Here is a 60,948-nt window from a genome sequence, read left to right as displayed (position 1 = left end):
TCTAGGCTTTCCCAAAGCCAAAGTATATGTTGAGGAGTGGAGAAAAGTGGAGTCAGAAGGAGCTGGGAGGCCATCTACAAGCCTGTGTGGCCAGGTAGGACAGCACAGACATTACAGATCCCAAGCGGACATTGCCAAGGCCCTCCAACCAGCCTCCAGTCCCACTGCCTCAGTGAGGCGGCCATGGGTCTCCTCCTCTCCCTTTTCCCATTCTTCCCATCTTCATGCCCAGCATATGGCACATTGACAGGTACCCCTCACTCCGTCCCTAAGGGCAATCAGGGTATGTACTTGGTGAGATGGTACCTTGAGAAGTGCAGCAAGCGATACACTTGAATAAATGCAAGATTTTCATGTGTGAAACTGCAGAGACTGGCAGGGGTTGGAAAGGTTAATTGGAGCTCCCGTAGTCCAACCCCAAAAAGAGGTGATGTTTCTGCCTGGTTTCGAACCAGGGACCTTTCGCGTGTTAGGCGAACGTGATAACCACTACACTACAGAAACCCTTGTTGTTGTTATTCCTTGTTATTATTTGGTTTTCTTGAGTGACCAGGTAGTGACTTTGGGTGCAGGTATGGTTAAAGCAGCAGCCCCAGAGCTGCTCTGTTTGAGGAACGTGGGGTGTAAATTCTGGGACCACTGAGGAAAGACAGCACAGAATAGAAGCCTGCTCACTTTACCTCACTCTATATTAAAATAGTCTGATTTTTGGATGGTGCTATGTGGAGCTGGGAGTTGGACTCATGGCTTTGTGAGATCTTTCCAACTAGGGATGTTCTATGATCCTCCAAAAGCCATAAGTACAATCATTATTCACACAAATTATTATAAACATTGAAATACTTGTGATGAAACTGAACCCTTGATGCGTGTTTTGTCGATGTATTGCTGTGTAGATGCTGGTACCAGTAGCATCTGGTCCAGTGCTCCCAGCTGGGTGTGCCTGCTTCTCATTTATGGAAGAGAAGACAATCCTAAAACCAGTTCCTTCTCTTTTTCTGATATCATGTCCCCCAGAGGCTTCCTGTCTGCTTTGTTAATGATTAAGAACTAACTACAGAAGGGCACGTATCAAGTATGGACATATTATATTGTGTCAGAATTGAGGAGGAAGCCTCAGGCTTGTGTCCCCTGTGCCTCTCTCCAGTATTAATCTTCTCAGTACATGAAACATTTTTCACCAATACATAACCTCACTTATTACTTCCTGCCATTAAGTGCAGCAAATACTCAGACACTCTTCTGGAACATTTCCAAATGAAATCTCAGAGTCATTGCATTAACCTTTTCCATTACAGAGCAGAAGGAAATTAGCTACTGGCACACAGAGAAATACATGGAAAGTGGTACAATATTTCACATAATTGTATTTTTGTGCTTTTCATCAATGCAAAGAGTTAAACATAAGTGTTAAAAGTCCTGCATGCTTCATTAAAAACTCTCAATTTCTCAATTTTCAGCAAAATAAGCCATCAGCGTTAGATTCTATAATTGACACCATTGCTTAGGGAACAAACCTATGAATCTTATTAGAGACAAATTCATTACTTTAAGTCCACCCTTAGGATGCAGAGCTCATAAAAGAAACCTCTGGAGGGTTCAGCTTAGGGGATGAGATGATTTCAGGCTGCAAATCTACAGATTTGCTGTAATTAACCTGAACTAATTATTGCCAGGCGATGGGTCAGACATCCTCGATAAAAGCCCCTGACTGGTTTTATTGTCTGCTGGGTTTACAGCAAGAGAGCTTCTTGTTAAACAAAGAAAAAGTACTGAAAGAACAGTCCTATATATTCTTAAAGTAAAATAAATCTTTCCACTGGGAGAGCACAGCAGAGTCTATTTAAAATGCAGAGTCAATAGGCACAGCTGAACTACATGAATGTTTAATACTTTTTCTAGCTAGCTCACTCCAGGTAACGATCAGTAGCAATGTTCAAAAACAACTCCTGGGTGGGCTAAACATGTCTCCATAGGAAGCAAACGAACTGCTTGCCTGCTTTTGCAAGTATCATAAGAAGGGATCCATTTAAACACATCCATGCACTGCAGATATGCTATTACAGTCAAAGCACGATGAGCATGCAATGGATGTTCTATTACCATTCTTCTATTGCTTACAAGGAACAGAAGAGGTGCATGGGTGCACCTACAGAAGCTTCAACTGCTCACACCAGAAGAAGGAATAGTCTAGCCTGCAAGAGATAAGCTCGTACCCCTGTAATAAAGATAATCTAAGTTTAATTTTCATGGACTTGAGAAGCATTGACTTCAGTGAAGGTTTTTGTATGTGTTTAAACTGCCAAATTCCCCTCCTCTTTATCTAGTGGGGATGTATCAAGCTGTAGCCCAATATGTAGTATGAATTGAAATCACTGGCAATGACAAACATGAAAACATTTAAAGATACCCTTCGAGTCTTGAACAAAGCTGATCCTTTAGTGTAGGCAATAGTCCCACTTTGAGTGGCAGATGCCCTCCAGATGAAGCTTCTGGCCAGCAATTTGACCATCCCTTGTTGTTAAGAAGTGGTTGTATTGTGGAGGGACCATGTGTTCTCCTTATTCTCTCAGCTAAAGATGTTTATGGCTGCTCCTTCTTTTCCTTCAATCCAGAGAGTTACCGCTACTGCTTTTCTCTCATAAACTTGAATCCTACCTTCCCTTTCAACTCTTCTCTGCATCATACTGTTGGTGTTTTGTTTTGGCAAGTTAGCACAGGGGAGGTAAGCAAAGTGGGGGTGGTCACTGAATTTTGTCATGTGAGTGACTTAAAAGTCATATTTTGAGCTTCTGCAGCTCCCAAGGAGGAAACAAGAAACAAAAAGCCCAACCAGTCTGTACCAGGGCTACCTAAGAACTTCTGGGTTCTTTCTCAGCTGTATGATCCTGAGTAGCATCCTTAGTATCCTTCTGAGCTCATTTTCCCCCAGATAATCATTCCTGCCTCACAGGGTTACTGTGAATGTAACCTGTAACTCACATATATTAATCTAAGAGGTCTCACTGCACTAGAAAGATCTTGAAGCTAAGACATTTTTGGCTAGTCCCCATCATTATTTTTCATCCTTTATCAGTAGGTTTGCTATAGATTTTCTCTCTTTTTTCCTCCATTAACCATTTTCCTACTAGCATAAAAACATCCCCTTCCAAAAAAAATAAATATATGTATATATATATGTATATAAAAATATCAAAATTACTGTGTAAAAATGGCAAAACATTTGAACAGTGCCCGACCCCTCTGGCCACTCTTGCCTGCAATAGCTTCCATAAGGAGTCTGCAACACAGCCAGCCCTATGGTACAGCAAATATGAGTCTGCAATTCTTCTGTGAGGGTGAAAATCAAACAGAGCTCTCCTGCACACCTGGGTCAGTATGGTGTCCTTGGAGAAGTGGCATCTCCCTAATGAGCTCAGGGCAGAGCACTGCAAGCACTCCCCATGCCAGTTTATGACATGCCACAAATAAAAACTAGTAACCTGTGCAAGGGAAACTCACACTGCACACTGAAGAGCTGCAGTTTTCATGTGTCACCACTGTATGCCACTGCAGCCTAGTCACTGTGCTGCATCGCAGCAACAAGGCACTGCTACAGCCCACCCTCAGGAACCAGTTAGTAGTAGTACACCATAATCCCATTATGTTTGGATGTTTTCAGAGCTATTAATCTCCAAGCGAGCCGTTCGAAAGTGAATTATCTGAAAATCGTAGCATTAACCTCTTTGTGCGTACACCATTTCTAAATACTGGAGGCAACAGGAGTCAAGTTCATATTATATGTATAATATACACATATGTAACTCACTTCTTAAGAATGTTCCGTGTGTAATTTAAAATCCATCAGAAAAGAACCAGTCATCAAACAGTATTTTTGTAACCTACTTATGCTACGGATGAAATATACATGAATAATCAGAAATGAACGATCTCATCCACTGTCATTTCTAAGTCTTCCACTGGACTGGTGCAAAATTAATGCTAGATTTATCCTTGTAAGATGGGTGGGAGAGTGAGAATGGCCAGGACAGGGATTCATAATGTAATTTCACAATCATTGAAATTATTACTTTATCAAAATAATTTATTCGTTTAAATTTTTTTTTGGCAATTCTTAAAATTGCAGGGAAAGAATCCTCTAACTCAATGGCAAATGCCAAGTAACCTGGAGTTTTAGTCTCAGAACAATGTTGTGAGATATCTACTGGAAGGTTCAGGTTGAATATTAGGAAACATTTCTTCTCCGAAAGAGCAGTGAGGCAGTGGCACAGGCTGCCTGGGGGGGTGGTAGGATCACCATCCCTGGAGGTGTTCAGAGCTGTGTGGATGTGGCACTGAGGGATGTGGTCAGTGGGCATGGTGGGGGTCGGCGGGGTTGAACTAGATGATCTTAGAGGACTTTGAAACCTTAATGATTCTTTAGTTCTATGATTCCATGTAAATTTAAACACTGATAGCCATCATTCTTGTATAGGTGCACTATCACACAGCACAGAGAAATTACAGACCCCCATGCGTCCCATCCTGTCCATTTCCTGATCAGTGAGGAAGAAGAGATTATGCAGTATGTGGGGCACGCTTCCTTACACTGTTTTAGTGTAGAAAGAGAAATGGTAGTAATAAGGTAAAAAGAGAGAAACTGAGAGCTATCATTCCTTGTTCTCTGCAAAAAAGCCATATGACTAGTAATAACCTATTCCCCAAAGGGATAAATAAATAAAGACATACCAAAAAGCTGGAATGACTGAAAATAAATAAATAAATAAAGGAATTCCTAAGACACTCTCTTTGCCCTTTGGGTTTTCTCTGGGCAGCGTGGCCTGTGCTTGTTACCAGCACACAGGCTTCAGACGTGGTGATCCAGACATGGCTTCATTTATCTGCCGAGTTATGTTTGGCTAAGAACTATTAACTTCTTGCAAGTTTTACATTGTACTTCACACCTTTGCTTGCTTCTGACTGCAGTGCCTATGGGTTGGTTTGAACTCTTACTGTAAAAGTTCAAACTCATCCCAGGCTGGGTGGGGCTCTGAGCAACCTGGTCTGGAGGGAGGTGTCCCTGCCTATAGCAGGGAGGTTGGAACTAGGTGATCTTAATTGTCTGTTCCAACCCAAACCATTCTATGATTCTGTGATTCTATGAAAGTAAGGGGTTACTCCTGTCCCGTGAGCAAACCCTTTCCACAGAAGTTACCTTTTTAAAGTAACTATTGCAAAAAATGGAAATGTAATCGTGAATCCAATAATGCCTCTAGTGGAAGGAATCTTAAGAAATACTAGATATCTGAAATGTTGTATTTGGTAAATGTGGCAATCTTCTTTTCTCTAAAATCCAAAGTCTATAGTAGAACTAAACCAGCACAGGGGTGGGAGTAAAAGGGAAATAACTATCAGATGTGAAATGTCTTTGGATGGTTTAGCAGCATTACCATTCACAGCCACGGAATACATTACTTTTTATTGTAAACTCTGTTCCTTAGTGTAGTATAAATCTTAAAAATGTGTCAATACATGGCAAAGTAAATAGTCTCTGGAGAGAAAAAATGTTTTAAACCATCTATCAAGTCTAAGAAGTTGATAGCAATTAAAATCAGGGCTGTTTATGTATAAACATAAATTGCAGAGCTAGCCTCAAACTAGCCAGTAAAAATCTTGGCTGGGCAGAAATTCCGATTGTAAAAGACTGGAAAAAGCAACATCTGAATGTTACAAAATGCTTTTGTAGATAATGCTTTTTGTTTCCATAGGGATGTTATTTTCTATGAAATTTTATGACATCAAGGGAAATCCACTTATTTATTTATTTTTACATTCAAAGTCAAGCATTTAGAAAAAAAATAAAAAAATAAAAAAATCCCAGGTAAAAATGAGATACCTGAGAAGAAATATTGCCCATAGTAGATGAGCAATAAAGTGTATTATATTTCAATGCTCATTTTTCCCCAGAAGTGTTACGAAGAGAGATGGGGAACTATTTTAATTTTTGTAATCATTAATCGTGAATATTTTCATAAGGGAATGTAATTACTTTTGAATTTCTGTGTGCTTAAATTGAATTATTAATTGTGACTCTTCAATATGTAAGGCCCTAAGGAAATGGTTCACGTGGTGGTGAAGAGGAGTTACGCTCGTGGATCCTGCCTCTTCTTTATCAGAATCTGTTGTCGTAGAACAAGGAGAGGTGGTTTCAAATAAAAGAGGGGAGATTTAGACTGGATGTAAGGAAGAAGATTTTTATAATTAAGGTGAGGATGCACTGGAACAGGATGCCCAGAGAGGTGGTGGACGCCCCATCCTTGGAGACATTCAAGGTGAGGCTGCACGGGGCTCTAAGCAACCTGATCTATCTGTAGGTGTCCTTGTACACTGCAGGGGAGTTGGACTAGGTGACCTTTAAGGGTCCCTTCCAACTCAAAAGATTCTATGATTCTATGAAGGAAATCTCAACTTAGGATCCAAATGAGGAGCTGGTATTGAGATTTTGACATTCCTGACATTAAAATCCACCTTGAGTTAATTGTGACTCCACCAGCAGTGGGTAAATTATGAGTAATTTACCACAAGCAGTGGGTGAATTAGACAGGAGAAAAATGACCATGTAGGAGTTTCTTCTCATCTTCTGTACTTCTGGAGGCAGATAAATCCAGCAGGAGTTTCTCCATCTCCTTCACAACAGCGAAAGACAAGAGAACTTTATGAAGTGCTCCCAGCTCTCAGAAGGAAAAGAGACTTGGGGACATGGGAACATGGATTATATTCATTTTCTTCTAAGAGATGAAATCATAACACAAGTGAGGCGGTGAGATACCATTTCACTGAAGGTAGCTGATGTGCCTTGGCTCTCTCCCCATCTGTTTTTGAGGAGTCCTCAGGCAGGGGAACATCATCCCTCAGCTTGCCAAGGACAGTGCTGCTGAAGGTACCCTAGTAACACAGGAGATGAAGCGAAGCTGCAGGAAATAACAGAATTAATCTGGTATTTTTAAACTTAGACTTTGTCATGTGGTTTCTCCGCTAAAGATTTGTGAGAATTTCACAAAATAAGACATGAACAAATCAATAGAGGAACAGGATCTGAACCACAATGCAGGCATTTGTTGTCTCCTTGTGCATTAAATTACCCAATTAATGTTTCCTGTTGCCTTAGCCCGTTCTAATAAGGCTTGATGTCGCTTATCAGCCCTAATCTTCTAAATGATGAGCAAGAACTGCAGCTGGATTTACAAGAGCCTTTGGGGCACAATACCAAACTCCCAGAGAGCTGAAGATCCATCCCTGGAATGATGCTTATTAGGGGTTCTTATTCATTACCATTTACTTCACACAGATATTCGCTAATAAGATCAGATCAGCTTTATTTTTTAAAGTGCTATTAAAATAGATATGCTGGACAACCAATCTCTGTGTATAAAGCATTGCTCAAAAATTAAGCTTTTTCTTGCATAAAACCATCATTTCAGATATATTCAGAAATATTCCTTTGACTCAACTGACTCTGCCTGGTTTGTGGGCTTATTTTTCCCGAAAAGGTGACCTGCAGTTTAGGAATTATTTGAGTGAGAAAAATGTTTCCAGAATTAACTGAGAGTGATTTTCATGGACTGCATGCATAAGTTAACTAATTAGAATAACAATGTTGGAAAGGAGTTGCTGGTAAGGAGTAACTAACAGGGATAAATGATTTTTAATAGACAGTGGTAGTGACTTCAGCATGATAAATGCTTTCCTGTTATATGATAAAAAATAAATAAATCTATTTTACTTAGAGATCCTGTTCTGGCACTACGAGGCCAGTGGGGTGGAGGAATAGATTAATTTAGATAAAATGCTATTAAATTGCCTGTATACTGTCCTGTCAGACAACTATCGACCCCATCCCATGGGAGAAATTGATTTCTGTGCAGAGAGCTATGTTCTTTCTGCAGCATATTGTTTTGCTGCTACTGCTCTGGTAATCACATGCTGCTGCCTCTTTTCCTTTCTCTCCCTTTTTGTTTATTTGTTGTGAAAGATTGATTGAGAGACACAAGGAATTTACATTGCCATATTTGATCCTGTTGGGCCATTTCACTTATTTTCTGTTAAAAACATGAATATTTCCTTTCTAATAATGCACATGTGAACTTTCTTAAGTGGTCTGTGAGTGATGTGTTCAGGAGGAAGCATTTAGCTTTGTTCTCCTGTAAGGAAACTGGGGACTGTAGGGCTATCCAAACTCATAATGCCTGGATCATACAAGTGTTGAAAGGGAACTGATAGGGAATTACGACTGTTGTTTAGCTTTGGATCATCTTTCCATCTTTTAGGCTTAAACACTGTTTATTAGATTTCACTGATGATAGACATTTTTAACTAGACAAAGCGATTGAGATCAGTGCCAAGGCTGAAGTTGAACTTTGTTTGAAATCTTATGTCTGTGCAGGAAAACAAGAATCAAAATAACTGTCGTCAAAAAGGTGGCATTCAGATAATACAGCATTAGTTTAAAAAATTAGTTTTAAAAAGTTAGCTTACAATAGTTTTAGGACAAGAGGGAATTGTCTCAAGGTGTGCCAAGGGAGGTTCAGGTTGGATATTAAGAAAACTTTTCAGAAAGAGCGGTGAGGCAGTGGCACAGGCTGCCCAGGGAGGTGGAGGAGTCATTGTCTCTGAAGGTGTTCAGGAGCGTGTGGATGTGGCACTAAGTGATGTAGTTGGTGGGCATGGTGGGCATGGGTTGCTAGTTGGACTAGATGGTCTTAGTGGTCTTTTTCAACCTTAATGATTGTATGATTCTGTGAAAATTGTTTGTCTGATGAGTTATGTGCCTGATCTTTTCTAATTGTCTTTCATTCTTACATTAGTCTCATTATTGCAACTCACTTCAGTATTATCAGAGTTGAAGCAGATGCTTGAAGATTTGTTTGTGGGGATCTAGATCTTTGCTGCTCACTGACAGCATTTGCACATGAGGTCTCTGACTGGGAATCAGCTGTGATTGGGTTCCTTGCTCTACTTCACACAGAAGGGAATGAGAGCCTGCTGTTTACACACAACTGTAATTTGGTAGTCACAGGTTGCTCTACCAGACCTTTGGACGGAAGTGTGGAGTGGCTTGAGCAGAGCCATGTACAAGCCCAGGCTTGAAGATGGTGCATCACATCAAACTAATGATTCCATCTTTGCACATAAACACTGAGGCTATGCCAAATATCCAGAATTTCAATGCTTTTATGTTTGTTATGCTGAATGGTCAAGGCTGTAAAAGCAGAATTACTGGTGACCTTTAAAAAACAAACAAACAAACAAGATGGAGCTTCTTATTTGTCTTTTCCTTGCCTGCCTCCTTTAGTCTGTAGTAGATAGGACTTGGACTTGATGCTACCTCATGGGTCGCTTCCAACACAGGATATTCTATTAATGCTCTTCCTCAAAATGCTGTTTGACCACATTCACACTGGCCATGGGGCATCACACAGACTCCTTGCCAGAGGAAGGTCAGAGCCTCTCTGTCCCTTTCCTCTCCAGGGGCTGGTGGCACCCACTCCAGATGTTTGAGTGTGGCCACATTATGAGTATGGCAAAATCACAAACAAGCACTGTGTTAATCGTGACTGGGACACGAGTGGAAATTCTTGATGCAGAGATATGGCTGGGACATGGAGATTTCCTGGAGGAGGAGAGACAGGCTGGAAGGGCGAATCACAAGAGTCCAAGAATCACATCTGGATTATCATATAGGAGAGTCCATCCCACATTCCTCAGACTCACAGATCCCTGAGGCTAGTAGGTATCTGTGAGTCCTGAATACTTAATTTTTTTACTCATATTAGCTTATATTTATTTTCGTTTCATCTGAACATAGTGGTCTTCATATCTTCTCTTTATTTTCTAAATAGTACAACATCAATATTACAGTAAGATATCTGCTGCAACGATAGTAATTTATAGCAGTAAATAGCCAGCATGCAGACACGGAGCTTCATTCCGCCCACACCGAGGTTTCTTTGAAAGTAACTTTTCTATGACTTTATAACTACCACTCACGTCACATCCTACTAGTCCTTTACAGCTCGCAGTTACATTTCATTATTTTCCCGAGATAGCTCAGTATCTCTTAACTCCTCACCTTAGGGTACAAGGTACTCTTTGTTTTGAGGTGGAAATGGAAGGGGAGGCTACACTGTTTGGTGTTACCAGAAATTCAAAAGAAGGGAAGAGACAGAGGAGAGAGGATGAGGAGCTGGAAAGATGGGAGGTGGAAGAAGCAAGGGGGGGGACATGCATGTACGAGCATGCCTAGGAAATGGACAACGTTGTGTGGTCTGGGGAAATGGCATAGTCAGAGCACAGCTGAATGAAAGGAGTCAGGTGGGAACAGCAGAAGGCTGTGAGACCTACACCACGGAAGGTGGGCTCCCTTCCTCACTCTAATCAGATATCATCCACAGATTACAGGGGTAGTTTTTGTCTATTGGTGACCAAGATGTTGATAAACTAACAGGACCTTGAGATATTAGAGAGAAAAGAATCTTATAGGAGATGGATACAAACATTAGTTGGATTTATGAAGTATGAAATTTCTTGAGACCTGTTGTCATCTGATTATGTGTATTTTCAATTAAGTAAAATTTAATTTGATAAGCCATTAGAAGTACATCTGAAAGGAACTGCTAGATTCACTTCATGAAGAGTTTCTAGGCTTCTTTCTCACAACAGGGTGAATTTTGCTCTGTGATCACTTTTTGTAGAGTAAGCAAAGCAAGCAAGCTACTAGGAGAGTCTAGTGCTGATAAATGATGGCTTTTGTAATCTGTATTCTGGACTACTGTATCTTACATTTATTGTCTTGTGTTTACATTTGTTTGTGCTTCAGAACACAGTTAATCAAGGAAGAACCTGGCCCTCATTCCCATCCCCATCCTTGTTCCCACTGATTTCATGCAAACATCCATGATTTTAACAGAGCTTTTATTTTAGAGAGTGAAAAATGCTTTGTCTTTCATGCCAAGTACAGGGAGAGCGAAGAAGGGAAGAAGATGTCAGATGAATCTGTCTGTAAAGGACGAACAGTTTGCAGGACCTGTTCCTGGACCATGCTTCTTTCTATTCAGCGCTTTCCTCCTTTGCCACCCATTGCTAAAGACAAACACAAAGAAACACAAAAGCAATTTAAAGCAATGTTGCAGTACAGGGTAACACATGGAATATCTAAGCATGGCCTACAAGGGTTCTCAGGACAGAGGAAGCCAAAGATTTGTGTTACACTTTGAAATACGCTTTTTGAAATGAAGAGCTTCAAATCATTTTCCAGTTCTCTACCAAGCCTCCTCTGTATTAGGAGAACGCTGACTTACAGATGGACTGGATAGTGGAAGTTGTGCCACCCTTGGGAACTCCGCCTCCATGAGAAGTGGCCTCACTGGACATCATCTGGGAGGCCCTGGAACCACCAGAGATCCCACTGCTGGTAAAGCCTGAGGAGTGTGTTGAGCCTTTGGCACCTGGAGAAGTTACAAAAGAGATGTTGCTGTGTTTTTATAAGGAAAAGACTTCGCAGCATAATAGTAAATTACCATTCTTTTCTAAAAACAAAAACAAAACAAAAAAAAACCCACAAAGCTAGAAGATGTGTCAGAAGACAATATCTGCTAATTACTTGACCTCTTCCATCAGTGCACTGCCTTTTAGATGGCATCCTGGTGAGAGAACGTCTACAATATTTTGTCGATGTTGCTGAATATAAAAAAAATGTACAACTCAGTCACAAAGACAGCTTTGATTAACTTTGTTGTGCAAAACAGTTTGTGCAAAGTTTGTCTCTGCTGGAATTGCAATTTTCTGAGGAACTGCCTGAGGGACATGGTTTAGTGGGAAAATATTGGTGATGGGTGGACAGTTGGGCTAGATGTCAGGGAGAAGTTCTTCACAGAGAAGTGGTAAGGTGCTGAAAAAGGCAGCCCAGTGAAGTGGATGCCCCATCCCTGGAGGTGTTCGAGGCCAGGTTGGATGGGGTCCTGGGCAAAGTATCCCTTCTTTTTCTGGGAGAAGTGTAAAGCATTACCAATGACAAATGCTAGTGACAACCCTTAAAACATTCCTTGAGGATGCTCAAATATTTTGGTGATGAGCTTGTTATAATGTCATCTGTAAAGTGATACTGAACAATACTCATGCCCTGCTGCACGTGGGGGAGGGCTTCCAGCCTGAATGGAAAGGTTAAGAAGATGCGTTTGAAGAGCGAGAGATTTCAGGAGCACCTGCGGAAATGAAATCAGGCCCTTTTAGCTCTCAATCAGGCAAAGAACGTGTGGCAAGCTCTCCTGCTGCAGGGAGCCAAAGCTCACACCTGTCTTGGCAATGTTACAGAGCAAGTATTTTTCACAGGGATAAAAGCTCTTCTGGAGTGTGTCCTGTAGGCATGGCTAAAGTTTCCTCTAGTCTTGTAGATTTATCTTCACCAAAGCCAGTGTTTTTCCTAAAAGCATAGAGTTGGTACAGACATTGCAAGAACAAAGTAAGGCGCTGTCAAAAGTCTTTGTCTCTCTTTCTTCTAAATATTCCCAGCAGCACTTGAATTGAACTGCAACTTCATGCTTTCTGTAGGATGCCACTGGTTATGGGCATGCATACTACTGCTGTACCACCATTATCTGTAACAGTAGGCAGGGTTCTACAGCTGTCTGTTTTATTATGGTATTAGTGATGGTTCTTGTGCAATGGGTTCTGTGCTGATAATGCAGTGGAGTGTGCCTTAGAATAGCTCTTCCTGCTTTTTAAATTCTTTTTTAAAGAAATCCCCACTTGTTGCCACCACACAGACTGTTGGTAAATGTGTTCCTGATATGTGAGAGTGGTGAGTCCAAGACCCCCAAAGCAGGAAGGCTTTTGAAGCCTTCACCCAAGGTCAGCCTGTGAACCACTGTGCAGCTGGGTAAATCAGAATCACATGGGGCTCTCTTCTCTGTGGGGTTATGCATACTCAGAGGGTGTCTGCTGAACCAGGTCCCACGGATAGGATTAGCAGACAGGATGCCTTGTGTGTGCATCCCATGGGACATGGGGTTAAACAAGAGTCAAGATGCTTCCATTGTCAGATCAGGATTGCTCTGTGTGTGCAACAGAGTAGCAAGCACCTACAGGGTTAGCTTGCATAAAGGCCAGTTATGCCTATTTTTAGTACTTGGATACACACTGTAAGGATATGTATATTCCTTTATGTATTTAACTCTCAAACTGCAGCTAATTCCCCTCTGTTATGGAGTCTGCATAAGATTTCATGCTTTCTCCCTGTATGCGTGATACACATGGGTATGTAAGAGCAAAGAGCAAGGGGAATCTGAAAATTTATATGAGATGTTGGTACACAGATCATGTTCTTGCATACATGTATGGATTCTTACTGCCAGCGTGACTTTCTGTATTATTGATGATTGGAAAAACAGCACAGACTTTGAATAAATACTGTCCCAAATCTCATGAATACTACCTATGTATATATATATATACTCATGCATATGTACATTCACAGAAAACCTTCTCAACAGCATCCCACTCATAACATGCAGTTTCATATGTGAATCTTCTGTCTTCAGTGCAATGCAGGAATGTAGGAAAGAAGTGATTATGTGACAAGCTTATTTTCAAGTACATAATTCTGTTTGGCTCTATTCACTAAGCAAAACAAAGCAAAAACCACAAAAAAAAAAAAGTTTCTCATACCCATTTCTTGTAGAGTAGCAGTAGTCCCTCCAGAAGGAACACCTCCCCCGAAGGATTTTGCCTCACCAGACATGATTGATGAAGCAAGAGAACCTCTTGCAATTCCAGAGGAAGTAAAACCGGCTTTGTGGACGTTCTTGTCAGACATTTTGCCTGCTGAAGGTGCAGGAAGAAGTTCATAGCCATCCCTTTTATACCCAATCCAGCTAACAGAAAAGAAACGAAACTGAAACTGGAATTTATCTGAAGCCTGTAGTCACTCAGGAAAATGAAACTGACCTTTATGAACATGCTAGATAAAAAACAAACACACCTTATCAGAAGCATTTAAAAAAAGGGTATTTCCTCATTTTAAGTGTTAATGTGACTCTGAAAAGATAATAGACAAAAAAAAGGCAGCAAAGAAGTGCTGATGCAGAAACTGCAAGCTGATTTTGTTACACTGCCCAGAGCTGAGATGCAGCTATACCCCCCAGAAAAATTGTTTACAGGGAGTCGTAAATCAGAATACAATTAACATAGGATGATTGAAATTAATTTCATTATTGAGGGAACTGTTAAAGGACTCTGTGTCATGAGAGCAGATTGAGACAGCTGTTTAGTTCTTCCTCGTGCAAATCGTGTTAAAGCTCCATCTTTAATGAACAGGACATGGCATATGCTCCTTTTATTGCAGCATTTCTTAGCCAGTAGTTTAGATTAGACAGTTTAAAAATCCATAGGTCTCCTTCCTTAGGTAAAGAGGACTATCTGGTTAGTTCAAAGTACCACAGGAAAGGCTCTCACAGTGGAAATAATACAGAAAGATCACGAATTTTCACTGTTGGGTTATGGGACAAGTGACATAAAGTCCATTTCTTTGCTACTGTATATGGTACGTATCTGAGCAGTGGGATACTTGCCCCATGCATGCCTGAGCAATACTGCTCTCCGTATCTTCGAACGCTTTTCTTTTGTTCATTTTTATTCTTTAATTCAGATGTGTTTGTCTTATTTAACTGCAATACAGTTGCTTTTATTAACCAGTCTGCTTGCATTAGGCCTTCTGTCATGATGCATCTTCATCCTCCAAAATCTCTCTTTATCTCATCTCTCATTTATCATTTTGAATTATTTTATATAATGAAATATCTAAAGTTACAGTTTAAATGCAAGTAAAATTTCATGTAAGAATAGGACAATTAAGTTGTAGGTCCACTTTGAGTCACAATATAACAAAAATGACTCTTTATGAGTATTGCTGCATGTACTTCCTTCAGAACTGCTAAAATCTTTTGATGCTTAGTTAATATCACTTATTTAATATTCCAAACACTCCAACAAGAAATGATGATAAAATCTGGCAGAGTAATGGGGAATTAAAACTTCATGAAGTTGCAGAGACGCTGCATATGATGAGTTTTTACCAAATTCTAAAGCACAAAAATTCATAATGAATAAACATAGAGTTGTTTAACTAAATACAATAAAAATTAGATAAAACAAAGGCTTAATTGAAAGTGAAATGCCTCAAGGCAGTTCATGACTGATAAAGACACTGGTGATCAAGCAGGGAAAGGAGGAATTACTAGTAGTCTCCTAAAGACAAGGTAGAGAAACTGAGTGTAATAAGGAGAGGGAAGCTACTAAAGAGATTCAGGATAAGCCTTTGCTTACAGGTTGCCAGAAGGTGGTGGATGCCCCCTCCCTGGAGATACTCAAGGTCAGGCTGGACTGGGCTCCGAGCAGCCTAATGCAACTGTAGGTCACCCTGCTCGTTGCAGGGGAGTTGGACTAGAAGATCTTTAAGGGTCCCTTCTAACTCGAATGATTCTATGATTCTAAGTATGCCACAGAAAAATCCATATAGGGAGATGACTATAATATCTTGTGTGTGGTTGCAGTGAGTTGGGTGATCTATCAGTAGGCATAGATGACGTGGCGCTAAAAGCGGCTGACCTCTGCCTGTGTGTTCATTATAACTACTGGTACAGCAAATTAAGTTGTGAAGTTCTGACCTGGAAGAGATTTGGTTTTACATGTTTTCAGCTTATTTTGAAAATTTGCGTTATGCTGCTTATACATATAGAAAAAAATAATAATCTTTCCTGAGTCCTAGTAAGCTTTTGACACTTCACTTTGCAGCTTAGCATAACATGGCAAATCTCTTGTGAGTATGTCAGGGTGAAGCCTCCCATTAGGTCTTAAAGGCCCTGAGCAGCCTCCCTGGGGCCCTCCACCGTTGCCCTCTGCCTGTGGACTCTGTCCCTGTCTCAGCAATGCGGCAGGTGCACCTGTCTGCAGCTCCATCACAGCCATCGCTACCTGACCCTGGCCCTCATCTGCAGCCTGTATTCCTTGGGCCTGCCTGATTACAATGGATAGGCTTTCTCAATCGTCTCTGAGCTGTGACTGATCCTGGTTGCTGTCACCACATCTGAACCTGATCCATTGACTCATGCTTCTGGCTTGACACTGAATCTGCCTCCTCACCATAATCTCATCTGATGATTTGGGCCTTTGTTTCATCTGATTGTCGTCTCTGAGTCTGCTCCACTCACCTTCCTTGGGATGGTGGGGCAGGGCTGCAGCTGGTGGTGCTCCTGGCCGTTCTACCACACTTCATTCCATGTCCCTTTGGGAACAGCCAGCCCTTGCTGTGTCCTGACAGCGTGTGACATGGCTGACATCACAGCCTCCACTTTAAAGATCCAGTGCTGAAATGGGACTGGGAACAAGAACTCAGCCCCCAAGATTACAGCTTCCAGAGTTCTCCTTCCTCCATCAACCATCCACAAGGACACACTTCTTTCACCTGCTTATTTTGTGTAAGATGCTTTCTTTAATGATATCCTACCTATTTTGTTTCCTTTAACCAGTATTTTGGGTTCAAATGTGTAACTTTCGAGCTGTTTGTCCAGTATATTTGATGTCCAGCTGCATTTGCAAGGAGCACAAAGAACCCAGAAGCACAAAAGTCAATGAGCTGTCAGCCAAAAATACACTGATAATTTAAAACCGAAAATGATGCAAGGAAAACGAAAACAGCTCTTATCACTGAACCTGACAACCAGCCTCACTGGGGTCTGGGAGAGTATATGAGTAACTTCCCTTCTTCAGGAGATGCAAATTAGAAGAGAGGAGGTAGGTGGTGTGAGCTGACCCGAGAAGTGTTTGGCAGCACTTCTGAGCCTCAGAGAACAGAGTCAAAGCCATCAATACCAAGAATAGGATTACTTCTATTTTCAGCCTCACCATAATTTCAGCAGCTTTATGTGCTGAAACATTTACACATTTCAGCTAACACAGTTGGATATTTAACTCTCAGAGTTTCAGGTTCAAATGAAATCTTTAAGAGCCAGAAATCATGTGCTGTCTGGACTGGGTGCTCATTAAAAGTAACTGGAAGACCAGAAGCTGGCTCAGAAGTACTCTGACAGTTTCAGTCAGGAGGATCCTTCCCTTCTTCAGGGAAAGAAGTGTGCGAAGATGAAAATACCAAACAAACCAATACAGACAAACAGGTGTGCACTCAAATCTTCTATATTTCACCCCAGTGTGAACTGACTCTCTCATGTCTCTGGATACAACCTGCTGTGCCACTGCAGTCCCTTTTCCTTGAGGTTCTCACTAGTGTACCACTTAGACACGTTTCCTTCATAGCGAAGCTGGGCAGCTGATGGCAGACATTAATCTCTGCGTAACTTGCTTTTGGTAGTCACCTTTTTCATTCTAATAACATGTTCATTGAAGTCACTTTTTCATAAACATTTTCCCATAAACCTCTGTTTCAAAAGAGATTATTCAAACAGCTTTTAAACAATTACTCTTTTGAAGGGTCTAATTGAAGGAAATAAACCTGTAGAGAATCTGACTGAACCAAAGATCTTCAGCATCCAAGATTATCTATCTGTCACCCTGTGACCTATTTCCTTCACACTACTTTTTAATTTTTGTAGCAATTATAGTGTATATGGATAATACCTATTAGCATATTTATGGTCATTGCTTCATATTTATTGTCTGCACAACTCATTAATCTTCATCTAGTGTGTGAGGCTGACAGCTCAATCTATTTTGCAATCTCTGGGCAGCAGCCATATCCAAAAAGCCTTTGTTTCCCTGTAAATAAACTGTGTTCAGGACCAGAGGACAATAGTACATCACGCGGTGATTGACACAAGCCATGGCTGCTAATCAAAAGTAGATTTTATTACCAGCTGAGTCAAGTGCATTATGGGGCCATTGTTCTTGTGCTGTCAGGGCAAGAGCATACGTAGTCAGTCACCTTCTCAAGATGGGTTGATTGTTCTCCAAGATTAGACAGAGTTGCCTTATTATCTATCCCAGACAACAAGGCATCTCACCCAAACAGACGCCTTTACAGAAACTGCCTGTACATCGAATTGATTTGAATTGCTAATGCATAATCTGTCCAGCACAGATGTGCAATGAATATTTGGATGTTGTTTTGCATGTCAGTTGAGAAGGCTGAATGATGAGGTGATGATCATTCAGTGATGGGTACTGGACATTTGCCAACAATTGAGTTTGAGCACTTTCCCTGACAGTAATCAGATCAGCTTCCAAAACGTCTTTTCTTCAATTCACTGACAATTTATGTTAGAAGATAATGCAACTCTCTCACAGTTAACACAGTTGGCAGCAATTTGCATTTTTTTCATATAATTAAATTTTTCATTTCACATGAGAAGAAATGCATACAAGCCATATATAACTGATACGCATATTACAAGACACTTCCAAAGTAGTTCCACTTGAATAAGAGACCATCTAGGTAAGTAAAAAAATTAAAATGCTCAACAATGCAGGTGACTGTAATTTTATTAGTTATAAACCTACTTTTGACACACACAAAAAAATAGGAACACTATTATAGGATCTGCAATAGGATCATGTGATCATGGTCATGTTGACAGAAGGCCAACCAACATAATGTTTTAAAAAACCGTGGTCTCTGTCAGGACTGACTTAGTATAAAACAGGAACAAAAAGTAAATTACACAAGGCTGATATTATGACATCAGGGGATTGATGCAAGTTCACACAGTGACATTGTATGACTCCTGTAAGAGAGGGAGAGGTTTTGATATAGTCACAATTATAGAACTGCAATAATTTAGGTTGGAAGGAACCTCTGGACATCAACTGTTCCAGCCAGGGACTTACCCTTTTACTCAGAAACTGATTTTGTTGAGTTCTGAGCATCTCCAAAGGTGAAGATTTCAAATGCACTCTGGGAAATTTGCTTCAGTATTTGACCACCCATAGTGTGAAATACTTTTTCTGTATATCAAATTAGAATTTTCCACGTTCTGACTAATGTTTGTTGTTTGTTGCCCTATCTCTGTGCAACTCTGGAGAGATTTGGGGTCCATCTTCTTCAGACCTACATTATTCCAGATCTAAAAAGCATGGCAAAAAAACCCTGATTGTTCTATATGTCAGACTTGTTCAGGGTTTGGCTAAGTCACTCTCATTTCAATTTCTATTACTAGAATCCAGAAACAAAGCATTTGAGTAAATGGCCTGAATACACTTTAATCTTAGACCTCAAATACAATTGGATGGCAAACATCTTAATGGATGTTCACTTCTCACATCTGAATTTCACACTATACTCCTCAGAGCTCCTCTATCTGGACCCTACACCACAGTGACACTTCCAGTCTTAAACTTAGTAATATGTTTGTGAGCACAGTCAGTCTTTATGTTGTAGGCTAGCTTATTCCAGGGCTTTGTGCCATAATCCAAAGACATTGGATAAAGCCCTGCTCAAAACAGACTCTGCAAAAGAGGAGGCAATCTTGCCTTAAAATGCAGTAGTCCAAGTTCAGAGGATTCACTCAGATCAGAATTCAGCCGTTTGAGAGCCACACCAGGTCTCAGTCACTATAGGAACTGGGAATAGAGGTACAACTCAACCGTGGAGACACATTCTCTCATCTGTTCTCTCTCTCCAAGGAATTTTTCATTATTTCCTTATTTTGACTGGTCCTGTCACGTCTCATGTTCAGCTGTCCCATGCTTTTGAGGCACTGAAATCAAGGTTCTCATGGCTGCTGTTTTCTACTGCAAGGAGTGGTGCTTGAAAGCTGGTATGGGGTAGCCAGTGCTCAATCTCTTAGCAAAGCCATTTTCTATTCCCATAACACTTAACACGAGACACCAGTCCTACATTGAAGTAACCTTTCCTGAAGGTTAATAGCCTTGTTTTCCAAAGCATGGAAACTTACTTTGGCTGATAAATAAATGTCAGCACCATGTCTATTTGTTTATTATTTGAGACTGAAAATGGGTGTAAAAGTAAAGAAGAATTCTCACAAATCAAAAATACATAGGATATCTAAATAGATAGTCCCCTTGTATATTATTTTGTTAAAGAAATATATAGATATATGGTAAAACTGTCATCTGCTGAGTAAATGTCTTGAGATTTCAGTCTTTCCACGAGTGGTTGTATTAGCCATGAACATTCATATTAACGAAGATTCAGGAATATGGGAATACAAACAAATCTATGTTGAAAGGAAAAAAGAAATTTCATGCAATTTTCAAGAACAGATGCATAGGCATGAGGGAAACTTGTAATTCTTTCTGAAACCTAGGGGCAAACTAATGAAGGTGACAGTCCTGGTATATAAACCACTAATCAGTTGTATCCCTTCTTTAAGGCAATATGAGGCTTGTTTTGTTTTGTTTGTTTGTTTCTTGGAAGAAATGTGCTGAAAACAGAAATAAAAGGCAAAGAAATTGAATGAACAGTCAAAGTGTTATTTTGACAGAACTGAACTCCCATTGCTACTCAAATCATGGTAACTGATTTAGTAAAGCCATACCAAAATACACTGTCTACAAGCATTAAGTAAGTACATATAAATACAGGAAACTTCTTAATTCACAGGTGTCACATGGATGAGCCCATGGCACAGTGTGTGCCCCAGGGTAGGTGCGAGCAACGGAATGGCTCAGCAGGGAAGGTCAGCTGCTCCCTCAGCCAGCGGACCTGGCCCAGCCAATGCTCCTGGAGCAGTTCCAGTGGGTCCAGTTTCATATGGAGAAGGAAAGGAGGCTGTGATGCCTTCTGTCTACAGCTTAAGGCAAAGAGCACGGGTTGGTGGGCTCTGCTTTTTTTATCAGCTTTCTTCCTCATGTCCCTTACGCATGAGTCCAAGGAGTGCTCTCTGATCATGTGTCTGTGGTCAGTGCTGCAAGGTCCAAGGCAAAGTCAGTTTTCAGAAATGAAGCGCAAGTCTTTTCTGAAGATGAAAGCTAAGCACAGACAGTTTAAAACATACAGATCTCTTCTTATTTTTCCTGGTTTCTGAGGCTGCATATATCATGCTACTCAGGCATGTTGATAATAAGCACAATATAAACATTTAATGTACATAAAGAGGTCTCAAATGCTAATACAAGTGAGTATTTATGAAAGCATAAGTGCTGGAAGTGTTTTTTTATGGCCAATTTGAAAAGCTGTAATAACAAAGTGGCCAATCTGTTCAATGGGTAAGGGATCTGAAGACCAGATGGCCTGATTTACTTTTCAGCTCCAGCTGCAAGACATGTAGGTAAGCTTCAGGCCAAGCTTACAAAGGACTGAGAGTTTTCTTTGGAACCAGAGTAAGAACGGCTGGCTTATTTTGCCTCTCCTAGGTCATTACAGCCTGTTCCAATGAAGAGAAACCTCTTGTTTTATGTTTCTTTGTACAGTTTCGCATCTGAAAGATAATTATGTTTGACATTCATCTTTTCTGATTTGAGAATCCAGGCTATGTGTTTATATGACTTACACTGGAGATTGAGTACAATATGATTGAACCTGGTGATTTGGCTTACTGTTGTTATTATAAATAACTGCAATCTGGCATCTAGAATATTAGAAAAAGCAAACAGTTATAGCAGCATGAGTTAGGATGCAATTCAGTTGTGCCTAGGATAGAAGAAGAAAAGCCTGCAGTGAAAGCCCTACCTGGGAAGATCACAGAGCATGTCCTCTTGGAATCCACTTCTGAGCATGAGAAGGACAAGGAAGCAACCAAAACTTATAGAATCATAGAATCACAGAGTCACAGAATGGTTTGGGTCGGAAGGGACCCCAAAGCCCACCCAGCCCCACCCTCCATCAAGGGCAGGGCTGCCCACCACCAGCTCAGCTGCCCAGTGCCCCATCCAACCTGGCCTTGAGTGCCTCCAGGGATGGGGCACCACAACTTCTCTGGGCAGCTGTGCCAGCGCCTCACAGCTCTCTGAGTAAAAAATGTTTTCCTAACATCTTGCTTAAATTTCCCCTCTTAGTTTAAACTGTGCTTGACATGAATTCGCCAAGGGCACACTATGCCTGGCCTGTGTCTGATTGCACTGTGACAAAATGCCCAGTGTTCCAAGTGCTGCAGAAGTTTTCGTAAAGCAGAGAAAATGTTATTTTACTCAAGAAAAGTTCTTGGTAAAGATCTATGAAATTGTATCCTAAAGAATCTACTTCCTCATCTCTTCAGTACTTTTTTGGAAACACACTTGTTTGTAAGGCCTGTACATGAGAGTTGCCCTGAAGCAAGTTTCTTTGTTGGTTAGATAACTTTCTTCACAACAGAAGTCCCTGTACACTTCTGAATATCGCTTATACATGACAACATAATGCAAGCCTCACAAAAATGTTCATCAAAGTAGATCTGAATCCTTGTGGCTAGTTCTTAAATGGGAATTAAAGTAGCTTCCCTATTTATAATGCTGAGGCTGCTGGGCAAGACACAGTAGACAAATTAAATGTCAAATCATGAGGTACTAACAATAAATAATGGAGAGATTTCTCTTGCCTTCAGTGGCTATAGATAAGCCACTGGAGAAACTATTTACTGCAAGGAGGTTGTGCAGTCCTAGGTGGATCATTCTGACCACATCTATGCATTTTTTCACTTGGATGAAGAGGGCAGGTCTGTGTGTGCCTGTGATGTTCCCATCTCAGTGCCTTTGTGGTCCCAGGGGCCACGAAGTAGTTGGGAAAGGATCCCTCATCAATCATACCAGCATCATTTTCTCCTCAGGAAGGTATTTGCTATGTGCTTCCCTTGCCAGGAAGCCTTCCTCTGCACTGTCTCTACTCAGTGCATATTACGTATCTGTCTGCACTGGACCTTGGCCTGACTGCTCAGGGGAGTGCTTGCTCTGTTGCACAACTGGTGGGTGGAAAGAAGTTACCAGGAAAAGGAAAAGCAGAACAACCAATGGAGGTAGAAGGGAACAGCCACTTCTCATTTGCTGTGTAGGATATGCACTGCTAATGGCCCCTTGTTCTAGCATGCCCTCGAGAAATGGGTGTGGATTTTGAGACCAGCAGTGGAGTGTTCACTCTGTTGAGCAGATGATTCTACTAAGTCTGGGTTTTTTTCCATTACCCTGGAAGTAGCAGCAAAGGCTGCTGGTGGTACTACAGGTGCAGCTTGCCCATACAGACAGTTCCAAGAAGTCAGGTAACTAGAAGGATGTGAGTACAGGTTCCCTCCAGTGTATCTTTACAATGTGACTGTCAGGAGGAAGAATCTGATGGAAATTTCCCCATTTGTAACTGAGCATCACATCCTAGTGACATCTGAATATATCCATTTCTTACCAATATCTTTCCATTGTACCCCTGTCTACTCCCATTGGTCTCTTCCATTAAAACACTGCTCTATCACGAGAACATTGGAAAAAGGAAAAAAGAACTAATCTGTCCCATTAAGAAAATCATTCCTTGGTTTGTACAAACACAAAGTAGGGGTGTGTGTGTGCGAGAGAAAGGGAGAGGGAGCGCATCTAGTCCTACCAGCAGAAGATCCAGTAACCCCACAGCTAAGGGATATTTAGAAAGCTGTCCCACCCCTATTGGAAGATTGGCTTAAATAGTAGCAGCTATTCTAAATGAAACTGTGATTTAGGAATGCTTTGTGGTGCGCTAATGAAGCTGCTGAGGGGAGTTCTATAGGAAAAAGCAAGATGGATGTGCAGTGGGATAGGACCTTAGCTTTTATTTCCTCAACAAGATTTTGGTATTAGCCATCTCTGGCCATTGTTATGTCACAGCTCATTTGAAGGTGAGTTTTATGAGGTTAAATAACATATCATCTGAAAAATCTATTGATAACTTCTGGCTGTGAGCTCACCTGCCTCTTTTTCTCCCACCCTTCCCTTCTCTAGGTGTTGCAGTAGTCTTTGGAATTGGCAAAGGGAGCCTGGTATGGGGAGGGTATAAACAGCCTTGTTAAGGGGGAAAGCATTTTTAAATCCTTCCTGTCTTTCTTACCACACTGAGCATAGTGTAATGGTAATTTGAATTGTTGGGGGAGGTGACAGTTTCGTATCTGAACTAAGTTACTTTGCTCAACTTGCAACACCCTGGAGTATGTGTAGCATAGCCTGTCATTCTGCAGTCCCCTTAGGTACAAATTATTTTTCCTTTTGTGTCTTAATCATCAACTGTGCAGTTCTATGGTAGACTTTGAGCCAAGAATTGCGATGGTGGAGGAAACACACAGAGTCACTTATGAAAAGGAAATTCTTCTGTTGAAATCACTGTGGGAGTCTATTGACAAAAAGTAGATGCTGCCTGAGTTTCAGTTATCTGTTTAATAGTCTTAAAGTTTTTTAACTCTCTGAATGTACAGCCTTTATCATTTGTTCTAATCAATTTTCTATTGCTATTGGAAACAGCCTTGCTCTTTGCCAGAGTAAGAATCTGTTATTATAAAAGGGTTGTAAACAAGGAAGGTGAAACCGAGAAAAGGTCCTGCAGGCAAAAGAAAGGAGGTTTGAATTAAGTTGTGAGAGGAGTCAATTTTCTTCCTATTTATTGTTGCTTATAATCTACAGGTGCTTCCATCCAAGCAATATCAATACTGCTGTGACTGTACTGGTACCTGGCAACACAATAGAGCTTATCCTTAAAGCATTTTTTCCTTGTTTCTGGACTGCTCCTCAACAGGCATAAAGCACTTACGATATTGCCTGCATGTAGAAATTATTTCGTGGTTAGCAGCTCAGTGATGTTCTATCAGGTTCTTGATTAATACATAAACTCATCTGGATACCGTAATATTCTTCATAACATCTTACAGAAATTATCTTCTTAAATCAAAACATATTTATCCAGTTGGAATCAAGGTGAAGAGACCATGCCCTCTTTCCGTTTGTTTAAAATAAATTGCATGTGTGTATAGCCGTTACATAAACTCTGACTCCTATTACTAAGAAGAAAATGGCATGTGAATCGCTCTACTCCCTGCTGTAACTTCAAGTTTCTTCTTTAAGAAACAAATGTAGTTGGGGTGTATTTTATATCTGGTTGAGAAAAATGTCCCTTAAGAGCCTGGTTTAGGGAAGAAGCTACCTACTATAGAGAAAGGCACACTTATAGCTGAGAAGCCTGCCTTTATGATCTCCTGTGGAATTTCTGTTTTCTCCTGAGTCTCAGTATGAGGATCCTGGAACACTGCTTTGTTCTAGGCCATTCCATATCTCTTCAGTTCTTTTTTGTTAGCAATATATTTTAATACTTTTTTGTGCCTGCTTTGTGTGTAGTGAATCTGCGTCTTCAAAATGGATCTTTCTATCCAAATTTACAGCATTACTGTGTATAGTACTTTCAGGGATTCTTTCAGGGATTTACTGACTTGTTCTTTTATAAGGAATAGCAGAACAATTAGTACTCCTTGGCATTGTGAGGCTAGAAGCATACAGTTCCATGATTCTATGATAACATTCCAAACAGCTTTAGGGATCAAAAACTTGCCAGTGATGTTTTGCAATACTATTTGCTTTGTAAGTCAGAGACTGTTTGATTAACTTAACAGTTCTTGTCTTGAACACACGTTTAAGTGCTAGAAGAACGCTTTTACTCAGAAAAATAAGATGTTGCTGGAATAGATGAACTAAGTATCCTCTCTAACTGTTATTTTAATAGAAAATAGCACAGATTTTCTCAGCTGAGGTGCTCTGCTCAGGAAGGGAGTTGCCTACTGACATGTTCTTTTAACACTGTGTATATAAGGTATCAGCCCAGCTCCAGCAGAGCCACTCAGAGCAGGGTGCCCAGGCCCATGGCCAGGTAGAATCTGGAGATTTCTTAGGAGGAGACTTCACAGCCTCTGGGCAGCCTGTGCTGGTACTCGGTTATCCACACAGTACAGAAGTGGTGCCTGGTACCCAGAACCTTTTGGATCCTTTCTGTTAAGTTCTCAGCTTTGTCTGAGTATAATAGAAGATGGTTTCTGGGATTTTTTTTTTTTTTTTAATCTCTAGCAAATCTTGTTGTTGTCACAGGGTTATCTCTAGATATAAGTCTGTGACGGGAGGCACAGACCCTGGAAAAAAAAGACACACCCCATATTCCTTATACAAACAATAATTAATATGCATTATGTATACACATACCTATATAATATATACATGGAATCACTGACTGCACTCCCCCAGCATCAAATGACCTTGTGGTACACATTAAACATTCCCATTTTTCTCCATCACCCACCAAGTGCACCCAGGTCTTTGTGCAAAAACAGTTCCATCGAGAGGTTTGCCCTTTCCAGAAGCTGGAAGGACCCAAACAACTTTTCCCAACATGCTCTTTTTATGTATACTATAGGGACTTTATCTCCCTCTACAGCATGTAGGGAGCTGGATTTTGTAGGACCATCTTGATTGCCCAACCCTCTGGTGTTGACCAAACAGGTGGCTTCTGCCAAATGCTTCTCCCAGTGCTTAAATGTGCCAAGTCCTCCAGGGATGCTGTCCCTCCCATCAGAATACTCAAAATGCTAGTAAGAGGCAGTAAATGGAACCAGAACGTTAACTCTTTAACTCCCACTGGTTCACATGATATTCCGATGTGGAATACTGACACACACAAAAAATCTGCTATCACAGAAATGTGATAGGATTAATTGCACAACTGGAACACTAATATAAAGGGGCTATGGGCTTGTTAAAACAGAGAGGCAGGGCAGGAAGAGAAAGGTAGTTGCCCTCTCTGTTAAGAAGTGGGTATGGAATTATGGAATCATAAGTTTGGAAAGGACCCACAAGATCATCTAGTCCAACTGTCCTCCCTTTGCCACTGCTACCACAATCCTCTAAACTGTATCTTGTAGCTTCTCATCCAGACGACTCTTGAACACTGCCAGGAACGGCAACTCGACCACCACCCTGGGAACTCTGTTAATCTTGTGTTTAAAGTAACTGGCAATGAAGAAATGCACATCCATAAATCAATGGATACTAACCTCTGATTTATTTACTTGTTGGGTCACATGTTCTACATTCACCATAAACATAGATAAAAGCAACTTATTTCCTTCTCTACTCTTTGGCATTCGTGCTGTTGAATACACTCCTTTCATAATACTATATTTTGTCAGTATTCTACAGTTATTATTTCCTTAAAAATACTCCTGTGATATCAACTGTATAATAAACTATAATTCAAAATAAAATATCAGCCATTTCATCCATGAGAGAGAATAATAAAGCCATAATAAAAAGGAATGAAGTTTAACAATATGATAATGTAGCATGAAGTTTTATAGACCCCATGTAAATGTTAAAATCTATAAATTTTTTTATATTGTGTAATATAGTAAAAAAAAAAAGTAAAAAATAGTTAAAAAGAGGACAAAACGGAGTGGAGAAAGGCAACAGTAGCAGGCTAGTTTACTGCTGAAGTTCTGATTTCTTTTTATAATATGGAATGTGGAAAAAATTATGCGTATGAAATAATTTGCTTGTGGCTTATTTAAAGTATTATAAGTATACTGAATAAGGAAATAGAAAGTTTCTACTTCCCAGCCCAGTCTACTTGTAAATTAAGAAATTTTAAAGGCTGATTATCTCTCTCCTTGCCTCTCTTTGTTCACACCTAGTACCCATGAATGGACTTTGCATTTTTCTCATCATGCTCCTGTTTGTTGTCTATTTATTTTGGTTCTAACTGAAGGTGAAAGGGATGCACAAATATGGAAAAGTGGACAGAAGATCAAATTCTCCTTACAACCATTTTTTTGTTGTATCATCCATTCTATTACTTGTGAGATATGAATACCAAACCTCCATTTTTCTAGCAGTCTAATGATTATTTCATTGTACTCATCCATTATTTTATCTTCTGGCACTGGATCATGCTAAGCATTTGCATTTAAATAAAACTTCTAAAAACCGAAGTAAATATATTTTCTTAAAAAAAAATTCTGCCCTTGAAGACAGCTGAGGTTGGCTGTACAGGGCTCTAAATACATGATGTAGCTGCAGGTGTTCCTGTTCATTGCAGGGGAGTTGCAGGTGATATCTGAGTTGGAAAGAACTCTTAAACGCTTCTGTGATTCTATGAAAGGAAGCTGTAGTGAGGTGGTTGTCACTCTTTTCTCAGGTGACAAAACACAAAGGAACATCTTCAAGCTGTGCCTTGGGTTAGATTTGATGTTAGGAAGTACTTCCTCGTGGAAACTGGTCAGGCATTGGAACAGGGTGCCTGGGCAATTGGTGTAGTGGTATAACCCCCATCCCTGGCAGCATTCAAGATGTGGATGCAACACTCAGGGATGTGGTTTGGTGGTGGACTTAGTAGTATTAATTGATGGTTGGACTTCATAATTTTAAAGATCTTTTCCAAGATAAATTATTCCATGATGTAGCTGCTTCTGTTGACAGATGGTTCATCACTGACAACAGCAGAGTGCATTTTGCTCGCATAATCAAGATTATTGTAGGATTTCCAAAAAGGTAGAGTAAGCATAAAATAAAGAGCTGGCTGAGCACTTCTAGAATCATTCACTTTAGAACTGCAAGCTGAGGAACAAGAGTTTTTTCAAGACTCCTTAAGGGCTGTTCCACATCTCCACATGTTCACCTGCAGGATTTTAAGGGTAACCTGCACCTAAGAGGGAGAGGGCCCAGCTTCTGTTCACTATATTCATCCTGAAAAATTACGCAAAGTTTCAGGAAAACTTCCATATATTTCAAGAGGATTAAGGGGGAGAAAGGAGTACAAATGCAAGAATAGGCACCAAAGGTAACACCGAGAAATGTTTGGACTAACACCTGCCATGCCCCCTACTAACCAGCCATGATGTCTAACTATTACAACAATTCAAGTTTCATATTAAAGACAAGAACATAATTTCTTCACTGATTTTTTTTTTTTTTTTTTTTTTTTTTAATTTTACTGTAAGTAAAAACCTTATACTGAGACCTTGGTTGCAGTCCTAAGCAACAGAAGGAGCAGTCTCTCTACAGTAGAGATTTTCTTTAAGTGTGGAAATCCTTGAATTTTTATCATACAGGCAAAGTGCAGACTGCAGAAAACGATACTTTAGATAAAATTGGACTTCAATAACCAAGGGAATTATACTTACTCAGTCTACTTTGAGATTCAAAACTCAATTGTATGAATTATGTAAAAGTGCGTTTCTTTGAATCTAACAACCAACCAATAAAGATGTGCTTGAATTGAGGTAGATACAAAGATGTTCCTTGCCTACAATCCAGTACTGCACTTAAAAATAACAAATAAAACCAATCAGTAAAATTACTGTCATGTGATGGCACTGCCTTGAGAGAAAAGCATGTGGGAACTGTTCCCCGAGCTAAACTATTCAGAATAACTATATTAGGCAACTAAAGTAGGTAAAGTAAAACCTACTACTTGTTCCTCAAGTGCTTTCTGTAATTTAGAATTTAATGAAACATTTAATTAAGAACATTTCTACAATCCAGAATGTTAGGCATAGCAGGTATCTACAAAAATGTAGAATTTCGGTACCAACAATTCTGCCTGATCACACACTTGTTTGCTCATTTATGATGCCCAGCACACCTGGATTATGCAATTCTAGAAGAAAAGCCCAGTAAAAGGTCATTTAGAAAAACAAATACCCATACAATTCATATCACTAAGGAAGATATTTTCTTTAAACACTTGATCAAATCGTGTGTTCCTTCTTATTCTATAGCTGAATCTTTTGTTTATAAGTTGCTGATTTGAAATTCTCAGAAGAGTAAAGCTGTGCTTATCTGTACATATCTGTACCTTGTAAACTGAGTTAACCATAAAGTCCTGAAGTAAAATGTGCATTAAAGTCTAGTAAGTCACTGCCATCTGAACCATGCATTTATCCAAGGCACTGCATAAAAAAACAATCAGTCTAATACATGAAAATCTGAACCTTCTAATAAGATTGACATTTTTTACTTTTTTTCACACCAAGTGACCAGAGGCAGCGCACAAAGTATTACAAGGAAGTTCACAAGTTCTGGGTCCTTCATCACAGTCATACTGAACATTGGCCCCTTATATATAAGTCACAGACACAAAGCTATAAAATGTAATTAAAAAAAAATCGATTTTATTGTGTTAATCTGCATATGTATTGATACAGTTGTTCTGAGAATGCTTCTGAGGAAAATTTTTCCATAAATCTGACTCTCCCAGCTGCTCCCATTGAGTCCTTCAAGAGAGGATCTCTCACAATTTTTTCCATGGCCTCGGAGAATTTTGTTGGCAGAGGATCACACAAAAATCCTGTAACATTATTCAAAATTGATTCTAAAGGACCACCCGAATTAACTGCTATAACTGGACATCTCATATACATTGCTTCCAGAGGAACAATGCCAAAGTGTTCGTTACTTGGTGTGTACAGCACACACACACAGTTACTAAGAAGAGAGATTTTCTGTTCATCTGTGAACGATCTCAAAAAAGTGACATGGTCACTAATGTTAAGCTTAGTTGCAATTTTCCTTAGTTCTTCATAATGCTCCACATTTTCCAGAACTCGTTTATCATAGCCACCTGCCATAACCAAGTGAACTTCACTCCACTGGTGAGAATCGAGTCTCCCTCGAAGCTCATGCAAAGCTTCAAGAGCTAATGCGAGGTTCTTTTTTCTTTCATACCTATTAATAGACAGAAACAAGAACTTGGTCTTTTTGGGAATCAAGTCAATTATGTCCACAGGAACCACTGTCTCAAAGCTACTGGTGTTGAGTGATGGATAAAGGACATCTGGATTTATGTGAGACAAGGATTTAAACGTCTCCTTGAACACATTGGCAGTGAATTTGCTGTTCACAACGATGCAGTCTGCCATGCCAGTGGTGTACTCTTCCAGCCAGTCCAGTGGCAGTCTGTAGAGGCGCTTTAGGAAAGATTCTCTCTTGGTCAGGAGCTGATCAGGAAAGTGACAGTAAAACAAAACCTTCTTCCGTGTTCTGGCCAGCCTGAGTATCGGAATGCAAGCAGACACCTAGCACAAACCAGGAGAGAGAGAACAAGGCATTTATTATTTGTGGTAGCACTATTGCTGCAAAGGGTATGACAGAATCATTAAGGAAGGAAAAGATCTCTAAGGCCATCTAGTCCAACTGTCAGCCCACCCCCACCATGCCCACCTCAGTGTCACATCCATGTGGATCTGGAACACCTCCATGGACACTGACCCCACCACGTCCCTGGGCAGCCTGTGCCACTGCCTCACCGCTCTTCCAGAGAAGAAATTCTCTCTAATATCCGAACTGAACCTCGGAGCTCCCCCTCTCAACTCCCTATACCCCGTAAGACCCTCGGCCTGCGTTCCTTCTCAGCACCCATCACCAAGAGAAAGCTTCAAGAACGCGACTCACCCCGTCCCCACTACTCACCCCGGGGCGTTCCCCTCCCGCTCCCGCCCCGGCCCTGCCCCTCAAGATGGCGGCCGCCCGCACCTGGTCGCAGATGAAGGCGTCGGCGTGCTGCCCGCTGAGCAGCAGGACGTAGAGCGCCACGAAGGCCATGCGCAGCGCGGCGCACACTGCGTGCCCGCGGCCCCAAAAGCTACGCGGCAGCCAGGCCCCGGCGCAGTGCACAGCCAGCTGCCGCGTCTCGGCGAAGCAACGCCCGGGGTCGTAGTGCGCCGTCCACACCTGCACCCGGCAGCCCCGAGCCTTCAGCGCCAGCGCCGCGTCCACCACCAGCCGCTCCGCGCCGCCCAGTCCCAGGTCCGGATGCAGGAATAGCACGGACGGGCCGCCCGCCTCCTCTCCCTTCTCCCGCTCCGCCATGGCGCCGAGCGGCAGCGCGCATGCGCCGCTAGCGGGCTCTAGGGCCACGTCAGCCCGTCCTGCCGGCCGCTCCTCCGCCTCCCCTGCTGGGCCGCCCGCACGCTGCCGGGCCGCTCGTCCCCACTCCTTCTCGGCGCTGACACCTCAGCCTGGCCACCTGCGGGGACGAAGACCACGTGTGAAGGCGTCTCGTTAGGAAAGAGGCCCGGCAGCGGGAGGAGAGAAGGGAAAGGAGATAGGCGCTGCGTCAGGCATCGCCGCGAGCAGCCCCGGGGACCTGAGGGCGGGGCCTCGAGCGGGCGGGGCGGTATTGCGGGTAGGCATTGAGGGTAGGGACGTGGCTGTGGTGAGGGAGCTGTGTCTGCCTGCCGACTGATCGACTGCAGCCACCGCCGCCGCCATGGTGAGGTTCCACGCTCCTGCGCTGCTGCTTCCAACTCGGGGAGCTCCCTGTCTTGAGGTTCTTGCCCTCGCTTCCCTCCGTACGCTCGTTTCTCCCTAATCCCGCTTCTTTCCTCCTCCCGCAGCCCGGGCCGAGCCCCAGCGCTACCAACGTCGGCACGTCCGGCCGCTCCCCCAGCAAGGCCGTGGCTCCCCGCGCCGCCGGCTCCACCGTCCGGCAGAGGTAGGTGCCGAGGCAGCCCCGGGCTCGGCGCTGCGTTGTCCTTCACGGCGTTCCGAGTGAGTGCCGGAGCGACGCTGTGGGAAGCCTGGGCCGTGCGGTGCGTCCCGCTGCGGACGTGTTAGTGAGGTGTGCGGGAAGGGGAGGGTTGCTGTCGATCCGGCTGGTGTCGGTCCGGCTTCTCGACCCTCGTATTATGTGGGCGTCGTGCCCGCAGCGTATTGCGCTGCCCAGTTTTAAGTGCTTGTCTCTTTTCTTGGGTTTGTTGGGCGCTCTGTTGGCTGAGAGCTAACGGATTGTGGCCTTTGCTTTGTTCTGTTACTCCCTAAAGGAAGAACGCCAGCTGTGGGACGAGGAGTGCAGGCCGTGCCACGTCCACAGGCACCGGTGGGATGTGGCGGTTCTACACTGAGGACTCCCCAGGGCTCAAAGTGTAAGTTGGGTGTATGAGCGTGGGGTGATTGATTTCAGCTGTTCGGTTGCTCAGTTTTTGAGTTGAGAAATCAGTGCTGCGGTGTGCAGGGGGAAGTATGGTGAGCTGATGACTGGTTAGGTGCGCTCAGCAGGAAATCTGGTATTTAATCTTTAGAGCTGGAGAGAGATACCGACTTTTACAACTGTGAAATTGGAAAGGTTACTTGTCACAGTGAATTTAGGCAGCAGAAATAGCTTTTTGATATCTCTTAGTTAAGCTTTTGTCTTTCCTTACTTATTGGTGTGTTCTGACATCTCACACTTTCTTGAAAACATAACACTATGGATTAGGTATGTTTACAGAGTGTCAGGTGTTCTTATTAAAAAAACAACAACAAAGCTTATTTCAGGAAAGCTTTCCAACTAACTGACTTTCCTGTACCTTGTTTCTCTCTGTTACTATGAGAGGAACATTCCCAGGTTATGATCAGACATCTGGTGGTAGCTTCTGTTGACAGCAAGAGGAGCACTGTGTTTTTTAGTCTTGGGCCAGTCTAAGTCAGGTCAGTTTCTCAAACTCACCTAGCAACCTAATGCGTGAGTAGCTAAGGCAGGAATGTTTCATCTAACAGGTGCACATGAAAAGTTACACCCTCAGATATGAGCTAATGCCTTTTGTAGAGTTCAGTGTTTTGTTACTGGACTGAAGAGAGCCAGTGTTCTTAGGGGAGTGCCTTTGGTTATGCTCATTGTTTATTTTTTTTCTAGGATCAGTTAATATTTTATTTCAGGGTTCCTTAAGTGTGCAACTGTATGTGTGAACGATTGGAGAAGGGCTCACGATACTCTGGGTTACCTTGTGTGTTCTCTTTTTTCATATGCACTTAGCAGTTTTTAACAAAACTGCACACTGTCAAAGTAGTGATGCTTTGCTACTGCAGAATCCCTAAAGGAAGCAAGGCAGAGACAATGGAAAGAATATGAAGAACAGTGGTGTTTTAGAGCTTGTTTATGTGTTGATAGGTAAGGGAAGCGTTTTCTGTATTATGTGGCCTACCGAAAATCAATTAAGAATGGAGAAGAAAATAGCTATTCTTCTGATAGGTACAACTTTTAAAATGTAACAATGATGTAAGCTGTCAAAGTAAATTTACCAGCTTCAGCATGTTTCCTTGTGAATCCTTCAGTTGTTGAGCAGTCAGTTTTAGAAGATGCACTGTTCTAGTCTTCAATGCAGGCCTGTTGGCAGATTTTCCCATTTACTTGTAAACCAGTGGCTCTGAATCTTAAGGTTTTAGAAAATGAAAGTATCTTTTACAAGCTAGCATGGGTAGCTGTATGCCAAGGCTTTTAATGGGTGAGACATCTTCAAATGTGTGTTGATTTTTAGAGTGTGCTTGCAAATGAGCTGTAAGATTTTCTAAACTGTGACTTGGGAGTAGCTTCCTTCCTTCCAAGCTTTTTGCTTTCTGTATTGATTTCCTATTGCTATCATCTGTCCCATTCAGTATGCTTAAAGATGAAAATGGGCTATAGATGGGTTGCAGTTGTCTCAGTTAAATGCTTCAGCAGAATTTGTGATTGCTGTTGCTTAGATTTAAATCTAAACCTGGGATATCTTCTGTGGAATGGGGTTGGAAGACTACTCTTACTCATCTAATCTGAAGTAAGAGCTCTTTATTATTAGGAAGGATTATTTCATGCTATCCGTGATCAAGATAACTCCACTGTAGATCAAATGTTCTATATTGTGCGTAATGTTGTCTCTGATGCTTCAAGGTTTTAGCATCTGTTCTCAGCGTCAGAAATAATAAACAAGCCAGTTTCTTTTGTCTCAGGAAAGTACTCTTTTTTTTTTTTTTTCCTGAAATGCAAGATGTTATATCGTTAAAAGCAACGCTCACAAAAGGAGCTGAGGGAAATCTGAGAAGGAGATAGGATTATATTTGAATGAGCATTTTGTGCTTTGAAAGAAAGAGTAAAGTCAAACTTGCTTTGCTTGCTATGCACCCATACCTGTGGATCCCCTATCTTGCCTTAAACTTGACTGATTACTTGAAGAGCTGTAGGCAGTGTTTGTGGTGGAACCATGGTGAAATGAAATTGGACTTAAAGTATGGTATGGAGTCCCATGAAAGGTGCACCCGAGAGCGCACAATTCCAGATTTCTGGAGGTGCTTAAGCCAGGTTTAGTATCTATTTTGAGTGTACACGATGAGCTAGGAAGATCCAGCTGTACGAAAGAGCATTAGGGGTTGCTTACTTAGTTTCTGTGTGTGCAGTCTGTTTTGCATGTTACGTGATTGGTTTATATCCAGTGTGGTTTACATCTATGTGTAGGATTCTTCGTACTCAGGACTGCTAAGTGTGATCAATAATGACTGAGACTTAGAATTCAATGGTAGAGGACAGTTTAGGTCTGTTATAAAAATGTTAGTGAATTTTTTCATTTTAATCAAATTTGAGGTTGTTTTTTACTCTGTATTCAAGTAATATTTGCCTGCTTCTAAATGGTAAACTCAAGGGTGATTTGTCAAGTGTGACCGGTTAAGAGAAGTCAGCGTTTCTCCCAGTATAATGTTATACATCTGACACATAGTTGGGTGAAGTAGGTGGTGCAAAGCAGCGTTGAGAGAACGGTAGGTAGTGTGAGAAGGGGAAAAAGCGAACAAATCTGTTAAATGTACACTTTGGGTGATGATTTGATGATGGACTTGACTTTGAGATTCTGTATATCTTCGAAAAAAACAAAACAGCGATCTCCATATCCCTCATTGCTGCCATTGTCTTTGAATGAAATAAAACCTTTGGGGAAAAAAAGACAACCAATGTGAGTTTTACACCAAAATGTGAGTAGCCGCTAGAGGACTCTGTTGTTTCTTGTATCTTACCACATCTCTGCTCAGGCGGCTTAGTAGTAAATACAGATAATAATTTTCTGCAGATTGGTTTCACAGTGATGACTAATAATGAACCATGAATTACTGCTTAAATAAGTGGAAGTTAATGTGATGTGATGTAGAGTTTTACATACCCTAATTGTTATGTAACTGTCTCTTAAAGCAGAGCAGCAGCAGCATTTGTTTAATAAAAGGTGACTGTCTCATTTCTGTGTATTTTATGATATTTCTATGGGAATGGAGAAGGAATTTTCTCTTTCAATTGCATATGAACTGATGAGTTTGCTTGGCTAGTAGCGACTGGCCTTTGGACAAAGCAGAATTTTTTGGCTTTGTGTTAATGTATTTTTTTTCTTTATTTTTAGTGGGCCTGTTCCAGTTTTGGTCATGAGTCTCCTTTTTATTGCTTCTGTATTTATGCTGCACATCTGGGGTAAATACACTCGTTCATAGACTCAGCTGCCAACTTAAAGCATACATCTTGGACCAAAAATATGGTGGATCCTGGTTGTTCTTGGAGAGAGACTGGGGAAGCCTCCTGTCACCTATTGAAGTCCTACAAACTTTGACTGTAACACAGAATGAGCTTCTCAGTTGTCTATGTGGGCAGGTTTTAAAGTCTGTAATGGGTCATTGCATCTGTACGTTTAGAATACAGGTATTACAATAAAATTTGTATATGGAAATTGAACTAGTCTTAACGTTTTTCCTCCTATTCCAACCAATAACTAAGGTACTGTACTTGTGGTTTCTGTATATTGCTATCGCTGATTAAATGTTATTTGACAGTTGAAACCAGTTCTTTATACTGCAAATTGCTGTATAACTTCATACCAGAAATCCTTTACTGAATGAGGAAGGCAACATAGGGTGCATAAACATGTGATGCTAACATCATGCTTTTATTTCCTAATTGTAAGTTAAGCCACTCAGTACTAATTATACTAAAAGTATGAAGTTTGTTTGTTTTTCAAACTACACTTAAGGAAAGGCATAAACAGGTATTCTGATTTAAAAAGAGTAACTGCATGGATGTCAAAGACATGTTTCTTCTGTAGGTCTAGGCGCTTTTGAAGAGACTTAAGTTGTAAAATGGAATGGGAGGACTGGGAAAGCAATGACTGCTTTTTAAATAACAGGACGTGGAAACAGACTTGAGATATGCTTAAGTGGCTCTTCATGCCCTGCCCGTTTTCCTTGTGGGTGTTGTTTATAGTTTTCCTTGCAGACAGTCAGGCAGCTCTTCTTTTTAAACATAAGCAACATATTGGTGTGTTGTTTCTTGCTGGTATGGTCTTGAGATTCAGATAACTGAATCAGGCCTTTCCATGCAGTTGGATGGAATTATTTTAGCCTGTTATTCGTGTTACTATTTCTCTTTGAATATCTGCTCGTACTATACAAGCAATAATCTTGCTTATGCAGCCTTGGTAGGTGTTAACAACAACAACTGTTGACAAGTTGTGGAATCAGCATCTATTACCCCTACTTGCTGCCCTATAAACCAGTTCTTAAAGTAGTACTAATTCTGAAATGAAGAAGTGGCTTAAGAATAAGGAATGTGGTCTTATGTCTATAAGGATAGCTTTTGAGCTGTGCTTAAGTCAATATGTACAGAGAAAGATAGATTATTTAGAGCAGAAACTGAAATTTTCTTACTAAATGTAGAAGAGTTTTGTTTTAGGAAGAGTGGAAGTCAAGAACAGGGGATTCTGATAACTAAAAAAAGTGGTATCAGAATACAACTGTGTGGTGGAAACTGCCCAATACATCATGTGTCAGAGGGGCAAGTTCCACAAATAACCACTGTGCATGTGGATGGGAAGTGAAAATGAGATGAAATGTGGGAGTTGTCTTACTTCAAAAGACAAAGGTAAGGAACTCTTGTTTAAATACTTTGCTAGCAAAAAAATAACATTTGTACAGCCACTGATTTTACTTTAAGGCAAGAAGGAAAACGCTGTTAAAAAAGCAAATGCAACAGTCTCCATTTCCCTCATTGCTGCCATTGTCTCTGAATGAAATAAAACCTCTGGGGAAAAAAAGAGATAACCAGCCAATGTGAATTTTAAATAAAAATTTGAGTTTAAAAAAGGGGGGGGAAGAGAGGGTCAGGTTATGCTGCTGGCTTGGTTTGTGGTACTTTAAGGGAGAGGAATAATGGACTCTTCAGATACCTCAAGGGAAAAAAATAATAGTAGTATCTAAGTAGGTAACCTCTGCTTATTATATCATCAAAATATAATTGTCTTTTAAACAATTATGGTCCTTAAAGGCTATTCTGCCACATCAGTTCTATTTGAAGACTTCAGTGTTTTTGCGTATCCAGTATCTTGGTCTTCAAATCAGTTGTGCACTTGGAAGAAGAACGGGGGTACGGAGGAGAGGATTTGCTGTATAACCAGCATTTTGTTCAGCTGAGTACAGAAATGTTGACTGCTTCAACAGTGCTGTCCTTAAGTGTTCGGTTTCTTAGACTGACCTCTTAGACTGCCTTGTCTTGTAGGTGCTTACATATGCTGTTAAGGAGTATAGTGTCCTTAGTTCTGCACAAACTATTTCCCTTCCCTTTTGGCATGTGAGCTTTTTTATGGTGTTTAAAAAATGGCAGCTTTTATTCATTAAATAAAATTTACACCTAGTTGGATGCATTTAGCTGGAACATTGATAGCACTGCTTGATGTTCCTTGTACATCATAAAGACAGATTTCTCTGTATGTTTTCAATTTATGATCTCTTTAATGGTTTGCATGAAAGCATTAGATATGTTATGCCTGGATTCTTAAACATACCATGTGCATGAGCTGTAGTAGATTATTACGATCAGTATTTGTCAAGAATTTGACTTCCCAGCAGGGCAGATTGCCAAGACCTACCAGAATACTGGTTAATAATGAACATGAAATTCTGTATAGCCTGGATGATTAAGTTATGGCTGTGCTGGTAAACAGCAGCTTATCTGTAATACAGGAAACTAGAGTGTCTTTTAGTAATAAGTTGAGGAAGAAGAAAAAATAATTATTTGCAAAGCTTCTTACCAGACAGCAAGGAATTAAGACTGAATTTGGCCTCTAATTGTATATGATTGAAATACAAACGTGTCTGAGTTGAGTTAGGAGTCGTAAATATCCTTGTAGTCTACATTAGTGCTGCAGGAGGAGCTAGGTCCACAAAGATCTTTACTTAGCAATACAGATAGCTTCAAGAAATCTGTGAGGACTTGTATCTCCAAAGGAAATATGATGAAGTACTAGAATCTCTTCTAAACTTCTAGAATCTCTTCTTGACTTCTAAAAACATTATTTGCAACTTCAGACTTTGTTATTTCTCAGGTAATAAGAAAGGATTTTATAAGGAAGTGGAGCTTATGTCATGCATGGATGTGTCTGTGCCACATAAGCCTGCCCTCCCTCCCTGAGCAGTAGTGCTGTACGTGAGACAACTGCACAAGTAGAAACTAAAAGATGCTCTTCTTGAGGGTTCTCTGAATGAGGTAGCTAGTGGAATGAGACTGTTGGAGTTCCCCTAAGCACTCTAGCTTGTTACTTAATGAAGAGCAGAAGAGCTAGGCTTCTTAAATTCATTTATGTTAGGAAAGACTTTAATCTTTGCCCTGGCACCTTCCTGCACTGAAGTTGAATACTACAAGCTGTGCATCTGTGGGGATATGGGCTTCATTAGTTCAGATGTTGCAGAACTAGCTCCTCCTTTTTGCAGTCTGTGCAGAAGTCTGTGCAGAAGCCAGCTATACTACACAAAAACAAATGTTTTTCCTCTAAGCTACACTGTTTACTGGTACTCAGTCAGTCACATGCAGGCCAGCCTTCTTTGTGGTGTGCACAGAGCTTGTGATCTATCTTTGCCATCACATTGGGATAAATACTGTGTCTCTGGTCACTTCAAACATTTCTGGTTCTTGAAGAGAACAAAGGGAAGGGCAGGTTTTAATTACAGGTGTCATCTTGCAGACTGTCCCCTGCATACTCTGCTTCTTAGAGCAGAAAGGTTTTTTTATCACATCAGACTCTGAATTTACCCTCCAAGAAGAAATGGTTAGCTCTTTTCGATGTTTCATTTCTCTCCAGCTGTTTCTTAAGATCTCTGAGATTGTCATAACATACTGTAAGCTGTCCTGAGTACTGTTTTGCAGTAAGTTATCACGCCTTTACCACAGGCACAGAAATACATGCATGCCTCTCTACAGATATGTATATGGTTGCTTTGTCTGCTTAGAAATGCAGAAAGATGAGTCTTAAAAAATGTAAGATTTCATGTCCTTATTAGTCTGTGCTGTGGCAGCAGTGTGAGAAGCAAATGGAACAGCTTGTGTTCTTTCCCTCAGCTGTGCTGGCTAGAGATGAGTGGATGTTATATTGAGATCACATGGTGAGGGCTAAATGATTTTATAAATACATTAATGGCTTCCAGGAGGAGTTTTGCAGAAAATGGTATTCTTTCTTTTTTTTTTTTTTTTCCTGGAAAAAAGATATACTGCTTTTTCCTTCAAAGACTAAGCTGTTACGCTTCCAACATTGATTGCATGGCTGTGTTGACAACTTTATATTAGCTGTTTATATAATGTGTTGCATAGAGGGCTGTATTTTGTAGCCTTGGCATTGTTAGTAAAATATTAAGAACATTAATTATTTTTAATTTGGAATGTGTCTTATCAGAAAGGATTGTCTGCCTTCTACCTTTTTTATTGAGGGAAAGTTGTACCTTATTTATGAATTCTGCTTTTGATTTCAGAAGCCACTTGAAAGAAAGGCAAAGCGAGAACAGATATGAAGTTACTGAATATACCTAATTCCTGACTTGTCTGTGACCTCTTGTTAGTACTGTATTCTAGTAATCTCTTATCCTCTGGAGGCTGCAAATTATAATCCATAGCACAATTCAGTAGGATAGTGCTCTGATAGAGGAGCGTGACAGGTAGTAGTGAACAGAAAAGACTCATTCTCCTTGTGAGAAAATGGATCAAAAATGGATCAAAAGTGGATCACAAGAGATCTGACACACTTGTTGTACTGGCCTGTGGGTTGCAAGTAATTGTTCATGCTTCATATTTTGAAGGATTTTTAACAATTCTACCTCGAAATAACTGACCAACTACAAATGGAATTATTTGAAATAACACTTCCTTCTTATGAAACAGAGCTAAGCAAAACTTCTCATGCACAGAGTTGCTTGTCATAACATTAACCAAATGAAATCGTGCTTGTCTTGTTGTTCAAGTCAAATTAAAACAATGTATTTCTTCCAAAAGATTGCCTTTTAATGTCATTCTTTTTTAGATATTTGGAGAGCTACAAAGATCAGGAAGAAGGTCACGTTTGGTTGAAGTTGCATACTCTGGGCAGACTGTAAGGGTTTGTGGTATCTGTGATCACTCCCAGCTTAGTGTAGGAATGAGGTGGTCATTTGTGGAGAGGATGGGCATTGTAGCCATGGGTCAGCGTGCAGGCGTCCCTCTGGGTGGAAGGGAGAGCAAGTCAAAGGACTGAAGCACTTTATCTCCTGTTCTTCAGCTTGATCGATTGCCCTTCTGTAGCTGTTCCCTCAGCATTCCAAAAGGACAGTTAGAAGGTGTTTGTTTCCCTAGAAAAAAGAAGTCAACAGCTAATTAACTTCTTTATGAATAATGTTTTCATGTTCAGCAATGTTAGCTTTTCATGTCTCTAGTACATTTTCAATAAGTAGGCATGAAATGATAAATGCAGTTAGCCACAACTTATGATAAATGATAGATTGAAATGCAGTAAGCCACATCTTCCTCCTACACAAGGGAAAATAAAGCCATCTTCCTTGTAAATAGCAAAGTTAGCATTCAGGAGGATCTGCTACTATTACATTCATGGTATTTTCAGAAGGTAATCCATGAACGAAAAACATTAAATTGAATATTAAAAGTATGTTTAAAAATAAGATACTTTCTATAATCATAACATTTTTTTAAAAATACTTCAGAAATCTTTAAAAAAAAAAAAAAATCTTGCTTGTGGTTGAAATGAGAGCCAAGTTGATTGCCAAGCATCAACATTTTCCATGAACTGAAGATTTAAATTCAGCATTTAACACTAGCTAACTATGGCAATGTAAAGGAGAATTGGAAATATGAGTAGAGGTCATAAAGTGGACTCGTGGAAGTCACTGGTTCAGCTCCTTACTTACTGCCTGGCAGGCATCAGAGGTTGATCAGATCCTTGGCCAATTGCATTTTGAAAGATTGCAAAGTTGGAGATTCCAGTTTCCCTGGGTACCTGTTGCTGTTCTTAACCGCTTTTGTGGTAACACCTTCTGTCTGATCAGAAGTTTCCTTGTTTGGCCTTGCAGTGGTTGCCTGTCATCCTTCTGGTGTGTGTTGCTGAGGAGAATCTGGCTCCATCTTCTCTGGTAGGTGAGGAAACCAAGTAGGTTGCCCTCTTGACCCTCATGCTCCACTTCCCTAACTGCCTGCGCTCTAGATGGTCCCCTCCTGGACTCTCCTGTTTGTTACTATTTCTTTTGTACTGGGCCCAACACCGGATGCAGTATTCTAAATGAGTGTCAAATAAAGGGGGTATCTTTTATATTAGTTTCCTTTACACCTTGGCTGTGTATCTTACGGTATTGTTAGTCTTCATCATTGCAGGGATATACTGTTGTTGTTTGTACCACTTGTCCACTGGGATATCCAGACCCTATTGTGTAGAGTTGCTCTCTGAACAGTCAGTTCATGTCTTGGAGCAATACCAGGCACTATTCAAGGTGCAGGGCTTTCAGAAAGGACATTTGTCTTTGCTGAATGTTTCTCCAAATTGCTAAGATCACTCAGATGGAAGTACTATTTTCCAGTCTAGCTATCACTTGTTGCAGGTTGGTGTCTTCACAAGCTTGCTGAAAATGCAGATAATGAGACCAGCTGTGTTCCTGCCAGGGTGCATGCAGATTAGTCTGCATCACTGCGGGTTCACATTAAGCTTCTGTCCTGTTTTTGACCATCTTCAAAAACCAAACAACAACAAACCTGGTCTTGTCGGCAAGGCTAGCACATAGAGACTGAATTTGATATAAGAACATACTTTAGCCCCATGCTGTATTTTACACGGACAAAAAAGGGAAAACTCAGATATGCTTGAGAGGTTTCCAAGTGCCTTCCCAAAATTCACTCGGCGCTGTTCCCAGGCCTTCTGCTTGTTCATTTTTCACTTACCACCTGTGCATTCAGATTTATCTGCTGGCTTATAAAGTTATTTTTGTATGAAGTTCTTGCTTCCCAATAGCCTGCACCATATCTTTTATTTGTAGGTCTCACACAGACCATCATAGAACATTTCTTTAACGTGTGTGAGGTAGACAGAGCAACACTTAAACTCATTTCTGATACGACTTCAGCAATTAGTGTTTACTTTTCTGAATTTCCTTTCAGCATTCCCAGCAATCCCTATTGTAGGAAGAAAACTGTACATTCATACATATTTGCCCTTCATTCCTTCTTTCTGTGAACTAATTCCCTGAAAGAAAAAAGAATTGTAGGTATATAACTGTCACCATTGTGAAAAAGGATTAAGCTTCTAGGCAATAAAATGACTTAAAGGCATAGTAAGCTGATATCTCTGTATCCAAGTACCGAGTCTGGTGGGCAGCTCCTCTCTCCTTTGTCTCTGCAGGCAGATTTTTTTAGATTTACCAATGCTGCTGCTCTTATCCCTCTTGCTTGCTCTCTGACTGGATGCTCTCTAGGAGGCTTGTTGTTTGTTGCAATGAAAATTCTGTTTCTTTCTCATGGGAGCCTTCACCCATCTAGAGTCTCAGTGTTGGGTGGTCTTCTTCCCATTCTCAAGCAAACAGAATGCTAAAAGCTTTGAGGTAGAACCCCATCTGTAATCCCAGGTGGGTGCCTGTGCTGACTTGCACAGCCAGGTGCCATGAAGTGACTGAAGAATGGGTGTTTTCCAGAGAGATAAGGTACAGGCATCTGGGTGTCTATACCCAGCTCACCTTTGCCATGATTCAAAGTTTAGAGGCAGCAGCCACGAAATCCACTTGCTTTGCTCTCACAGAATTGCATCATAAAAGCCTTTCCTAAATGGATGCAACTGTAATCTAAGATACTATAAGCTTCCCATGTCTTGTTTGAGAAATTACCCTGGCATAAGTGCAGCAGCTAGCTATGTGTGTGTGTAAAAAGACACCTTTTATCAGTGAGGTTGTAGGCGTAGTCATGCCAAGCTTAGTAAAATCTGTAGCTGATTCACAATCTAAGTAAATACGTCTGTACTTTGGGAATATGGTACTGCTGTGACAGAGTGTACTGCCTTGCCCCTACAATGCATGGGTGTCAGGAAATGAAATAAATTGATATCTTAAAAGACCATCTAATAATTATATTTTGTTGAGAAGTGCTGTGAAACAATTGTACTAATGCTTCATAGTCTGTTTCCCCACCATCTGCTGTTACGCAGTGGCTCTCAGAATATTGAAAGTTAGGAAAAAAGATTGTTTCTGATACTGATAATTCATGAATCAAATGATTGAGTATCTTTGCTATTAAAAATTGGCATACATTTGCAGCATCCTGTCTTACCACGTCTTTAAGTACTCAGATGTGAAGAAGCTGCAAAGGCAGAATGCAGTGATAGAGGGATGGCATTGCAGGATCAGGCATTTCAGGTGGAATAAGCCTTTTAAAAGTATATGTAGACAAATACATATATGTACATTTAAAAGAAAATCCTGTAAGAACTTTGTATCAGCATACAGTGACAATAAAATTATGTAGTTACTGTAAAATTGGGAACAATCAGAACTTTGATAGCATATGACCTTCATTAAAATACCAGTTTTAGAGTGAACAGTATTTGCTTTTGTTTGTGGAGTCATACTTGATATTATTTAAGTAATAAAAGACCTAGCTCCAGTGGCTAAGGTCAGGGAGTTATCGAGTCTGTTTATGACAGATAGAGTGTTCAGTCCAGTCTTGATTCTGTTCCCCAGTTAGTCACAAATCACCCAACAGAAAAGGCTGTAGGAGAGAACTGGGAGAGATTTCTGGGGTGGAAGCTGTGAAAAAGAGCTAAGCAGGAATGCTCTTGCTTTCTAGGTGTATCTGTTCAAGACTCACACGTGTGCAAAAGTGAATGTTCACTGCTTAAAAGAATGGTTGAAACATACTCGCACACAATTGTTAGTGGTATTCTTGCAGCCCTAATGAGCAATTAGAAGTGCATGCAGAAATTAATATGAATGATATGAATGCAAAAATTCCCCCAGTTATGCCCATAGACTTGGTCATATGGAAACTCTGCAAGAGAGGTTTAGTTTTTAATTGCTGTGAACCATTTTTATAGTTCTTTATCTAATCTCCCATGTAAAACGAGGAGCTCTGACAGATTTCTTCTTTGTGAATCAAGCAGAGATTTAACAAGGGAATATTTGATCCTGCTGATTCCAAGTTTTGGCCAAAGTAGTCCCATGGCTCCTTTTCTACTTCAGACAATCATAAGGCTTCTCCCTACTTTCTGATGTTCTTTCTAGCTGCGATTTCTGTTTAGTGGGTGATGTGTCGTTCATGTATAGCTCAGGTTCGTGAATGGATTATAGTCTGTTAAAAAAACTGACTTGGTATTGATGTGTGGTTGTTTTGTTACTGCATAGGCATTATCTCCTTTTGCATGTGGAAAGGGGCAGTCAGGGATCACAGACAGCCTTGTCCAGGTCCTGATCTTTTTTTTTTTTTTTTTTTGCTGTGTGAAGTATCAAGCGGCTTACATCTGAGCAATGCCAATGTTTTGCATCAGCTTTTATTTCCACACTGTATCAATGCCACTTCGTTCTCTTCCTGTTTGTGCCCATCTCTATGGCCAGAAACTTTGGATGTTGTGTTGAGGGACATGGTTTAATGAGAACTACTGGTGATAAGTGGATGGTTGGACTGGATGATCTTATAGGTCTTTTCCAACCTTTGTGTTTCTGTGATTCTGTGAAAGCGCTATTGAGCTCTCTGCTAAGAGGATCTATAGGGTTCCTGCCTTTTCCAGGAAAAATACAGCTCAAAAAGATGTTGGGTAGGTCCTACACTGTTACACTTGCCTGGGACTTTAGGGAGTATGTTTCTTTAGAGCATTTATGAAGAATGAATGGTACTTGTCTCCAGTGAGACTTGCCAAGTTGGGACAAATTTTGTATGTATATTTCCTCTAAGGTTTGTAATATCCTGGTGTGGAAGCAGTGTGAAAACTGTTTCTTAAATAGTACACCTGACATTGAAGTATAAAATTGATCTAATAAGAGCTAGCTCATGCATGAGCCACCGGTGTGAGGAAATACACAACAGGGACAAAAAGTGTCGGTTTACTGCAGAGGCCATATGCAACTTAGAGCCTCCTCAATACAGGAAAGACAGTGATAAATGGGTAAATCTAGAGGTGGTCAGGGGCTGGGGACACTTGGTTTATGAAGAGAGGTTGAGGGAACTGGGCTTGTGTAGTGTGGAGAAGGGTAGGCTTAATATCAGCCTTCCAGTACTTACATGGGCGTCACGGAGAAATTGAAGGCAGGCTTTTCACAGTTGTGCGTGGCAGAAGGGCAAGTGTCAACGTGCATGAATTGAAACAAGAAAGATTGGATATAAGGTGAAGCTTTTTCACCATGAGGACATCCAACCATTTGGATCAGGTTGCCCAAAAGATTGTGCAGTCTTCTCTTATGTTTTAAAGACCTTCAGGATAAAGGCTTGGGAAGTCTGGTGTGATCTTGCAGGTGACTCACCTTTAAGCTGGAGGCAGCATGAGGTTGTACTTAATGACCTTTCAAAATCTCTTCTAGCCTGGATTTATCCTATGAATCATGTAGTAGAATCATAGAATGACCTGGGTTGAAAAGGACCACAATGATCATCTAGTTTCAACCTCCTTGCTACGTGCAGGGTCACCAACCACCAGACCAGGCTGCCCAGAGTCACATCCAGCCTGGCCTTGAATGCCTCCAGGGATGGGGCATCCACAACCTCCTTGGGCAACCTGTTCCAGTGTGTCACCACCCCCTGTGTGAAAAACTTCCTCCTAATATCTAACCTAAACCTCCCCTGTCTCAGTTTAAAACCATTCCCTCTTGTCCTATCACTATCCACCCTCATAAACAGCCATTCCCCCTCCTGTTTATACACTCCCTTCAAGTATTGGAAGGCCACAATGGGGTCTCCCTGGAACCTTCTCTTCTCCAAGCTAAACAAGCCCAGTTCCCTCAACCTTTCCTCATTGGAGAGGTGCTCCAGCCCTCTGACCATCTTCATGACCCTCCTCTGGACCCACTCCAAGAGCTCCATGTCTGTCTTATGCTGGGGCCCTAGGCCTGGATGCAGTACTCAAATGAGTACAACAGTCTATGATTGTTGTAGGACCTTTCTGAAACTGACTTGAATGCCTACATTTTCTGAAACTTGGGATATATCTGTTTCACAGCAGCTGAGTTAAAAAGCTGTGAGTAAGCAGAACCTCAATAAAAACCTTCTTATCAAAGGTCTTCAAGAGTTGTGGAGAGAAAGTAAGTTCTCAGTTTTATTTGTGATTTTATTCAGTCTTTGGGACTGAATTTTTGATTTTTTTGAACAGAGTAGAAATGGTTCCATAATATTAGCCAAGAATTCAGTAACCACTCCAAATAAATAAATCACTTATCTGCAGGAATCATCAAAGCTGTTTGTGCTACTCCATCTGGTGGGGAAATCAATAACAACTTCCAGTGTTTAAAGGTGCAGATATTCTTTAATCGTAAAGGCAGGTTTTTTGGCATTTTTTTTTTTTTTTCCCCAAGCTATTTTGCATCTGTCAGCAAGTGTCCTTGTTTTTGCAATACTTTCACAGAAAGAAATCTTAACTTGGGAATTTTGTTTTTTTGTACATTTCTGCACCTATTTTGTCCCTTTTTCACAATGAGTAGCCCAAATCAATATGGATGATGGGCTACAAACAGAAAATATTGGAAATAACAGAAAAATTGGACCTCTTCTTCTCTATACGTTGTGGACTCAGAATGTGAGTATCCTAGATTCGTTAAAATTTCCAGAGAACATCTAAAAAGTTAGTCTTTTTGATCCAGAATTGCATTCTATTTGTTCCTGTGTAATGTCTCTCTACACAGCGTCATCAACTGGAAGCTTCTTCACCAGATTGCTGAATTAATTTATATAGAGTAAAATGGGAATGATGGTGCTTACAGTGTCTGTAAATAACATGAAGTATGTTAGGTTGGAATTCAGATCTTGCGGATTTTTGAGAAATAGTAGAAATAAAAGACTTGTTCTGTTTTCCATGAGCTGTGAAATTCCGTATCTAGTAGTAATTTCTTTCTATAAGTAAATGAACTTCACAGCAAATGAAGGAGTAAAAGCATAACTAAGAATTATATGGATTTTGCAAATGCTTATTCCCTTTGTCAAGCAGTCAAAGCAGTGACTTGGTTAGAACAGTTGTTACATTTCAGAAGTTGTACTGAGAGAGCTTAGCTTGGTAGCAGGTCTGTGAAGTATCTGTGATGGTGTTCAATGCAGGACAAGCCACACCAATATTAAAAGGAGATATTGTATGCCATTCATAGACTGTTTCCTGTGAGGCCAAAATGCAATTCCTACAATTCAGATTGCGCTTCGTCTGCGTGAAGGACAGATTTAGACCCACCAGGGAAAGAAAAGCTGTGAAGAAGAGGAGGAGGGCTAACAGCTTACTTCTTGGCTGTTAACATTGAATAATTAAACACTAACAGCCAAAAGGAAAGCTGTTGTTTTCCTAGTCCAAATACCCAGCCAGGAATAAAACATTAAGCAGCTATACAAATGATTTCTTTCATTTTCCTTTTATAAAACAAACAAGTGAGTTAAACAATATATACTTTGGATACATGGAATATAAATGCATTTCATATATCCTGAAACATCATTTCTGGAATTTGAGCTTTGCAGGTGAATTAACCTTACTTAGTGTGCTATTTTTTTTCCCCTAAAGTTCATTTTGCATTTTTTTTTTTTTTTTTTTTAAAAAAAGGCCAATAATCAGAATCCAAAACTTTAAATAATAAATACCTTATGGTAAAGAACCTGTTGAAGTACTTGTGTGTACAACTCACCTGTTTCTTTTTTTCCAGTGTATTGTATTTAATGTAAAAATATCATTATTTGTATTTAGTAACCTTGTCCTCCTTCTGGAAAGTGAGTCATTAGCCTGTGCTTTTACTAATGGAGGGTCTCAGTGAAACAGAGGCACCACATTCATGATTTCAGACTACAACCTATACCCATTCACACGTTATATGCAGTGAGAAAACTCAGAAGAGAAGGGGGGGAAAAAAAAAAAGCAAAGAGGGGGAAAAAAAAAAAAAAAAAAAAAAGACATGAAATGAGGGAAAGATAGCACTCAGAATTCAGTATGTCTGACAGAAGAAATACCCCCCAGAGCCAGAAAATTGTCATCGAGTAGCAGTGATATCAGTCTCGAACTCCTTCCAGCTTTGGATCACGAGGCCCATCAGCAGAGCTCCCTGTACACAGCAGCCCTTCACAGTCACTCGTCAATCAAGCAACTCTGAAAATAAAGACCACATGTCATCAAGTTTGCGGAATTCTTCCCTTCCTGTTTATGCTACTCTTGCAAGAACTGCCAGATCGCTTATGTAGCTGCACCAGCTTTCTATCCTCAGAGAGGCGGGTGATTTTCTTTTCCTGCAAGTCTTTTCATTCTGTTTTCATTCTGATGTGAAAATTAAATGTTGTTTTATGATAGTTTCTAACTGCACAGGACCGAGGGCTAAAGCTGTGGTAAAAACCCTGCTAACACTTTTGTGGTAGGGTTAATAGCTTGTCAGTACTCGGTCCTATGCCCACGCTCTGTGTAGTTTGCTTAGATAAATGTAGTCAGAGGTTCCCATGCCCAAGTAATACTGGAATATCAGATATATGACATAGCAGCCCTATTTCAGTGAATTTCACTTGCATGTAACTCATGCTTATTCAGACTCAACCTACATGTTCAGAGGAGCCATAATTAGTGATCACTCCTTGTAGTAATCAGCACTTTTTTCTCTAACAGAGCTGCAATAACAAGAAAAAGATTGAAATTCATATTAAAAAACATTCAAAAAAATAGCAGTACTTCTATTGGCAGTTTTCCCAGTACACCATATGTTGACCTTTTCTGGTCAATGTAAAAACTACAAACAGTTGAGGGATTAGCGTTTCACCTCAGATGTATCACCCTGTGCTTTGCATTCTCACTGATGCCACCCTGCCATCTTTTCCAAGTGACTTCAGGCTCCCTTCATGTGATGTTTTGCTCAAGGCTGTTTCCAGTGTGTTTTCACACAGAAGCGAACACAGGCTCACAAAGCGTAGCTTGCTTGCTCCCCCAAACCAGGATTTTATTCATTTGTATGCATGCCAGTTCCACTTGTATTGCTTGTCCAGTCTTACATTGTTCTTTGTATGGCTTTTTTGGCAGTTTCCAGGTTTCTTCACATTTGATTATCAGAGGAATAGCCCTTTTCCCTTCCATACCTGTGTTTTCACTCTCTTATCCCCACAAGTTGCATTTCTGAAGGTTCTTTACCCTCCTGGTCCATGAGAGCAACGTGAAGCCTGCTCTTTGCTCCATACACTGAAGATGGAGGCTGTGTATATTTTTACCATTCTCCAATAACATTAATTCTTTATATCCAATATGAATTATTGGCAGATTAACAGCAATCTGGAAAAGCAGATGGTGCTTTCCAGACCTCCCTCCTCCTTCCCTGTCATGGTTGAAAGGAAGCTAACATTAATACAGCCCCAGCCTTCAATTAGAGCACAGGCCTACTCAGTGTGTCAGGCTGCCAGGATCTTTACATACAGCTTTACTCATACACATATTTCCTTTATCTCCTGTATATAGAGAAATCTTCAATATATATCAGCATTTTTATACCGTACCAATATTTCTAGCTACAGTTACATAAATGAATATAATGTACCATGTAACCACATTCATATATAATCACATAATTATATGTCAGTTGTGGTCCTAAATATACAGAGATGTGTTCTTAGAAATGTGTATATATGTATGTGCACACATGATACATCAAAGGTATTTATCTATACTTGCTAAATCCATTGGGCATCAATATTGACGTGCTTCCCTGTGGAAACTCTGAAACTTAGGTCTGATTGAAAGTTGTTAGCATGGCTTGGAATAGCAAACATCTGCCAACTACTAATTAATCACAGACATCTCCCCTGTCTAGAAACAAACCCTTGTATCACTTTCTATACACAATTGCACACAGTGTCCTGCCTTTATGCTTGCATCATATTTGGCACCTTTTTGGCCTATCTCTTCTGTGGCAACTTTCCTCAAAGATCTCATGTCAATAAAATTCATCAAGCTAGTTGTACGTGTGTACGTGTGGCTTCTCCTGTGCTGGCACTATTATTTGGCACCATTTATACTCATAACAAGGGATAAGATCTAGTTTGGATGTTCACCAATACACCTCAAGCTCTTCCATCAGGATTCTTCCAGGAAAATACTCATTTTTTAGCAATTCTTAAATTCCATAGGAGGCGAATCTAGTATGAAACTAAGAAATGGTTAGCAATATATGTACATGAATGTACATACAGAGGTTTCAATCTGAGACAAACAGCCTCTTCTTGGCAGACGCTTTCCCTTTTTCTCCAATGGTCTACTTTTGACCATCTTTCTGTCCTTCAGTCAACATTTAATCAAGTCAGAGGTAGGGAAATTGTTTCTTGTTTATTCTCTATCCTGTCATGCATTGCTGAACCACACTGTTTCTTGTGTTACCTCTAAGAAGGTCTTTGATGCAATAATTTTCAAGACAGATAAGATCCCACTGAACTGGAGGTTAATGAGCCGTTGGTGCTGCCTTAAATTCTGCAGTCACCATTTGCAACAGTGATGCTATGAGCTTTTTCAAAGAAGAGAGTTTAGTTGGTCACAGCTACTCTACCTTGGATGTCAAGAGGTCTCCCTCGATGAGGTGAGTGGCTTACCAGGGCACAGAGAGGTCCTGTGGTGATGCAACTGGAGAAATGTCCTCTTGGCCCTCTTTCAGGAGGATTTTAGTGAAGCTGGGTGTTGAACAGGCATCAGTGTATGTAAGAAAGGCTGGTGGCAAGTGCTTCAAGAGAATGTCGACAAAGTTGTGGTGCTTTGTGAGATTTTGTTGTGTTGCCTTTGGTTTGGTTTCTCTCTTTCCTTTATGACGTGTTGGATATTGGTTAATTAGCAAGTGTACTTCTGGCAAATCTTGAAAAATAACTATTTTCCCCCATCCATGACCAAGTGCCAACTCATTTGACTTCAAGCGGATTAAATGTAAAGTTTACCAGGAGAATTTGAAGCCCCACAATGGAAAGCAAAATTTGTTTATTACTACTGGCGTCAAGTCTCCTTTCAGACTGTTTCATGCTCATCATATAAACATCCTGCTGCATTTACCCAGCTATATACTTATACTCCAAAAGGAATAGCATATGGTGTGAAAACCAGATGCCCCTGCCCACATAAAAACTCTATACATTTGTTTGAATGTAATCAGGAAACAGTCACGATCTTCTTCCCACTCTCAGAGGAGTCAGCTGAACACAGCAAGACCTTGTTCAGCTCCCGGAGATGGCTGGTATTGCCTCGGCTCCTGTGGGGGTGGTGGGGGACGAGACATGGGTATGTTTCACCATGCTCCTCTGAGAACTTTCCAGCCTGTCTGCATTAATTTTCTCTGCTGATGACTCTTTGCCCTCAAAGGCTGTGTGGAGGTGCAGCTCCATGTTCTCCTAGGACCTGCCATGTGGGGGCAGAATAGCTCCACCTAGGGAAAGGAGCTGCAGCTCCTCTCCACTGGAGCGGATAGTCCACCGAGCAAGTCTGTAGGGTAGCCTTTAGTTCTCTCGAAGCCCCTTGGATTTGGAAGGGTCACATCAGATTTGTGTTGTCCTTCTTTGCTGTTGCACGTTTGCAATAGCTGATTCTGCTGCTCTTACAATCACAGAATCACAGAATAGAGCAAACAAATAAAATACAGTTGATAAAATAATCATAGTATCATAGAATATCCCAAGTTGGAAGGGACCCACAGGGATCATCTAATCCAGTTGCTGGCTCCACACAGCACCACTCACACTTCAAATCTGAGGGTCTGAGAGTGATGTCCAGACGCTCCTGGAACTCTGGCAGCTTGGGGCCGTGCCCACTGCCCTGGGCAGCCTGTTCCACAGCCACTGCCCTCTGAACTGAAGAACCTTTTCCTTACACCTAACTTGACCTTTCCCTCCTGTAGCTCCATGCAGTTCCCTTGGGTCCTGTTGCTGTTAACAGAGACTTGCTGGATCTCCAAGGCTACACCCAAGAGGTAGGAAGCCCACAAGTGTGAGAAAGTTAATACTTCCTTCTGCATCTGTATCATTAAACAAGCCAAATTCAGCCCCAAATATTTAGTGAAGATCAGAATAAGCCAACAGTGCATTTGACTACTTTATGTTGGAAGCATCGTTGTACAGACTTGGTCAGCTGTGTGGCCAATGGGAATTCCATATACATGGCCTGCAGAAGGGTCTCCACATAAGGACGTTGCAGTGTATGGACCTCTGCATCCCATGTATACTAAAGCTCTAACAAGTATTATATGCAAGGCTTACAAGTTCAATATTATTCTAATATTCTACTTTATTCAAGAATTCTGGGCATGGACAGTAAGTCTTTAAAGACACTTGGGTATTTTTAGTGATGTTATTCTGAAAGACTTCCTGTAGAAATTGCAAATACTATTTTAAAAAGTCTTCTACAGCTCTAAGTTGTATGAGTCACTAAAAAGTGGTTTATGTCTTCTTTTTTAGATTTAAAAAGAGTTTCTTCTTTCAGTAGATTCTCATTTTGTTGTTCCAGAAAAACTAACAGGGTTGTTCTCTCAGTCGAACTGTTGTCCAGGTATTGTTATTGTTTCTCTTAAGGATATCAGATGATACAGGTAATGAGTAGACAGCGCCATTTTGTACTGAGCTTGGACTGTCATTTCTGTCTTGTTGGCAAAGCCATGTTTATTTCATGCCAGCTGTTTATTTTTTTGTTGTGTGAGACCTGTCACTAAAAGCCAGATTTCAAGTGAAGAATCTTTGTGATGTTTCATAAAAAAAAAAAAAATGAAGTGAAACGGGGTGAGAGTAAGGACTGCTCCCCCCAAGTTTCACCTTTGAATGATCTTTCTTCTTAACTGAGTAGCAGTATATTTCTGGTAACACTTGAATTTCAGTCCTCTGTATCCTGTTCTGGAAAAACCTCCTACAGAAATCTGTGAAAACTGTTAAAAATATATTTTTTTCCAAAATCTTCAAGAAATAGTACAGAACCTTTAAAAAATCAAAGTTAAATTCAATTCCTTAAATCTTGATGGAAGAAATCTTATTATCTTCAACATCATTATATGGAGGACGAGGCCCGTGGTAAGGCTTTGCTGAGTGATTGAAAAAGGCAAATTAATGACAGCACTTGAGATTACCTGTAATTATCACTGACACAGGGTCAGCATCACTGCAGTGACAGTCTCACAGTGAGGTGACTCTCACTGGTTCAGAATTTATACGGAAGTGCAAAACAAAATGTGACCTCCACATTCAGTATTAAGGTATCTCAGGAGTATTTAAGCATCTTGAATTCAAAATCTACTGTCTATCTGCTTTCATTTTTTGAAAAGCAGTAAAATTCTGAAGGAAGGGGTCCCAAGCGCTTTTCTGGTCAAAATCACCTCTCCTTTCCCATTCATATTTACTCAGACTTCTCCCTTCACTGTCACCATCACACAAAGCCTCTTCAGCAGTTATAACAACTGCTTATATGGAAAAGTAATAATAGGAAAGCATTTAATGAATTTTAAGCTGACATTAATGTAATTTAGCAGCTGGAAACAAGGAGAAGAGCCAGCACTGTGAGACCTGCCAGCTCTCTATGGATCATCAGTGGTCAATGGAGCACAGATTTCAGAACTGCTCTCCAGGGTATGTTGGCAATGTTTCTTTTCTCCAGCTACATTCCTGATTTCAATTAAATCACAGTCTGAAGTACTCTTTCTGACATAGCTAAGACCTTCCAATAAATGCTCTTGGCTTCATTTCTCCCCAGACGCTGTCCTTCCTCGCAGTTCTTTGCTAAGTAAGTGAAGAAGATACCACCTGAAAAGCAGAGATGTTCTTTTTAAAGAGACTGGCACCAAAATTTGTCTTGAGAAAGCAGGGGAGAAAAACAACTCCTTTGATTACATAGCAATAATTCCCCCATCCCTGGGCAGCTTCCCCAAACCCTTCTTTTGTTCTTCCACTGTTACCATTTCAATATTAGGTTTTCTGTCTTCACTTCTGATTGTTTTTTTCCTACTTTTTCTGGAACTACAAAGGAATTTCCAACATAAAGTCTCTCATCAAACTTTACAGTTGAAGTTTTTAGTTTGCAGGGAGCAAGAATATCTTGAAGTTCTTTTCTTTCTATTTTCCACCAGTGAACAGATTGTTAACATATTGACCCAAAGTCTTTGAGGCATTATAAAGCCTTTTATAACTGCCTACAATTAAGAATATATGGTTTCTCTTGAAGAAGGCTTGCAACAGGTGTCTTAACTTTCTGCTCTTTGCTTCCTTCCTCTCAAGTTCAATGAAAAATATGCAGTTTAACACCATTTATAAAGATCACTCGTATTTGCAGTTCAGGTAAATCTGTGCTAGGGCATTGAAGGAAACTAGTTATTATACTAAACTTGGCAAGGACTGCTTTTGCCTTCATTTTCGCAAAACTTCACTTTGATACAAATTCATTTTTGTGGTTCTTTCAGCTGTTTTGACCTCCTCTGCCCCTCACCCCCCCATCCTACTCGTGTGATGAATTTTACCAGCAGCTCTTTGCAGTGGTCCCACTGTTGAGGTCCAAAAGAGTGAGGAGTTGTGCTGGAGGAATCTGGAGCCATCTGGCTGCTTAGAGCCCTGCAGAAACCATCCCAAAGAGGATGGTGGCCTCTGGACAATTTCTTTCACTTGCTACATAGGATTTCTGTAAACCACTTCATATTCATCTGGCTGGGTTCCAGCATTGCTCTTCACTGTGCTTTGACATTCTAATTTTGTCTGTTTGGATTGATGGCCAAGTGGGATAACCTTGAGGCTGCTGAGCCTTGATAACCAGTATGTCCATGGCTTTGTGCAGCAGATAGTGGGAGTTGTAGGAACCTGACTGCCAATGACTCAATCTCCAGGGGTATTTAGGCAATTACTGATTGTGCAGGGCTTCTTAGCACTGTAAACCAAATTCTCTCCTCCAAACTGAGATACTGGAGAGAGGAGGAAGGAGAGAAAGGAGCTAACTCAGAGAGAGTTAGCTGGGGAATGTAATTGATTACTCTTGTTAACTGGGATGAGAGTGAAGATCTCAACTGAAACCTCTGTCTCCATCCCCTCATTGGTGTCAGCAGCTTCACTGACCTGGCTCTCTGCAACTCTGGCATAGTCAGAGCAGGTATGAGAGCTGTGGGCATTCATCAGTGTGCCGCCAAAGGCAGGTGCATTCAATATGCTTAGAATTAGCCCTGTCATGCATGTAGATGGAAAGTAAGCAGTGAGAGCTGCCCCAGTCCCAAAAATACAAGAAAACATGTGCACGCCATTGAACCCGGATCTCTCACTTCATATCCCATTATTGTACTTCCCTGGATAATTTCACAAGCTATCAAGTCTCAGGCTGCATATAAACAGCAGTAAGTTGAGGCCACTGCTGAATATCCCTCCCCAGCTATACTCTTGTAACATTGCTGGCACTCCCCTTTCAGTGAGCAGATTGGAAGATTAACCAAGTAACAGAAATGCATGCTTTTGGTTCACTGAGGTTATGTCAGTGCTGAGATTAGATGAGACCAGGCAGGACTGTCTCGGCAGGCTCAGATCAACACAACTATTTGATTTACTAACTTCTGTTCAGGTAGCTGTTTTTGGGATCCTTTGTTTTGGAGATTTTGGGCACAATATGGATTATTTCTGGTGGAACATTTCTTGTTTCTAAATCAGACAGTTTTCATCAGAGAAGAAATGCATTTGCAGTTATTGTCACTGAAACAAAGGGAGCTAACTATGGCTCTTGTCTGGAAAAACAACAACAACAACAACAAAAAACAACAACCACCACCACCAACAACAACAACAAAAAAGCAACCCAAGCCCATAGCATTTCCATTCCATTTGCCCTTTTCAAGTTGACCCTGTCTCCTGTGACATTTCCTTTAAGCATCACCTTTAGAGATAATTCCAGTTTTCAAAATAAATAAATAAATAAAACCAGGCACGTTGGCAATTCTTTGATCAATATAATTAATACCTGGAAAAGAGCTTGATGCATAACAAGATCTTCATGATTCTGATGAGTACGTATCCACATCCTATTTCTCTGAGACTGTGAAAACTCCACAGCCGAATTTTGAGACAGTTTGATTTCATAGTCCATAATCATGACTGCACATGTGCTGTACTATTACCACAGTTTTCAAATAGTCAGCTAATAGATGAGTTCTTTTCTTATTTATATAACTGAATTGTGAGCATTGCATTCTAAAAGTAGTTCTTGTTGGTGTGAAATATGAAAACAGAGAATGTTTGAGCAAGCCTGAGGGTTCCCAAGGAATAGAGTCTGTAATTGTCAGAGCTAAAAGAGCCTAAAAGCATCACTCAGAGCCCAGAGCTGAGGTGTGAAACACATTACTGGGTGCCGGGGGATTCATAGTTACTCGCAGACCACAATGTGAGTGGGCAGGCTTCTGAGCCTTTCTGAAGGGAGGCAAGATGCTTTGATGTGCCCAGTAATTACAGTATGAGTTCTAATTGATGTAAGCAGTAAAGAGACAGTGCCTCATTGTGTGGAAAAAAAGACTGGCAGATACCTCTAGTCATTTGTTGTGCCTCGGTAAAAGATTGTCCAAGTGAACATTTCTCCATTCAATCACATTTTCCACTGGAAATTCCTCCTTCCTTCACGTATCTTTCAACATAAAAGACTCTCTGTGGGCTCGTTTGAATTGTTTGCCACACAGGTACCTCAGATGAAACCACAAGCTGTAGCCACAAAGGAGGTGGAAATACTATTTCAGAGATCTAGTCTCTCTGAGAGTCAGGCTGGCACTGCCTGTTGATTTCCTGCACTTGCCAAAAAGAATTTTTTCTCCTTAAGGACTGAAGAAAAATCAAAGCCAACCAAATAAATAAAAATCACTCTCAAGGTCTGAAATGCCTCAGAATTAAGTGTGCTGTGATTGTGCCGCACTTTCAGAAGATCAAAGGTTGTTTCATTATAGCCTGCGTTTAAGAAGATTGGAGCAATGTTTAACTACTGAAGTGTGTCATATGTCTAATTACTGTATGTGTCTCTGCTTAACAGTAAGAGCTCTTTGTGAGTAATTGGGGTTGAAGCTGGTGTCTAAAATTCTCTTACAGACCTCTGATAAGCAGCATCACGCAGGTGAGGAATCAGTGACAGTGTGGGAAACGTGAATCATGTTGGTTGTGATCATACAGATGAGATCAGAAAATAAACTACCTTCTAGCTAGAGTGCTGGGTGGTGCCAAGGGGTTCTATCTGGCATTTGACTCTGTCGTTTGCCACCTCAAGAAATTGCTATTTGGGGCCTTCAGTTCCCCATCTGGGAAAGCACTGTTTGTCTTGGTAAAAGCAGTAAAGAAGAGCTCTACACAGAAGCTACACACTACCAGAATTGTGTCCTTCATTATTATCCCTCCCTAAGAAAAACTGAGGTGAAGAAGATGCTTTTAGGCAACACGAGGAAAGATGAGTGCTTGAGACAGACAGATGGGAGTCAGCCATGGGGGTGACAGTGAATTAAATCACCAGTTCTGCGTTAATTTTGCTACTTGAAGAACTGTGTTTCAACAGACATTTCACAGTGGGGATACCAGTCGCAACTTGGCATATAATATGATCTGTGCCATACTTACCACTGAGATTTTTCACTAGCGAATTAAAATCTTAATTTTGTTTTACTGCTTATTGGGTTTGAGAAAGGCCTTTTTCAACTACAGTGTCATGGGATGTAGTGGTTCAGATACATAGAAGTGATTTCTTCCTGACCTACTGAACTCAGCACAGCATCCAACTGGACAAGTAGCCTTGGCTGCTGGCATGAGCAGGTACTGGTGGATGCAAGATGCAAGCCAGGAGTCACATTCACCATCCTGTAATTGAGGCACTTAGTCACGACAGCCTGTTTCTGGCCCTACTGGGCTTTCACTGGCTTACTAGAAGCTTCCTCCCACGCTGGCAAGGCACTGTTGGTGTGGCTCTCCAGAAACCAGGGAGTGCAGTCTGCTGCTGTCCCCACATGGTGGTACAACATGTGAAGGCAACCATAGCAGGTTAATTTGTGATATAATCCACCCGGCTTTTGTATAGGAAGTACATCCACCCAAGGCCTGCAGCGTAGCAAAAGAGACACCTCCACTATGTTTTGGGAAGCAGTAAAAGGTCTCAGTTCTATGCTAGGGAGCCTGCTTTAGCGGAGAAGAGTTGGACTAGATCATCTCCATAGGTACCTTCCAGCCCTTGCAGTCCTGTGATTCTGTGACACAGAAGTGCTTTGGAGTGAAAGATGAGCTGAGAACGGGAGGATGGGTTCAGGAGGATCTGTCGATTCATGAATGCTGCAGGCCTTCTGTTGGACATGCTGATGGGCTGCAGCTTTTTAAAGCTTTTAAAGCACACCTGGCATGCGGCTCTCAGACATGGGATAGGGAGAATTCAGCTGCATCTACTTTTACACTCACTCCTGAGACTGCTGTGCTGCTAATTCCTTTGAATATTCTCTAGGGGGCATTAATTGCCATTCATCAATAACTACTATGCTGTTCTGTTAGAAGATTAGCACAGAAACTTCGGTGTTTTTATGCAGTTTTGTCCTCTCAGGTCTCACAGAAAGAATTGTAGAATGTAATCGGTGTATTTTTTTATATTAATTTTAATTTCAGTGAAACATAGTATAATTATTGTGCATAATTTTGCAGTGAATTTTCAAGTAAAAGTGGTATAATTACAATCTATTCACTTGATCACTTAAGGGTTTATCTCCCATTCAGTTGAACAGGTTCAAAATTAACTGTTTTTTCTCTTCCTAACAATAATAACTGACCATAACCAGATTACAGAATTTTGCTTACATGTGTAAAGGGTGCTCAATCATCTTGAGAGGTGTAAAGAGCATTCATCTTTTTTGAGTTTGATGAATTGCAAATTTTGAGTACTGGGAGTCTGTCTCTTTTCTTTTTTGCCCCTCATCTCAGACATTCACCCCTGTTTTATTATGCTACACTTTTTTAAAGAGGATTGTTACTCTAATGCCAGTTAGGGTAGGGATTTGTGGTAAAACATGTATGTTGCTCAGTCTTACGAAGCTGAAATAGTAGCTAAGAAAATGATAGGAAGATGTAATGTAGGAAAAGAGAGGAGTAAAGACAGAGTGGTACTGGTGGGATGTCTTATACATGATGGAGACTTCTGGTGGAAGGCCTTCTATAGCATATAAAGCACATCTTAACAAAAATTGAGAAAGGTCAAAGCCCAGTTGGAGCTAATATGAGGAGAGTGCATAAAGGAATTCTACAGGTACACTAATTACAAAAAAAGAAGTTTTAAAGAGTGTGGGACCACCAGTGAATGAGGGAGAACAACACAGTGGTTTGAACAATACAAAAGAGTGTGCCCAATGTGTGGTTTTTTTTTTTTTTTTTTTTTTTTTGGCATCAGTTTTCACAGATAAAGCTTAATTCCAACTCTGTACATACCAACACAGTTTATTATGGATGATAGCTTGCAGTGAAAGAGTGATTAGTTAGGGACTACTACCACTGGATGTACTTAGATCCATAGTGCTTCATGAGATTCATCTGTTGGTACTGGAAGAAGTACCTGATGTGACTGTGAAGCTTCTGTCTATCATCAGTAAAAGTCAGGATATATACAGATGTTCATGTAGAGTGGGAAAAGGCTAGATTCTAAAGGGCCTGCCTTTCAAAAGGCAAAGAGAAGAATCCTAATATGCCACCTTCATTGCTGAAAAAGAACATCTTGAAATTCATTTTCAAACATAGCAAAGATAAGAAGTCAGTGGCCTGTATGAGGAGGCAGATGGCACCATTTGCAAATCTGCAGACAGTGTTAAATGGTGGGGAGTGATTGACACACACAG

The 60,948-nt window shown here is 40.8% G+C and overlaps 3 protein-coding genes and 1 non-coding gene across 4 annotated transcripts; 1 reads left to right on the top strand and 3 right to left on the bottom strand.

Moving 5' to 3' along the window:
- Window positions 1-431: 431 nt before the first annotated feature.
- TRNAV-AAC (transfer RNA valine (anticodon AAC)) lies at window positions 432-504 on the bottom strand. Its single transcript has one exon. It is a non-coding gene; the product is annotated as a tRNA-Val (tRNA).
- A 10,429-nt stretch (window positions 505-10,933) lies between these two features.
- On the bottom strand, window positions 10,934-13,909 carry LOC100550948 (uncharacterized). The gene is made up of 3 exons (XM_003204899.4): window positions 13,702-13,909; window positions 11,337-11,483; window positions 10,934-11,118 (listed from the first exon to the last, which is right to left on the bottom strand). Exons 1-3 carry the CDS (start codon window positions 13,847-13,849, stop codon window positions 11,090-11,092), a joined length of 324 nt encoding a protein of 107 aa, XP_003204947.1. The 5' UTR covers window positions 13,850-13,909; the 3' UTR covers window positions 10,934-11,089.
- Window positions 13,910-30,049: 16,140 nt separating this feature from the next.
- On the bottom strand, window positions 30,050-31,842 carry ALG2 (ALG2 alpha-1,3/1,6-mannosyltransferase). The gene is made up of 2 exons (XM_085220642.1): window positions 31,432-31,842; window positions 30,050-30,974 (listed from the first exon to the last, which is right to left on the bottom strand). The coding sequence occupies exons 1-2, from the start codon at window positions 31,765-31,767 to the stop codon at window positions 30,072-30,074; spliced, it is 1,239 nt and encodes a 412-aa protein (XP_085076768.1). The 5' UTR covers window positions 31,768-31,842; the 3' UTR covers window positions 30,050-30,071.
- Window positions 31,843-32,011: 169 nt separating this feature from the next.
- Window positions 32,012-36,394, top strand: SEC61B (SEC61 translocon subunit beta). The gene is made up of 4 exons (XM_010708678.4): window positions 32,012-32,170; window positions 32,295-32,392; window positions 32,721-32,822; window positions 36,069-36,394. Exons 1-4 carry the CDS (start codon window positions 32,168-32,170, stop codon window positions 36,154-36,156), a joined length of 291 nt encoding a protein of 96 aa, XP_010706980.1. The 5' UTR covers window positions 32,012-32,167; the 3' UTR covers window positions 36,157-36,394.
- The last annotated feature ends 24,554 nt before the right edge of the window (window positions 36,395-60,948 follow it).

This window comes from Meleagris gallopavo, chromosome 3 (assembly GCF_905368555.1).
Source record: "Meleagris gallopavo chromosome 3, MGAL_WU_HG_1.1, whole genome shotgun sequence".
Lineage (NCBI taxonomy): Eukaryota > Metazoa > Chordata > Aves > Galliformes > Phasianidae > Meleagris > Meleagris gallopavo.
The sequence above is the reverse complement of the archived record's forward strand: the minus strand, read 5'-3'. Positions and strand labels throughout refer to the sequence as shown.

What these genes read in the sequence shown, in the direction of transcription:
- LOC100550948 (XM_003204899.4), bottom strand. Translation starts at nt 13,849, where the DNA reads ATGTCTGACAAGAACGTCCACAAAGCCGGTTTTACTTCCTCTGGAATT. An exon ending in TGCTACTCTACAAGAAATGG is followed by an intron (nt 11,484 to 13,701) that starts GTATGAGAAACT and finishes TAACTTCTCCAG; the next exon opens with GTGCCAAAGGCTCAACACAC. An exon ending in TTCCACTATCCAGTCCATCT is followed by an intron (nt 11,119 to 11,336) that starts GTAAGTCAGCGT and finishes GTTTGTCTTTAG; the next exon opens with CAATGGGTGGCAAAGGAGGA.
- ALG2 (XM_085220642.1), bottom strand. Translation starts at nt 31,767, where the DNA reads ATGGCGGAGCGGGAGAAGGGAGAGGAGGCGGGCGGCCCGTCCGTGCTA. An exon ending in ACGCCTTCATCTGCGACCAG is followed by an intron (nt 30,975 to 31,431) that starts GTGCGGGCGGCC and finishes GGTTTGTGCTAG; the next exon opens with GTGTCTGCTTGCATTCCGAT.
- SEC61B (XM_010708678.4), top strand. An exon ending in GGCTCCACCGTCCGGCAGAG is followed by an intron (nt 32,393 to 32,720) that starts GTAGGTGCCGAG and finishes TACTCCCTAAAG; the next exon opens with GAAGAACGCCAGCTGTGGGA. An exon ending in GACTCCCCAGGGCTCAAAGT is followed by an intron (nt 32,823 to 36,068) that starts GTAAGTTGGGTG and finishes CTTTATTTTTAG; the next exon opens with TGGGCCTGTTCCAGTTTTGG.